Genomic DNA, 72089 nt, shown 5'->3' with positions numbered 1-72089 from the left:
ACGATCACTTCTGATCTTGACTACTGAACTTTTCATTTTGAAAATTTGAACAGTTGAGAACATGTATGATCTTTACTACTCATAAATATTACACATGTAAATCTATAAAAATATCAATAATGACCAATGTATACTTCATTCCCCCTAAACTTATTATGGCTTTTTATCCAAATAAATCCATGTGTAATAATTCTAAGTATCTAGATGTCAACTACTACCTTTATATTTATAAGTAGATCTGATATATTTTCCTAGTTGGCATGCTAAACATACATGATTCTTAACAAATTTTATCTCAGACAATCCAATCACCAGATTCATTTCACGCAGGCTGCTAATGGATCGAAATATAAATGATTCAAGTGTCTATGCCATGGCCATTTTTTATCAGAATAGGATTCAACAAAGCAAATATAATTATCAGGTTGAGCATATTCCAAATTTATTCTGCAAGTGTTTAATTGTTTCCATTTCTGATTCCTTGCAACAGAACATTCGAATCAGTATTCTTTATCCTACATGTGTGCTTCTGAAACTCTATCAGATAACCATTATCACATAATTGACTATTACTAATCAAATTATAATATAGATTTTCAACTAATAATACATCATTTATAATAGTATTCCATTGATAAGAAGATATGTCATTTATTTTTTAACTTTAAAATCCTACTAATTTTTTTTTCATACAAATTTTCTAAATTCACCATTTAAAATAACTTAACATTTCCTTAAATCAAAATAATTTAACATTTAAAATCTCAATAGCATAAAAATCCCTACATTGTCATTTAACAACGTTCAACTTCAACTTTTAACATGATGAAACTAACTTCAAAGTAAAGCATAAAAATATCTAATTAAATCATTAACAAAATCCTTTAAAATTTTAACTATTAAGCTAATGTAGAAAATTAAGGCCCTCGGGAGTGTACTTCCTGCCTCGATCCACTCAAGCGTCATCGCCTCTCTCAATATCATCAGCGCTTGCAGCATTCAAACTTAGTGAGTCTAATGACTCATCACGTCCTAAACATGAGTAACAAATAATACATATACACGCACATACATTAAAATTATAATTTTATTTAAAATAAACTTGTAAGCATAAATAAATCATACATCGTCAAATCGTAAAGCTGTCAATCATTTATTATTTTGGGTAAAGTTTGATCCTTGAAAGTGACTAGCCTTTATCCTCAGGTCGACTGATCAGTCTTAGCTCACCATTGAGCATGGGGACGTGCACAAGGCACCGACGTAAAATGGAAATACGATCGTTAGGATCCCTCTGGGGGCTTCTCCCTCACGTTATTCCCAAAAATCATATATCATATCTTTTATGTCACAGTCAATTCACATCCTTAAAAATATTTTTCCCTTTCTTTTTAATCATAAAATATCGTGTCATTTCCACATTTGTAAAATAAAATTTTTAACAGTAAAAACTTCAAAGTTTTACTATAAATCATAAAATCTCATATTTTCATCATAAACATTTTAACATATCATTTAACATGCGTTATGATCCTTCGGGACACTGTCAATCCTTTTCGTACTACCCAGGTGTAAAATGATTTTTTTGCCCTTGGATTTAAAATTTTCTCAATTTTGATTTTTTCTTACTTTTATTGACATGAGACTATCCCAAATAATTATTTAAGCATAAATTTGACTTCAAATATTTTTATTTAACATAAACTCGAGGATTTCGATTTAATTCATTAATTACTAATTTGTGGAGCGAGGCATGGCTGAGCAAGCTTGAAACATACCCTGACATGACCCCCTAGGGACCCTACTGAACCCTCTTGGACCAGCACCGAGCCTCCCAGTCCTCAACCAAGTCGCACGCACCCATGCGCGCATGCCCTAGGTCGCGGCCCTCCTCTTTTTTTTTCCGAGCCACCGTGAACCAGCAGCCCAGGCACCTAACAAGGACTCTACTTAGACCCTACTGACCAACCCTAGCCAGCCCCCAACCAAGCCGTGAGCCACCCTAGTAGTAGCTCACCAACCATGCAAGGGAATAGTCCTAGTTCATAAGGACTCTTCCCTAGATGCTGTACTCGAGTCCTAGCCATGATCGGACTCTTCCCAACCCTTGACCACGTCCAGCATGACCCCCTGTCAAGCCTTGGCCTAGCTGCTCGTAGCCATGCACCGAGCCCCTAGATTTATTCACGTAGGAATCACTCGAAAACCCTAGGACTCTTCTCCCTAGCCAAGCACCGAGCCCCTAGATTTATTCACGTGGGAATCATTCGAAAACCCTAGGACTCTTCTCCCTAGCCAAGCTCAACTCCAGCCCCCGTTTACACCTTAAAGAGTCCATGTTCCACTCATTAAACATCCTATGTTGGCATACCATACATTGGAAATCATAACGTTTATTAAACATGCGTAAAATCATCAAAACTTTGGAAATAATTGTCAAAACGTTAAGCAATTTGAACTCGAATATTTTTTCATGCAAAATACATAAAATTTGCATAATATGATTTTAATGTTGCGTCAAAGAAGTTTAGAAACGTGTCTTTGCATTTTAGAACGCTCGAATATACGATCGTCCGCGTGGGGTGCGAAGAAGGACGAACGGGCGACGGAAACTCCTTGTTTCCTCCCCTAAGAATTTTCGAAAATTTGTGTATGTTGTATGTGTGGGATTTCGGTTGGTAGCTCTCAAAAAAACCTAGGAATTCCTTTTTACAGATTTAAATTTGCATGTTAATGGGCTTTGGTTTTAGACTTTCGAGTTTAGGAGCAATTGGACCAACTAATCCTAGGTAAATTAGGCCCAATAATACATATTTAATTGAAAAATAAAAGTTTATAAAATTATTTTTCGAAAATAATAATTTTGATCTTTTAAAAGTCCTTCATTGCTCAAAACCGGCTTCCCAAATAAATCAAGCTCGTCTCGTAAAGTAATTTGAACTCTGCCATTTTTAGAAAAATGTAATCATATTTAATCATTTTATTAAGTCTTGAAAATATTTATTTCATCTCGGTCGTCCCCAGTCTTCTTTCCCTAGTATTTATTGAAAAATATTTATTTTATCTCGGGCCCTAATGTAGCTCTTTCTCCTATCTCGTCCCAATGAATTGGCGATCTACATTTCCTCCCGTAGAGTGCCTCGTATGGAGCCATTCCTATAGATGACTGATAACTGTTATTGTAAATGACCTCCATTAGAGGTAGTTTCGATTCCCAACTCCCTTGGAAATCAATCACGCAGGCTCGGAGTAGATTCTCTAAAATTTGTATTACTCTCTTAGACTGATCGTCTCTCTGAGGATGAAATGTGGTACTGAATAGTAGCTTAGTCCTCAATGCTGCATGTAGACTCTTACACAACGATGAAGTGAAACGTGTGTCTCTGTCCAACACTATAGACATTGGAATCACATGCAGTCTAACTATCTCTCGAATATATAGCTCTGCATACTGAGTCATGGAAAAATTCGTCTTCACTGGTAGGAAATGTGATGATTTAGTGAGACGGTCTACTGTTACCCAAACGGCATTGAGTCCTTTCACCGTCTTTGGCAATCCTACCATGAAATCCTTAGTAATGTTCTCCCACTTCCACACGAGAATGGGAAGTGGTCGAAGCATTTCCGCAGGTCTTTGATGCTCTGCCTTCACTTGTTGACATGTCAAGCATTCGGATACGAAGCGCATAATGTCTCGTTTCATTCCCGGCCACTAATATAAAAGTTTTAAGTCCTTGTACATCTTGGTACTTCCAAGATGAACATAATAAGAGGTACTGTGAGCTTCCGTCATAATGTCAACTCTAACTGAATCAGCACTAGGAACCCATAGTCGAACTTGATACTTAACAATGTCATCCTCGACTGAATATAACATGCTGCTCTTTGATTCATCTCAATGTCTCCATTTCTGCAGTTGCTAATCATTAGATAGTCCGACTCGAATTCTATCACGTAAAGTGGTATACATTGTCAATGTAGCGAGATTAGGGGCCTCTCCCCTAGCATAAACTTCAAGATCGAAGCGCTGAATTTTCACTTGTCGAGGTCTCTGTACTGATAAATGTGCCAAGACTGTCCCATTTCTTCTCAAAACATCCACAACTACATTAGCCTTGCCCGGATGGTAGCTAATGTCACAGTCGTAATCCTTAAGAAGCTCTAATCACCGTCTTTGTCTCATATTCAAGTCCTTTTGGGTGAAGAAATATTTAAGACTTTTATGATGCGTAAAGATCTTGCATTTCTCACCATACAAGTAGTGCCTCCAAATTTTCAACGCAAATACGACTGCTGCAAGCTCAAGACCATGCGTCGGATAATTATTTTCATGTATTTTTAGTTTTCTAGATGCATATGCTATGACTCGGTCATTTTGCGTGAGAAGACCGCTCAATCAAAGTTTTGAAGCATCAATAAATACCATATATTCCCCTTGCTCTGGCGGCATAAATAAAACTGGCACTTTAGTGAGTTCTTGCTTCAACTGATCGAAACTATTTTGACACTCTGGTCTCCATAAAAATTTCGCATTCTTCTTTGTTAATGACGTCAAGGGTACTGCAATGGATGAAAAACCCTTGATGAACTTACGATAATCGCCAGTTAAACCCAAGAAACTACGTATTTCCATTACACTTTTAGGCACTGACCACTGCTTGACTGACTCAACCTTAGATGGGTCGACCTCTATTCCCTCTTTTGACACGATGTGGCCTAAGAATGCCACCCTCTCCAGCCAAAACTCGCACTTGTTGAACTGCATATAATTTCCGATCTCTTAAAACTTGCAAGGTCGTTCTCAAATGCTGATCATGCTCTTCACGGATCTTGGAATAGATCAAGATATCATCAATGAAAACAATAATGAACTGATCGAGATACGGTCGATATACGCGATTCATGAGATCCATGAAAGTGTGGTGTTAATTAGCCCAAACAGCATCACTAAAAACTCATAGTGTCCATAACGTGTCTTGAACACCGTCTTATGTACATCCGACTCCTTAACCCTCAATTGGTGATATCCAGACCTAAGATCTATCTTTGAAAATATCGAAGCTCCTTGCAATTGATCAAATAAATCCTCGATTCAGTGGCAATGGATATTTATTATTCACTGTCACTCTATTTAGCTCCCTATAGTCGATGCACAACCTCATAGTTCCATCCTTCTTTTTCACAAATAACACTGGCGCGCCCCATGGAGAGAAACTAGGATGAATAACCCTTTGTCTAACAGCTATTGAATTTGATCCTTAATTCCTTCATTTCAGCAGGGTGCTAATCGATATGGTGCCTTAGAGATCGGCACTGTACCGGGCATCAACTCAATAGCGAATTCCACCTCTTTTCTGAGTGGGATGCCAGAAACATTTCAGGAAATACATCCGGAAAGTCCTTAACTACCTCCACATCCTCAATAGATCGACTGCCAGTGTTAGGTGCAGATATAATACTAGCGAGAAAACCTTGGCAACCCTTTTGAATAAGCTTCGCACGCATGCATGAAATAATATGCGACAATTGATTGTTTTGCGCCGCCTCAAAGATAAATGCTTTCTCATTCGGTGACCTAATGGATACTGACCTCCGCTGAAAATCAATATTAGCCCATTCAGCGTGAGCCAATCCATCCCCAAAATAATGTCGAACTCGGGAATTGGTAGTACTATAAGGTCCGCTCGTATAATATTCTTTTGCAATATAAGTTCCACATCCTTAACCATACTACTAGAAACCATATGTTCGCCAGAAGGCAGACTAACTCGGAATCCGACTTTACATCCACTGGTAAGATTCCCAATTTTTTCACGAAGGATTCTGATATGAAACAATGCGTAACTCCAGAATCTAGTAGTGCGTAGGTAGCTATTCCCGCTAGCAATATTCGTCCTGGTAATATTTTTATTATTCTTGATTAAGGCCATAAAGTTTCAAAAGTTTTCTACCATCTAAGCTCTTCTAGTTCCCATATTAGCATTTCAACCCCTTGAATTTCAAAAATTACCAGTGACCTCTTAAAATTTTCGAGTTTTGCAATTAAGTCCTAAGAAATTTCGAATTTCTTTAAATTTTTCCTCAATACTTTTCAAAAATTGCTATCTAGTCCCTTAAGTTTTCGAATTGCACTAGGTTCCCATTATTTATTTTTCGTAGATTCCAATTTAGCCCCTAAAAATTCCAATCTTTTACAATTTGATCCAAATAACTAATGTTTTTTCAATTTCTCAAACCCTAGAGTTTGTAGCATGCAATTCAAAGTCATCAAGTTCCATGCACCTTAATTCGATTATAGCATTCATGCTTATTATTTCAAAGAATTAGGCAAATTTTAAATGCTTGAATAGTCGGAGTACCTGTAATAATCGTTGTGTCTGGCACTGCTTGCTCAGCGTGCATCACATAAGCCCTTCAAGTCGTGGGTTGCTTGAGCTTCGGGCAATCACCAGATTTATGCCCCATTCCTCCGCACTTGAAGCACTTGTAGGTGCCCACATGCACTTTCCGTAGTGATGACAATCGCACTCCTTGTACAGTGGCTTCTCAGTAGTCTTCAGGACATTTTCTTTAGGTGGTTGTCCTTGTGGTTTCGGCTGTCCCGGTCTCTTAGGTGGTCCCATGAATGGTTTCTCATTAAGCTGACTAGCTTGCTGGGCGCGATTCATCTTACGTTGCATCTCCCAATCAATATCCTTAAGGGATTGCTCGGCTCGAAAAGCCTTAGCAACGACAATATTATAGTCAATAGGATCAGTGAGCATCACATCGCGACTGATCGTCAGCCTCAATCCATCCAAGAAGTGTCGTAACTTCTCCGCAACATCATTAGCAATCAAGGGCACAAAATGACAAGCCCCTATCAAACTTCTGCACGAACTCATAAACAGACAAGTCCCCCTAGCGGAGACTCATAAACTCTCTCTTCAACCTCGAACGATTGTCGGTACTGAAATATTTATCATAGAACACTTTTTTGAAACCCTCCCATGAGAGTGTCGCTAAGTTCACTCCTCACGTAGCTCCCTCCCATTATAAGAAAGCGTCGCCCTTCAATATATAGATGGTACAACGAACTCGGTCAGCGTCCGCCATACACATATATCGGAAGATCACCTCTAAAGATCTAATTCATCCCTCAGCCACGAATGGATCAGTAGTGCCAGAAAAATTCTCGAGGTTCATCCTCCTAATTCGCTCATAAATAGCTTCCGATCAGGCCCTCGCACCATTTCCCACGTTCTGATCTAATAAACGAGCCATACCGACTAGCACACGGGCACTAGCATCCTAATTAGGTGGAGGCTGTGTAATCTTCTCCTCATTTCTATCCTCATTATTACTACGTAGAATTCGTCTAGGAAGCATCTTTGTACAAGTCGTTCGTACCATGTAACTAACATGCACTTAATATTTAAAAATATCATACACCTAACCTCTATATCATGCACCATGAAAGCATTTAAAATTTTAGCATATAAAATTAAAGCAATAAAAACTCACGGACTTGAGGCGTGATTTCTTGAGCTTCTCGGAGTGGCAGTAACACAACCCTTTGGGGAAAACCTTCGCTCTGATACCAACTGAAACGTCCTCTACTTTTTAACTTTAAAGTTCTACTAATTTTTTTTTCATACGTACTTTCAAAATTCACCATTTAAAATAATTTAACATTCCCATAAATCAAAATACTTTAACATTTAAAACCTCAAGTGCATAAAAATCCCTAAATCGTCAATTAACAACGTTCAACTTCAACCTTTAACATGATCAAACTAACTTCAAAGTAAAGCATAAAATCTCTAATTAAATCATTAACAAAATCCTTAAAATTTTGACTATCAAGTTAATGCGGAAAATAAAGGCTCTCGGGAGTGTACTGCCTACTTCGATCCACTCAAGCGTTAGCGCCTCACTCAATATCATCATCACTTGCAGCATTCAAATCTAGTGAGTCTAATGACTCATCAAATACTAAACATGAGTAACAAATAATACATGTACACGCGCATGCATTAAAATCATATTTTTATTTAAAATAAACTTGTAAGCATAAATAAATCATAAATCGTTAAATCGTAAAGTTGTCAATCATTTATCATTTTGGATGAAATTTGATCCTTAAAAGTGACTAGCTTTTATCCTCTGGACGACCTGTCACGCCCCGAGACTCAGGATTGACACCGACGTTGTTTAACAATCACACAATCGAAACAACTAGCCTTTGTAGTATAGTATAAACCGAAACCAGTTTATAATTCATAATTTCAACGAAATAAACATTGTCTTTACAAAACCGAAATCTCAAAAAAACGACAGAGTTTAATTTGCGGAAACGTAAAACTGCATAATAATAATCTTAAACTTAATGTAATTTCTTGAGCATTCAACATCCCCAGAACTGCTCAGATTCTTCCTCCTCAATTTCTTCTTCAAGCTTATCTGGGAAGGGTTGAAAGGGGATGAGTATTTTGGGAATACCCAGTAAATGGGGGATATTGAACACAACATAACAATTTTATAACATTTTCGAAACGTACATATAAATACAGCATGCTTTTCATAAACGTAACATCATATCCGTAACATAACAACACTGCGATTTTTCACCTTTAACGGTTTACTGACGTCAGTCCCTAAGTTTTGATCCTCTAAGGGGACGAGGCCATAAAACGGTTCTATCCCACCGTTGAGGGCCGTATGTTGGAATTCCACCCATTTTCAGGGAGTCCTCACAGTGCCAAACATAACGTACCAAAATTTCATAAAATCATATAGACGGGAGACAGTGCTTGACCGAATTTTTAAAATCAAAAATCGAAAAATTCATGTGCATAAAACCAAAATTTAAAACAGCCCGCTTACATTATTTTGGATGCTAAGAAAACGTAGGTGCTTGGCTTCTCGAAGTGGATCGTTCCTTGCTCTTCACTCGGCGGCGCTTCGGCTTGGCTTTCTAGGACGGATTTTGGACAGAGTTTCGGCTAGGACAAGTTGCTGGAATTTTCGAAATTCAGCAAAGGATTTTCGGATTTCTATTGTGAGGAATGGCTAGGTATGGTGTGATATTTATAGGGGAGGAGAAGAGAGTTAATTATGACATTCAAATCATACCAAAAATCATGCCAAATCTCACAAATTTGACTCTAATATTTCTTGCTATTTTCCAAAATTAGCATGCCTAAGTGTGGGTATTATAGTCTTGGCCATAAAGATTCCTCAATTATTATTTCCCCTTATGCAAATCTTATTCTATACAATCATAATAAAAATCTTATGCTCAAATCTCCTTGCAAAATATATATATATATATATATATATCAATGAGAAAAATTTGGTTCTCACATCCCTCCCTCCTTATAAGAAGTTTCATCCTCGAAACTTGAGTTGGCTTGGTCACCAAATAGGTAAGGATATTCCTTTCGCATCTTCTCTTCAACTTCCCAAGTTGCTTCTCGCTCTGTGTGGTTGGACCACTGCACTTTGACGTAGGGGATGATGCGTCGCCTGAGGACTTGTTTCTTGGTGTCCACGACCCTGATAGGAACTTCTTCGTATTTCAGTCCTTCTCCCAAGTCTCCTTCGGTCAAGAGTGGTCCTACTTCAAACACGTGACTCGGGTCTGGAATGTACCTCCTCAGTTGGGACACGTGGAACACGTTGTGGATTCTTGACATACTTGGTGGCAGTGCCAGTCTGCATGCTAGCGTGCCCACTTTTTCCAAGATCTCAAATGGTTCCAACATATCGAGGGTTCAATTTCCCGGCCTTATTGAATCGAACCACTCCTCTCATAGGCGAGACTTTCACATAAGCTTTCTCGCCCACGTTGAACTCTACCGGCCTTCTTTTCAGATCTGCCCAACTCTTCTATCGGTCTTGAGCTGCCTTGAGCTTTTCCCGAATGATCTTAACCTTGTCCACGGTCATCTGTACTAGCTCGGGTCCCACTATAGCTTTCTCTCCCACTTCATCCCAATAAAGTGGTTATCGACATTTCCTTCCATAAAGAGCTTCGTATGGGCCATTCCAATGCTGCTGTGATAGCTGTTGTTGTAAGCGAACTCAATTAAGGGTAGATGAGTGCTCCAGTTGCTACTGAATTCCAGGGCGCATGCTCTCAGCATAGCTTCTAAGGTTTGTATGGTCCTCTCAGTTTGCCCATCGGTTTGCGGATGGTAGGCCGTACATTAAGGTCACTTTCGTTCCCATATCCTCTTGAAAGCTCTTCCAAAAGCGCAAGACGAACCTCGGGTCTCTATCAGATAAGATGCTCACTGGTACTCCATGCAGCCTCACAATGTTGTCCATGTATAGTGAAGCCAGCTTGTCGAGATTGTAATTCATGCGGACAGGTAGGAAGTGTGCAGTCTTTGTGAGTCTGTCCACGATCACCCATATACCGTCGTGGCTTTGCTTAGACTTCGGCAATCCTACCACAAAGTCCATGGAAATATGCTCCCATTTCCACTCGGGAATTTCCAGAGGTTGCAGTAATCCCCCAGGTCGCTGGTGTTCTGCCTTGACCTGCTGACATACCTGACATCGGGAAACGAATTCTGCTACATCTCTTTTCAGGCCGTTCCACCAGAAATTATTCTTGAGATCCCTGTACATTTTCGTACTGCCTGGATGGACTGAGAATTTTGACTTGTGCGCCTCTGCCATTATCTCTTGGCGAAGATTGTCACTGTCGGGCACACATAGTCTTCCTTTCATCCATAAGGTTCCCTTATCATCAATTTGATGATCCTGAGACTTCCTTTCTCTGACTTGCTCCTTAAGTTTGGTCAGTACCGGGTCTCGATCTTGGTTTAACTTGACGGTCTTCTGCAGACATGGCTGGGCCGATAGGGAAGCTAGAGTTACCTTGCCTGGGCCCTTCCGACTTAGCGCATCAGCCACTTTGTTTGCTTTACCCGGATGGTAGCTTATGATCAAGTCATAGTCTTTCAGAAGTTCGATCCATCTTCTTTGCCTCATATTCAGCTCCTTTTGGGTGAACATGTACTTGAGGCTCTGATGGTCTGTGAAGATTTCACATTTGGCACCATATAGGTAGTGCCTCAAAATCTTTAAGGCAAAGACAACCGCTGCTAGTTCCAGATCATGAGTAGGGTAGTTCTGCTCGTGCGGTTTCAACTGTCTTGATGCGTAGGCGATCACTCTTCCTTCTTTCATTAGTACGCATCCTAGACAATCCCTAGAGACGTCACTATAGATAGTGAAATCTTTATTCTCTGCGGGCAAGATCAACACCGGTGTGGACGCGAGTTTCTCTTTCAATGTCTGGAAACACTTCTCGCAATCCTCACTCCAGGTGAATTTAGCATTCTTCTGTATGAGCTTCGTCAGTGGCACGGCTATCGAGGAGAACCCTTCGACAAACTTCCGGTAGTAACCTGCCAATCCAAGAAAGCTTCTGATGTCGGTGGCGTTCTTCGGTTTTGGTCATTCTGTAATTGCCTCTACTTTTCTTGGATCCACTGACACTCCTTCTTTCGATATTACGTGTCCTAGAAATGACACACTCCTTAGCCAGAATTCACACTTGCTAAACTTGGCATAGAGCTTATTCTCTCTTAAGGTCTGCAGGGCAAGGTGAAGGTGCTCTTCATGGCTCGTATTGTCAGGAGAATAGACGAGGTTATCGTCGATGAATACCACTATGAACTGATCCAGGAATGGCTTGAATACTCTGTTCATCAGATCCATGAATGGTGCCGGTGCGTTGGTCAGACCAAAAGGCATCACCATGAATTCATAATGCCCATATCTAGTTCGAAAGGATGTTTTGGGGATATCTTCAGCCCTGACCTTCAACTGATGGTAACCTGTCCTCAGGTTCAGTTTAGAAAAGACGGCGGCTCCTTTAAGTTGATCAAATAGATTGTCTATCCGAGGTAAAGGGTATCTGTTCTGGATTGTGATCTTGTTTAGTTCTCTATAGTCGATGTACAATCTCATACTCCTGTCTTTCTTCTTCATGAAGAGTACTGGAGCTCCCCACGGGGACACACTCGGTTGAATTTGCCTTTTATCTAGCAATTCTTGGAGTTGTTCTTTCAGCTCCTTGAGTTCGGCTGGTGCCATTCTGTAAGGTGCTTTAGAGATTGGTGCAGCACCCGGAACTAGATTGATCTCGAACTCCACTTCGCGGTCCGGGACCGTCCCCGAGAGTTCTTCTGGAAAAACATCTGAGAATTCTCTAACCAATCCATCCCTAAGATGATGTCGAAGTCGACCATGATCAACTGTATCAATTCGGCATTAAAAGTCTGATTACTGATACTAATCTTACAATCTCTGTAAATTTCATGAGTTTCAATGGCCCTACTTGTAGGTGTGGCTATCCTGAAGGGCTCATTTAGTTTCTTGGGCTTACATCTTAACTTCTTAGAAAATCTCTTAGACATAAAAGAATGTGTAGCACCGCAGTCAAATAACACATAAGCAGGCACTTGCTGAATAAATATGGTACCTGACACGACATCGTTCGCGTCGTCTGCCTCCTCTTGCGTTATTGCAAACACCCTGGCATTTGGTTTGTTCTCCCTTGGTTTACTAGGGCCTGCTCCTGCGTTTGGCCCAGTTCCTCTGTTCTGCCCTGCTGGTCGGTTGGCGACGGTAAGACACTCTGCAATTCTGTGCCCCGATTTCCCACATCCAAAGCATACGCCGCTGGCCCTTCGGCATTCCCCGGTGTGTTTGAAGCTACAAGTTGGGCATGGTTTGAGTCCTTGATAGTTAGTGGTGGGGGAATGCCTTGATGGAGGTCCACCTGACTGATTGGGCCTCTTGAACACTGATCTGCCCTGAGAAGGGTGGCTGTTAAGAGGTCGTTTGTTCCTGCTTTTCCCCTTCCCTTGGACGAATGTCAGCTTCGGCTCGGATAGCCGTGCCCATCAGGTCTGAAAAGTTAGCAAGTTGTTAGACTGCTAGAGCTGATTGGATCCTGCTGTTCAAACCCTTCTTAAAGCGGTGCAATTTCAGAACTTCGTCCGCCATGATTGCCGGAGCATATGATCCAAGAGCATTGAACTGGGAGGTGTGCTCCACAACTGACATGTCTGGAGCTTGACTGAAATTTTCAAACTCACTCAGTTTCTGCAGTCTAACCTCGGCTGGATAGTACTGTTTCAGGAAAGCTTCTTTAAAACGTTGCCACGTGATTGGCCCTGCAGCTGTCATGGCTGGCGAGATTGATTCCCACCACTTGCCTGCTTTATCCTCTAGGAAAAGCACTATCACGTCCACTTTCAGAGCCTCGGGGACTTCCAACAGTCGCAGCTGAGTCTCCATGCTTTTCAACCAGCTCTGGCTAATTTCAGGGTCGGCAGCTCCACTGAAGGTTGGACACCTGTTCTTGCGGAGTGATTCGTAGTGGAACTTAACTCCGTGCTGTGGTGGAGGTGGTGGTGGTTGATTGGCGTTTGGGTTTACTAATCGTTGCAATGTCGTTGCCACGATCGTGGCTATGGCCATCAGGTCGGCCTGGTTAAGACTGAACCCAGGCGGTGGCCCATTATCTCCTTCGCTGGCATTGTTGTTGTTAGCATAACGGGGGTTGCGATTTTGTCTTGGTGGTCTACCGGCCATTTCCTACAATTTAAATGCTTCTAAGAATTTGTTGAGCATAACGATTGAATTAGAAAGAGACAATATAGAACAATGGACAGTAGGCAATATATACGAAATTTTCGAAAATTACATAAAAATAGTTTTTTTTCCAAAAATGGAAAGTTTGGAATTTGACATATGGGTTTCGAAGCATATGTCGAGAGGATTCCAGAACAATCGACGGAATCGAATTCGGAATTCCTATGGGAAGTTATAGGGTCTACGAATATTTCATAAAACGGTAAAAACGACGTTTCGGATGCCTAAACGAAGGAATTTCGCGATTTCAACCCCTACCTCACGACGAAGGCGTGAAAATCGCTCGTTGGGCCGTTTCGGAGGGGATAGCATCGGCCTTACTCAAAAATTCCACCGAAATTTTTTTTTTTGTAAAAATTTTTTTTTCTCATTTTTCCCAACCGGATTATGAACATGGCGGCTCTGATACCACTTAAATGTCAGGCCCCGAGACTCGGGATTGACACCGGCGTTGTTTAACAATCACACAATCGAAACAACAAGCCTTTGTAGTAAAGTATAAACCGAAACCAGTTTATAATTCATAATTTCAACGAAATAAACATTTTCTTTACAAAACCGAAATCTCAAAAAAAGACAGAGTTTAATTTGCGAAAACGTAAAACTGCATAATAATAATATTAAACTTAATCTAATTTCTTAAGCATTCACCATCCCCAGAACTGCTCAGATTCTTCCTCCTCAATTTCTTCTTCAAGCTTATCTGGGAAGGGTTGAAAGGGGGGTGAGTATTTTGGGAATACTCAGTAAATGGGGGATATTGAACACAACATAACAATTTTATAACATTTTCGAAACGTACATATAAATACAGCATGCTTTTCATAAACGTAACATCATATCCGTAACATAACAACACTGCGATTTTTCACCTTTAACGGTTTACTGACGTCAGTCCCTAAGTTTTGATCCTATAAGGGGACGAGGCCATAAAACGGTTCTATCCTACCGTTGAGGGCCGTATGTTGGAATTCCACCCATTTTCAGGGAGTCCTCACAGTGCCAAACATAACGTACCAAAATTTCATAAAATCGTATAGACGGGAGACAGTGCTTGACCGAATTTTTAAAATCAAAAACCGAAAACTTCATATGCATAAAACCGAAATTTAAAACAGCCCACTTACAGTATTTTGGATGCTAAGAAAACGTAGGTGCTTGGCTTCTCGAAGTGGATCGTTCCTTGCTCTTCACTCGGCGGCGCTTCGGCTTGGCTTTCTAGGACGGATTTTGGACAGAGTTTCGGCTACGACAAGTTGCTGGAATTTCGAAATTCAGCAAGGGATTTTCGGATTTCTATTGTGAGGAATGGCTAGGTATGGTGTGGTATTTATAGGGGAGGAGAAGGGAGTTAATTATGACATTCAAGTCATACCAAAAATCATGCCAAATCTCACAAATTTGACTCTAATATTTCTTGCTATTTTCGAAAATTAGCATGCCCAAGTGTGGGTTTTATAGTCTTGGCTGATAAAGATTCCTCAATTATTATTTCCCCTTATGCAAATCTTATTCTATACAATCATAATAAAAATCTCATGCTCAAATCTTCTTGCAAATATATATATATATATATATATATATCAATGAGAAAAATTCGGTTCTCACACGATCGATCATTCTTAGCTCACCATTGCGCATCTAGACGGGCACAAAACACCGATGTAAAATGTAAATACGATCGTTGGGCTCATCATCGAGCCCCCCAGCCCTCAACCAAGCCGCATGCACCCATGCGCGCACGCCCTAGGTCGCGGCCATCATCCTTCTTTTTTCCGAGCCACTGTGAACCAGCACCCCAGGCACCTAACAAGGACTCTACTAGACCCTACTGACCAACCCTATCCAGCCCCCAACCGAGCCTTGAGCCACCCTAGTCGTAGCTCACCAACCATGCGTGGGGAATAGTCCTAGTTCATAAGGACTCTTCCCTAGATGTTGTACTCGAGTCCTAGCCATGATAGGACTCTTCCCAACCCTTGACCACGTCCAGCGCGACCCCCTGCCAAGCCTTGGACGAACCGCTCGTAACCATGCACCGAGCCGCTAGCTTTATTCACGTGGGAACCATTCGAAAACCCCACCTTAAATCATCCATGTTCCACTAATTAAACATCCTATGTCGACAGCCCACCCTTGGAAATCATAACGTTTATCAAACATGCGTAAAGTCATCAAAATTTTGAAAATAATTGTCAAAACTTTTAGTAATTTGAACTCGAATATTTTTCATGCAAAATACATAAAACATGCATAATATGATTTGAATGTTGCGTCAAAGAAGTTTAGAAACGTGCCTTTTGCATTTTAGAACGCTCGAATATACGATCGTCGACGTGGGTTACGAAAAAGAACAAACAGGCAACGAAGACTCCTTGTTTTCTCCCCTAGGAATTTTTGAAATTTTGTGTGTGTTGTGTGTGTGGGATTTCGGCTGGTAGCTCTCAAAAAAACCTAGGAATTCTTTTTTATAGATTTTAAATTTGCATGTTAATGGGATTTTGAGTTTAGGAGCAATTGACTCTACTAATCCTAGGTAAATTAGTCTCAATAACACCTATTTAATTGAAAATTAAAAGTTTATAAAATTAGTTTTTGAAAATAATAATTTTGATCTTTTAAAGTCCTTCGTTTGCCCAAAATCGGCTTCTTAGATAAAATCAAGCTCGTCTCGTAAAATAATTTGAACTCTATCATTTTTAGAAAAATTTAATCATATTTAATCATATTACTAAGCCTTGAAAATATTTATTTTATCTCGGTCGTCCCCGGTCTCCTTTCCCCAGCCTATTATCGAATATTCGGGTAAAATCTACAGTTTTCATACAATCATGCAATTAGACTCTTATTCTTATAATATGTATCATGCAAGCATATGAAATCAATTAAATAAAACAATTAAACAATTTAAATCATTTGCATGCATGTGGTTTACGTAGGTTGACTTTTGGACGTTACATAATCTTACTCTTACCAACAATTTTACCGTTTCAGTTGTCTTCAAAATTAATATTTGGTTCCCTGCAACTAATGACTTCTGAATGTAGTGATGCTTGACCTGTCATGTGTCCGGAGTATCCACTATCCAGATTCCAGGTTAATTTCTTGAACAAGTTTGAAATTATGGTATCAGTAGCGTCTTGCCTTCACTGAGGTACGAAGTACTGAACTTGATCTGTTACTGGATTCATTCTGCCAATGGGCTTTTCTCTCGAGATGAATATTACCTAATCCAAAATTTCTACTCTTATTCATCAGATTTATTGGTTTTTCATCTTGAACATGAGGTCCTTTGTGTTCATATATCGTACTGTAATTAACAAAGTAGATATATTTCCTTTTGCATATGTTCAGTCGTGACTGGGTACCGGTTTTAGAAATTCCTTCATTGATTTTGTAGTTCTTGCATCTTCTTTAATGAAACAGAAGACTTAATCCATTCTTTTACCAGTAAAGTTAACTTCTGATTTTCAATCCCTGGTACTTAACACACTCTTTAATTCTCAGCCTTTAACTTAATCACCTCGGCTTCAAGATCAATGCAATTGTCCTCTTGTGAACTTATTGATTTGATCATTTAAGCTATGGTTTTCAGCCTTGACTTCCTTGAATGATTGAGAAAGTTTCAAGTACTCCTGAACCATGTCATGCAATGATTTAAATAAATCAACTCGTGTAAATTCATCAAGTCAAAATTGAATGCCTCATCAGTAATTGTGTCTGGATCAACATCGATCATTAGAAACTAAACATCTGAAGCATCATTATCACTTGATTGGCTTTCTGAATCAGATGATCATGAACTAGAGTTCGCACACTTGATTTTACTTTCTTCAGCAGCCATCGCCTTGTGATCTTTTCAAGATTTCTTGACATTGTTCTTATGTAATTTCTTCTTGTAATCGTCTTTCTTGGGCTTAGCACAATCAGCAATGAAGTGATCAGTCTACCCATAATTGAAACAGACCATACCGTCGGATGGTGACTCCTTTCTTGAAGTTCATGTTAGGATTCTGATAGGTCCTATGACTTTTCTTCATGAATCTTGAGAATTTCTTGCGAACAATGACATAAAATCGTTTATGATTTTCTCAGAAGTCTTCTTTAGAATTGCATCAGAAATGGTCACAGCAAGGGTATTGGTTGGATGATTAGAGGTAGATTATTCTCCATTTCCGGTTTCCAATTCAAACTCATATGCCTTTAGATCAACAAATGAGTAATACAATTCCACTTTATTTAGATCGTTTGGTTCTCTCATAACAATCATTTTTACATCTCATTCTTTTGGAAGGGCTCTCATAGCTTTCAATGCAACTTCCTTGTTGGTGTACTCTTTTCCAAGAGCTGCCAACTCGATTAAATGCTATTGAATATCTAGTCAAAGTCATTCAGAGATTCTCTTGACTTCATCTTGAATTTAAAAATTTTTGCATGGCTACTGTGAGTTTGTTCTCTTTTATCTCATCATTTCCCTCATAGATCCGATTCATCTGATCCCATATTTCTTTCCCCGTGGCGAATATCTTGATCTTGCTAAATGTTTTTTTTCAAGACTCTTGTATAATATATCTTTTGCGACATTATCCATTTTTCTTTCTATTTTTCATCAGTGGCCTATTCTGATCTTGGTTTTTCTGGCATTTGTGGTGCACCGTCTGCAATAGCTACTGGAGTGTTAATCTTCATGATTTTGATTAGTATGTCTGTAATGGCGTACCACATATCATCGTCCTGAGCTTCCATATGATCTTGCATTATTAACGTAGCCCTTATAATCGTCCTCAGCTTCCAAATGAGCCTGCATTATATTTTCCATTAATCAAACTTTTCTTTAGAGAACATGGGGATGGGGATTTTGCTAAAAAAAATATAATGGCTTCTGAATCTATGGGTTCACAGGTCAAGAAAAATCTCTCTGATATCACTTTTAGGATCAGTGGTGGTTTTTTTCTAACAAAAATATAACATAATAGAAAAATTTTTGGGCCATCGAGAGATGCAAAAAATGCACTAAAAGAATGTTCAGCTGAAACATTAGGTGATTGTGCTTTAGAGAGTGGTGGATAAAGAATTTCATATTTTGAATTTTGTTTTCATCATGTGAACTCTACTGGTATTAACAACAAAAATCTGATTTCGACCTTCAAAGTTCAGTAGGCAGTTGATGAGCAATGCAAAATGAGTCTACTAAACACTTTGAACAATAATAGAAGGAATGAAAAAATACAGTGATTCTTTCTGGAAGTTTGAAGGATAAATTTTTTCTACGTATCACATTCTTCTGTTCTCAAAATGTATTTACTAAAAGATTTTGATATTTACAACTTCTGTAAATACTCATTTCATTATAACTTAACAATGTCTACTGAAACTCTTAGTATCAACTTATTTACAACTTACACACTGACATATGTCAATTATAATGATCTATTCAAAACGTAATACAATAATGAGATTACAAAGAGTAGAAAATGAAACAAGATGATCTCTTATAAGATCTAACAAGGCTTGTCAGAGTGTAATTCTTATATTTTCAGCAATGCTTCTGAATAATAAGATATATTCATGTTAGATATATATTAGCTTGCTGAAATATGATCTGACTTTATATAAGTGATATTCAAATGTTCGGATCTGAACGGCTAAAATTTGGTCATATCGAAGTCATTATTACATTTCTCCAATTTGTCAATATAATTTGACCTGTTTCAAAAGTAGTAAGTAACAATAAATATTTAACATTGTCTGTCAAATCAATCAAAAAGTGTCCTATATAACTAGAATGCTGAACACTTTCCGAAAATCGTTTATGCTGATTTTATGCTTCCACAAGTATTGGAATATATTCAATGCTCATAAATGATAGTTCTCAAGATTGAGTACTATGTGAATGTTCAGTAATTTCTAGTCCATTAAATTCGATATTCTCTTAACATTTAACAAATTATCAGCTCCTGAATCTTTCGGAATGCTGAATTTAATAATATTGAGTTAATTCATTACAGCTAGCTTATCACCAAAACTTAAATGTTTCAACAGTGATTCCAATTGTGTAACGAACAAAATTTACATAAAAATGTTTTTCACGTGCAACACAAGTCATTTCTTCTAACAATAAATGTGTTAGGATTGGTTGATTGGTTGAGATGTGTTTAGAAGGGGGTTGAATAAACACTCACGATTTTAGAATCTTTTCGAATAAAGTGTCAGTTTTGTGACAAACTGAAACTAGGAATCTTGTCAGTCAATAATAATCAGTTTAACTGATAACAGTTGCGGAAATAAACTGACTGAAAGATAGAATAAATAACTGAAGTAAGAACACACAAATATTTATGGATGTTCGGAGATTTTAATTACTCCTACGTCACCCATTCTATTACAAGGATAGGATATGCACTAAAAGACTTTGATCGATACAAAACTTGTACAGACCCACTTCAGTTTGGACTAAACACTGTCAAAACTGAAACTCTTAGTTTACAAAATATCTCACAGTTCTTCGACTGAACTTAGCACAACTGATCTAGTTGAAGATCAAATAAACAACAAAACAGTTTGTGCTTATAAGCTCGAAAAATAGCCTCAAATGCTACAAATATATCTGATAAGTGTGAGTTTTTTGATTCTTGAGTAAGAGCGATAATTTCAACAATGGTAACAGCAAGTTTAAGAGAATAGATAGATCGATTGTTTCCTCAACTGCTCTTCTCACCTATTTATAGGCTTCTCTTCAACGGCAACATTAAATATAATTTGAATCTTTATACCCGTTGATTTCGACGTCAATATTCCTCTGACATTCGTACACTGTAAGCTCTGAAATGCGGCGTTCCAATATGAGTTGCAATCTGCATTGTACTTTGTCGGTTGTGTCTTTTTTGACAACTGATGACGTGTACAGCTGAATGATCAGCTGATAAGCAATCGCTTGTAAGCACACAACTGAATATATCAATTCGTAAGTTCAGTTCAGTTGGTTTCAGTTGCCTTCGATAAACTACACATTAATCTTCAGTTAGGCAACTGTCAGTTGATTTATGTAGTTCAGTTACTTCAAGTTACTTGATCATTAAGCCCAATAAATTAAACACTTAGTTTGTCAAACAACCGAAATTAAGTTTTCAACAATATGTCTTTATTATATTATCACATTTTATTATTTTTGTATTCAACTTTTATTCTTTTCAAAAATAATATTCTATTTATAATACTTTTAAATTTGAAAATAATCATATATAGGGAATCTATACTAAAAATTGCATCCTTTCCAAGCATATATATCCAGCATACTCATACATCATATCCCTTGATTTATTGTCCATAAACACATTTAAAATTGACGATTTTCCATAAATACTTGAACATAACCAAACACGATTTCAACCTTCATAATTCCTTGAAATAAATCATCATATAATGCAATCGAAAATCTAAGTAACCATTTTTACCCCACACACACATATTATGACGTTAAAACCCACAAGTGCTGCCCTTTGTATACAATATGATATATATTTTTCTCAATATACAATATATACATGGTTTCATTTATGGGGTACAATTTTAAATATATATATATATATATACCATACATACACAAAGAAACTTGATATTGACTTATAATTTCAGAATTAATCAACAGTTTAAATGTAAGGGTTGATGTGTGAGGAGTAGTCTCGAATCCCTGCACCTTCCCATCCCATCCATTCTTCCCAAAGGTCCCAATCTTGATCGTTCACTCCTCTCATCGTTTCGTCATCAACCTCGTGATTATTGTAGGATTCCATCTCCGATTGATTCGGCTCGTCTCGGAACATACCCATCACGATCTATATTTTACCAGTGTAAATACGATCAGAAACGAACGATATTACTAGATAACTAAAATAAAGAAGAATTTTAGACAATCAATTGTTTTTGGACAGAGTCAGTGACATGTTTTCTTTTCAAACAAATTTTTTTTTTGTTTATTTTCAAGGATGGGGATTGAGGTGGGGCCTCTTGTTTGAAAAATCGGTATTGTTCATGCTATCCACGTGTATAGTGTTTTTATTCATTCAACACTTGACATTTGTGCTGAATGGATAAAACATGACCACTTTTTCAACCATAATGTATGAATGAATGACCATGATTCATCAGTCAGCACATATGTTACGTGATGAATGGATGAAAACATTATTCATATGAATAACATCTACCGAGCCGGATTTGTCTAATAAGTTATTCATTATACATAGCTACTCTTACTTTAAATTATATAAAAATGATTTATAAGGGACCAAAAATAATTTGCTTGTAATAAAAACAAAACATCACATCATCAAATTTTTAATTTCAGTGTACAATAATTTACTTAAATTGTGTCGATATCAATACCTTCCAATTACTCATTTTATTATTATATACTTATCTATTACTTTTAGCTCCTATGAATGGATTATAAATTTTTGCGTGCACGTCACGCGAAAATTATACACATCCAATCTAATTAATATAACAAATTTTCATAACATAATTTCCATGAATCATAACATAATATATATATATATATATAAATTAATCGAAGTTGATAATAAATTAAAGTAACTTACATCATATATACATATATATTGTTAAATTAATTGAAGTTGATAACAAATTAAAGTAACTTTCATCGTATAGATATACACTAACGGCTGAGATACACGCGTTGTGTGTAACACAATACTTAATAATTTTTGTACATATTGTTGTATATGACAAAAAATCTATTTTTCTATTAAACTTAATTTCAATAAAAAAAAATATTATGGTAAAAAAAAAGATTTTTTGCGTTAAAAATATTAATCGTAAGGTTTTTTTAAATTGAAAAGTTTTCAAATGTGTTGATACGGTTTGGGCTTCCATTTTTGAGAAAGATTTCAGACGTGTGATTGACGTGGTTGTAATTATTATAGGTGGTGTTGAAGAGGGGGATAAAAAGGGAAGAGATTTTGATGTCCTCCTCAAACAGTTTTTTTAACCCACTCACACTTAATAATATAGTATATATATATATTATATATATATAAATTAATGGAAGTTGATAATAAATTAAAGTAACTTACATCATATGCTTCATTAATTTGTTGAAATTGGATGCTGCAATTGCTTTCCCTACATACATCCGGATGATACTGCGAACACGTTCAACTTGAAATGTCACATATTTAATATTTACAATAAATCTTCCTCGAATTTGATAACATGATTTGCATATTACTGCATTAGAGATGATGGATTCTATCATTGAAAAAAATTATGTTTTCCAAAAGCAAAAAATTCAAACATATTTCAAGTGCAAAATTATATTATCTAGTGGACTTTTTTGTGACTATCTCAACGATCGATTTAACGTTTGATTTGATCAATTTTTTCTTTATTCTTGAACTCAACTTACTTTTTCTTATACTCAACTAAAAAAACCAGAAAAGGTCATATTTCGAATTTGAAATTTATTCGTTATTAGTTAAAATTGTTCAGCTCATTTGCAATATATCTAATAATTCAAGACATGAGGCTGCATGATATTAGTTTTATCAGTGAACTCTATCGATATTTACATTAAAAAATAATATTTTTAGCATTAAAAATAATATTTTTTATGGATGACCCACATAAAAGATTCGTCTCACAAAATACGAGTCGTGAGATCGTCTCACATAAAATTGTGTCAAAAAAATAGAAAAATTCAAATTCTATAGATAAATCTTTTTTAAAAATAATAATAAAAACTACATATATTCATTCATTGACCGAAGAAATTTAAAAAAAAAATTAAAGAAAACCTGAAGAGCGAGCTGTCTGAAAGCCTTCTTCACCTCTGATTGGGAGGCGCCAGGATGAATCCTGAGAGTCTTGTACGAATCACTCACAGCAGCAGAAGAATAAACACACGAAACCCTGAATCCCTTCTTCTTATTTTTGTTCGTCGATTTTGTTTTTATTATTGAAGAATTATTCAGCAAGAAACAAGAACCCACTGAACAGGCCATTGTTTTTAAAAAAAAATTTTGCCTTCAGATTTTGATTATGGAATTCAAGAAGAACTTAATTTGTTTTTTCAAGATTTTGAATACCCACGATCGATGCGAAAAACAGAGCAGTATTCTGGGTCCTTATATAATTAACATGAAAGTCAGAAAGAGAATGGTGATTTGGTGAAGGAAGATGATGGGGACAACTTTTCAAAATAATAATGGAATCGATGGAAAAAAATGGAAAAGTGTTCAACTGGGATGCTTTATAATATTCTCTATCCAATATTTAATTAAACTGTAAATTTAAGTGTTTGATGGTAATCGTGGTGTATATACACATTTACACAACTCTCAAATATGATATTACGTATCAATTTCATGAGACAGTTTCAATCTAGTTCTCGTAAAAATATTATATTTTTATGTTAAAAGTATTATTTTATTGAAATTCAATAATAGACCGAATCGACTCCTTTTATAGAGATACATGTGTGAAATCATTTTACAAAAGACCTATTTATATATATATATATATATATATAAACACACACACAAGCACACATATAAGAATATATGATAGTTTTGTTAAATATTATTTTTTATGTTAAAAATTATTGTTTGGTGGTAAACAAGGTGTATGTCTATACACATATACACAAAACTCTAATGAGACGGTTTCACATATCAGTTTTGTAATACGATTCTTCAACCCAACTCGGTCCTTGATATATATTGTTTTATGTTAAAAAGTATTAATTTATTGCAGTGGTAGACCGAATTGACTCGTTTTACCGAATATAGATATATGAGATCATCTTACAAAAAACCTACATATATCAGTTTTGTAAGACAATTCTTCAACCTACATCGGTTCTTGAAAAATATTATTTTTAAATATTACTTTTTATTGCATCAATAGACCAAATCAAGTAATCTTACAGATATATATATGATAACGTTTTACAAAAGGCTTCCTATAGTATGATATAATATATTAATACCCTGTTAGAGATTATTATACTAAATCAATTAAGTAACATTTGAAGTTAAATATATGATAAAAATATATAAATAAGAAATCTATTATAATAAAATAAATAAATAAATAAAAATTGATAGTTAATATGATATTTGATTTAATTGATAAATAATAATTTGTTTGATGGATTAATAAAATTTGAAATAAGATGATAATTACAATTTTGTATTTTTTTAATTAATAATATTATTTATTAGGGCTTATTGTTAGAATATTATAGGTTTCAGATTTTGACAAATTAATTCTTAAAGGAACTAAAGAATCCAACTGATTGAACATGACGCAAGACACACCTGAAGACTCCGTTTTGAGCTGAGCTGAAAAATCTTATCAACTGAAGTTTTCGTAATTGATAGGAAATCAGTTACAACTGATAATGCCTCGTTGAACAGTTGGCTTCGTCATCAGTTAAAAAATCAACAGACAGTCTGACAGGTCGTACCAAAGCAGAACAGTTGTATCAGAACAAAATAGTCTGACTGCCTCATATTATTTTCAGATAAAGATATTACACGACAATTCAACAGAAATTTGTCATTAAATGATCATTAAATGCATTCAATATGACCGTTGAGATTGAACAATATATATAACTGATCAAATCAGTTGAAGAAGGTTGGTAACTAAGAACAAACGAATACACGAAGAAATCAAACCAATCAATTGCGATACACTCCACGAGAATATTCTCAAGTTTAGAGATCACATTTTTAAGCTCTAAAATCATTGTATTTATCAGTAGCATTCATGCTACAAATTAGAGCATCTTTAAGTTTTATAGTTGTTTAAAAATTGTTAGACTAAGAGTTTCAGTTAGACAGTGTGTAAGACCAATTGAAGTGGATTATTACAATTTTTTGTAATCTATCAAATTCTTTTAGTGAAATCCTATCCTCGTGATAGAAGGGGTGACGTAGGAGCATTCGAACTCCAAAAATCCAGAAAAATTCATGTGTTCATTTCAGTTATCAGTTCAGTTTATTTTAAGTATTCAATCTATATTTCAATCTTATTCCACACTTATTTAGTTGATTGATATATATCTACATACAAGATTCTAGAATCAGTTCCTCAAAGAACTGATTCACATTTCAGAAAATAATTTAAAAAGTCAAAGTGTTTATTCAACCCCTTCTAAACACCTTAGCCATTTTAACCGATCCTATAATCTCAAATGCTCAAACTGATACAGAACACAATGTGTTCTTTCAATAAAATTCTAATGTTCTCCAGAGAAGAATTCGATGAATAAAAAATAAGAATGCATGCTCATTTAGCTGCTAAAGATGATTAAATGTGGTATCTCATCACAGATAGACCAATGAAAATCATGAAAGCCAATACAACTGTTGATATGACTGATGGAGGACCACACAGAATACAGAAGCTATGAGATGAGTGGACCTATGAAGACAAAAGAAAAGCTAACTTGGACAATTTGGCCAATGAAATCATGTACAAGACTCTAGAAAAGAACACATTTAGCAAGATCACGATGTGCAAATCAGCTAAAAAAATCTGGGAAAATCTGATTCAGCTATGTGAAAGAAACGAGCAGACAAAGGAAAATAATTTGTCTGTTGTTGTTCAGAAGTTTGATAATATCAAAATGAAAGTTGGAAATATACAAATGATTTTGATGAAAGAGTCGGCAACATAGTAAATGAATTGAATGCTCTTGAAGAGTGCAGTCAAATAAAGAGATTGCACTGAAAGTTATGTGTGATCTTCCTAGGGAATGAGATGTTAATACCATGGCTATGAAGGAATCCAAGGATTTGAACAGTGTGGAATTACATGATCTATTTGCAGATCTGAAAGTTTATGAGTTTGAAATGCAGACCAGATAAGGCGAACCAACTATTCCACCAGTTACTACTACTTTAAGGGCAATGAAACTGGAACCATCAGTTTCAACTGAAAAGTCAGCATAAAAGTTAAGTAATGATGCAATGTCATTGTTTTTAAGAAAACTTGGGAAGTTCATGAGAAAAAACCAAGGCTCATATAAAAGAAACTATCATAGGAGTGAACCCACGGAGGAACCGAACGCATGATTCAACTGTGGAAAAACTTGTCACTTTATTACTGACTATCCAAAACCCAAAAAAGACACTATGAGATCAGTTGAGAATGGTAAAAAGCCCTTAGAGAACAGAAGAAGGTTCCAGGATGAAAATAAGTCAGCTTAGAAGAAGAATAAAGCTTCAGGTAGTAGAAGGAAACAAGTCAAAGAGGGCTGACTCAGACAGCGAAGCATCAGAAAATGAAAGTTATAGCAGCTCAAGTGATGAAGATGAGGTTAAATGCCTCATGGCTGATGATGCTGAACTAGAGTCTTTCAGTGATCAGGTATTTGATTTTAGCTCAACTAATATTACTAGAAAAGATCTTATCTCTACACTGCATGAAATGGTAAATAAGTACCACAAATTAGCAATCTCCTTTGAGGAAGATAAATCAAAGTAAGATGACTCCTCAACTGACACATCTGATATTATTAAATCAGTTGAAAGCTTAAATGCCAAAGAAGATATTGCTGAGCTGAAATCAAAAAGATGAAAGCGATTTGTTGATTCAGCAGCTAAGAGTTGAAAACTCTAAATTGGCTGAAGTAATTCAGGCTTGGAACAAGTCGTCAGTTACACTGACTGAAATGTAGGGGTTACATAAACTAGTTGGTGATAGAACTGGTCTGTGTTTTGATATCCAAGATGAACCCTCAAATAGTGGTACAATTTCAAAATTGAGTACAAGCAAAGGAACATTCACTTTGTCAAATTAGTTGTGGTACATGAAGTTCAAAAATTCGGTAGAAAAACCAACTGAAAAATCAGTTGAAAATATGAACAAGGCAAGGTGATATGAAATTGGATATATTCCCAAAAGTTCAACTGAACCAAACAACTGGTCATCCAAAAGGTCTAGTTGTGCCAAAGAAAAGTCAGCAAGAGGCTATAATTACAATTATTATAATAGCAAGTATGTTCAGAACAAGGATAAAAGATCACAAACACAAATTGTATCACCTTCACCGCATTCACAAATCACACACAAATCAGGAAAGATTATTTGGAATACAGAAATTGGTAGACCAGTTCGACTTATCCAAATCTGGGTTCTCAAAAACCTAATCAGTTTTGGACCCAAATAGATTTGGGTATCAAATTTATATATTATTTGTGATTGCATGTTACAGGTAAACTGATGAAAGATTCAGTCTGGTATTTGGACAGTGGATGTTCAAGACATATGACTGAAAATGGTGAAGTGATGTCTCAACTAATAAAATATTCTGGTCCTGAGATCAATTTTGGTGATGCCTCTCAAGGTAAAACCGTGGGTAAGCTTATCCATGGTAACATCATCATCAATGATGTGTTACTTGTTGACAACTTAAAATAAAGTTTAATCAGCATCAATCAACTATGCGATAATGATTATTCAATTGAATTCAGTAAGCATGCATGTTCAATTAGAAATGCAACTAGTGATTTAGTCATGACAGGAAACAGATGTACAAACACATAAAAAGTGAGTTGGAGCAATCCACTGATAGGCCAGTTTGTTTAGTAGCTTCTAATCAATCTCAGAACTACCGTGGCACAAGAGATTAAACCATCTAAACTTCAAAGCCATTGCACAAGTAAACAAGCATGAGCTGGTAACTGGTTAGCCCAAATGTGATTTTTCAAAATACAAAATTTGTTCAGCTTGTCAGTACAGGAAACAATTTAGATCCTCTTTTAAAAACAAAAGAAGTAAATATTCTACCCAATTCTTAGAGCTTATGCATATGGACTTATTTGGTCCAATACCAGTAATTAACTTAGGGGAATGAAATATACTCTTGTGATTGTTGATGATTTATCAAGATTTACTTGGGTCATTTTTCTAAAATCAAAATATCAAACTACTTCACAGCCGATGAAACTTTTTAAGAGACTTTTAAATGAAAAATCAGTCAGGATTGACAGAATAAGATCCGACCATGGAACTGAATTTGTCAATCAGACTTTTTCTCAATATCTTGAAAAATTAGGAATCAAGCATGAGTTCTCTGCTGCAAGAACACCAAAATATAATGGTGTAGTTGAACGAAGAAATCGAACTCTTAAGGAGGCAGCAAGAACAATGCTAGCTGATTTTGGCATTTCGCAAAGATTTTGGGCAGAGAAAGTTAACACCGCATGTTATGCTCAAAACAGATCAATGAGTAACAAAAATCATTTGAAAACGCCATATGAGATCTGGCATGGCAAGAAAAATGTTGTTTCTTATTTTATAATCTTCGGGTGCAAGTGCTTCATTCATAACAATGAAAATAATCACCTAACAATATTCGTTGTTAAATCGGATGAATGATTATTCTTAGGAAATTCATCTGTTAGGAAAGCATATAGAATTTTCAATAAACGCACTCTCAATGTTGAAGAATCAATACGTGTTGTGTTTAATGAAAATGTGATAATTGATAAGACAACTAATCCAGTTGAGCTGATTAATCGCCTAACAGATATAAATTCAGAGTATGACAATGAAGATGAAAATCATATTGTCAAAAATTCACTTCAAACAACAAAACCAGAAGTGGTGGAACCACCAGTTGGACATGACACAGTTCCTGACAATCAGTTTGATGATCAACTAGAAAATACTCAACCACAAACTGATGTTATTCCAACTAAAGCAGAAGGAACTGGTCAGTTACAAACTATACCAGAATTGCGAACAAATCAAGAAGATCCAAACTACATATGGAGCAGGAACCATCCTCAGGATTTTGTATTAGGTAACCCATCTGATCCGGTGAAAACCGAAAATAAGATGTTAAATTTATTTATTCACTCTGCTTTTATATCGCAACTGGAACAAAAAAAACTGAAGAAGCTCTAGCTGATCCCAGTTGGATCCTTGCCATGCAAGAAGAGCTTAATCAGTTTACTCATAACAATGTATTTACATTAGTTTCAAGACCCTCTTCAAAATCTATTATAGGTACCAAGTGGGTATACCAGAATAAACTGAATGAAGACAGTTCAGTTGTACGCAATAAAGCAAAATTGGTAGCACAAGAATACAGACAAGATGAAGGAATAGATTATGACAAGACATATGCTCCAGTTGCTATACTGGAAGAAATTGGGATATTCCTAGCCTATGCATCCTACAAAAACTTCAAGGTGTACCAGATGGATGTCAAAAGCGTATTTCTGAACGATCAGTTTCAAGGAGAGGTGTATGTAGAACAATCTCCAGGTTTTGTTAACCATTTACTCCCTAATCATGTTTATCATCTTAATAAAGCAAAACAAGCTCCTCGAGCTTGGTATGAGACCTTATCAAAATTCTTGATTGATCATGATTTTACAGTGGGAACAGTTGATAAAACACTGTTAAAAATTTACCGAGAAATATCATTCATTAATTGTTCAAATTTATGTTGATGATATCATATTTGGGTCAACTAACCCCAAATTATGTGATAAGTTTGCTAAGCTGATGTAGGAGAAATTCGAGATAAGCAAGATGGGTGAACTGACATTCTTCTAGGCTTGCAAGTGAAGCAATTGGAGACTGGTATTTTTATCAGTCAAACCAAATATACGAAGGAATTGTTGAAGAAATTTGACATGAAAACATGTTCAGCTGCATACACTCCCATGATCTCATCAGTTAAACTAGACAAAGATGAAGGGGAAATATCAGTTGAGATGACACTATATAGAGGTTTAATAGGTTTTTTATTATACATAACTGCTAGACATCCTTATATTTTGTTTGCTGTAAGTTTATGTGATAGATTTCAGGCTAATTTCAAACAATCGCATTTCCTAGCTGCCAAACATATATTGAAATATTTAAAAGAGACAAAAAATGTGGGCTTATGGTATGCTAAGAACTCATCTTTCAATTTATTTGATTATTCAGATGCAGACTATGCAGGATGTAAGTTTGATCTCAAAAGTACTAGTGGATCGTGTCAGTTTCCAAGAGATAGATTGATCTCATTGTTCAGCAAAAAACAAACATCTATCGCCACGTCCACAACTGAAGCTGAATACTTAGCTGATGGAAGTTGTTGTGCTCAACTGCTCTGGATTCAGCAACAACTAAAAAATTATGGAGTAGTAGCTGAAGAGTCATCGATCTTCTGTGACAACCGATTACATACAATCCAGTTCTTTATTCTAGAACTAAACACATTGATATCAGACATCATTTCATCAGAGACCATGCTCTCAAGAAATACACCAGACTGGAGTATATCTCAACTGAACAACAAGCAGCAGATATTTTCACCAAGTTTATACTGGACGCTAAGTTTTCTTATTTCTGAAATATTCTAGGATTAGTTGATCTATCTTGATTCTTTTTACATATTTGTATGTTGATTATTTTCAGAATTAAGTGTTGGATAGAATAACAGAAATATTAAACACGAGGTAATAAAAAAATAAACTTTTACTCATTAAATTAGGCCTCTACAAGTAGTACATTTGATGAGAATCAACTATAGTGTTCTATATTACATTAGAAAAAAAACTACAAGAATAATTCTTAATCTGCTTGAAAAATATCTTTGCACCATCGTGGTTGGTGAAAGGGAAGATTCCGCAGCTTAGCCCTAATAAGAGCGAACAATCTAAAATCTGGCTTCTACACTATTTATTTTTCTATCTACAGCTGCCCTCCAGACAGCCATCCAGGTGCCCATTCCACCTGTGCAGGTCCTCTCAAAGTCATCTGTGAAGACAATCCTTCTCAGGACCTTCTGCTCTTTGTAGAGCATTAGAAGGTAGACACCTTCACTCGTGAAGATGTCTGCAGCTTGGGGGACGGCGAGACGTCGTTGGTATTTCCTCTCCCGTGCCACAAGTTCTCTTGTGGCAACAGGTCCTCTACAAGGGAGACCTATCTCCTTGTAGAACTGGAGATTCTAGAGCTTGCACCAGGTTGACAGTGTCTTCTCGAAAACACTGTCTTTATATTTCTTCTTGTCGTTGGCCACTATGGACCTCTGGAACTTTTCAGCAAGATCCGGCTCTGAATAATTGCTAGCCTTATCCATCTCTTGATTTGCTATAATTTTTTTCGTCTCTAAAAAGCTTTAAGTGATTTCATCTTTAACTTACTTGATTTCATTTATAGACTCAGACCATATGCAAGGTTGCAATCATTATGGTTCCTGTTAGATTGATAGAAGAATGCCAAAAGACCTTTGCCCCCGCCGACTGATCATTCTCCAAGGCTAATTTCATTTAACTTTGCAGTATTTAGGTGGAGTAATGAATTTCAGTAGGTCAACTGATACAAAATCAGTCAGTTGTTCATAAACTGAACTGAATCAGTTGGTATCTGAATAAACTGATCTTATCTCATACGTTGACTAACTTTAAGTATCCAGCGGATTGAAAATCTTACTTATTTGATCAAAACCTCTCACGGACTGCCAAATGTCATGAATTTGAATGGTCACATATAAAAATAGAAATCGCCTCTCATAAAATGTCTCACCATTTCCAAAGCTCCAACTCTCATATTTTTGGAGCAAATCGCTTGTGTTTTTATCGCTTTTCAGCAAAAATCAATCAAATGGCATCTCAGAAACCTGCTTATCTCTCCAACACTGTTGCAATCGATTTTGAATCGATCTTTGCACATTCTCAAGAATCAGTTCGAAGTATGTTTGAGAAAATCAAAGAATCTGGGATTCGTAACTTTCTAGGGTTGGCAACCTAGGAAATTTATGATGCTAAGATCATCTTCACCTATTCAGTCGGTTCAGCTAGCTGTCCCATCGAAACAGAAAACTACAACTGACCATCCCTCCACTATCATAACTGATTTTGGAGAAAAGCTGAAACTTACAGTGGTCCCAGCTCCTCTTACAATAGTTGTTCGTCAAACGGTTCTACATCTAGCATGCTCACAAGACGTAATTATCAGAGAAGCTATGGACACAACTGGTTCGGCACTAGACTTGCCTCATGCTCTAACTTATCCGAAGGACAAGACAAAAATGATTGAGGAACCAAGACCTAGCAATGCCATTCAAACGCAAATTGATCTTATTATGCAGTTTATCAATGAGAATATTGAATTGAAGCTGGAACACGACAATGAATGGGTGAACTTCCGAGCAATCACCCTTGCCAAGAAATTGAGGAAGAAGAAGGTTTTTGAAGAAGTTCATCTCCTTAGAATCAGCTGTCACGAAGGCTGTCGAAGCTACTGTAGTCGACCAGGACATGGAGAGAACATCATACTTCTTCGATCTAATGAGAAACAAAAGGTTGGTTGTGGTGACAGCTGAACTGAAATCCAACTGTATCCAGTAGGTCTTATTATGAAGACATAGCATTTTTCAACAACTGGACTCTGATCTCATCTCCCTTCAGATGAGAGTGAAGAACTGGGAGATAGAACAGAAATTGCATGTTCCAGTAAAGGCCAATGGTTCATACTCAGCTGTGGAGAACTCTCGACCTGAACCAACGGAGGAGCAGCCAATGGCTCCAACTGAAGAAGAGTTATTTATTGTTCAACCAATTGAAACAGCTTCAAAAATCTCTCCTCCACTCTCCATCGATGAACTACCCTCCTCATTTACTGCATTGATTATCCTACCGATCTCAGAACCAGCAGTGCATCCATCTACATTTTCTGAAGAAGTTCTGACACTGGAAAATGTAGATGATCTGCTACAATCAGTTGCCGAGGATATTCAAATGGAGTTCAAAGATGACTCTGCTGCTGATGACATTGTTGAACATGTTGAAGATCAAGTTATGATATCAACAACAGAGGCAGAAGTACAAACCGAAGCTGTTCAGTTACCAACTGAACAAATAATTATTCCTTCAGTACAGGAACCAACAACTGCAACTACTTTGCATCAATCCATCAGTTGCTTCCTGAGACTTTCTTTATGACAGAAGCCACCCTTCAATTATTTGCTGCTCAAAAGACTGCCAAGGCATCCAGCTCTTCAACTGTTCATCAGGATCAGCCTCGCAGTGAGTCAGTTAAATAAGTGACACTAGAAGCATTTGCAGCTGATATTGATCAAGATGTTGACCCAGGTCAGCTTGCTATGGTGGAATTCTCTCAGAAGGGAAAAGGTAAAGAAAAAGTCCCTACTGAAGTATTATCTCCTGAATTGCCACTAGAAGATGATATAATGCTGGAAACCATTATTTTAGAACTGAACAACCTTGATTCAAAAATCAGTAAAATCAGATCTAAGCAGCTACTGCACTCCTTAACTCTGGACACTTTAAAAGAACATATCATGAAGGACTTGAAGAAGCTGACCAAGGATGGAATTGCTCTTTTTGACTCAGTTGAAAAGATTAAAAGAGAATCAGTTACAATTCCAACTTTGTTCTCTTCACAAGACCAACTCAGAAATCGGATTGATTTGTTCATACCAGTCTGTCCAAAAAGATTGATATATTGCAGAATTAGCTGGCTGAGGTATCTGCTCAAGTCAGTTTAGCATTCCTCCTCTTCACAAGAGTGACAGGTGTTGACAAAAGGGGGGAAGAACAGAAATCAGAGGAAGCAGGAGCTAGCACATCTGGAGCAAGAAAGAAAAGAACTGAACCAGACAAGCCAACTTATAAAGGGCGAGCTGAGAAGAAGTTGAAGAAATAATTTATAAGTGTCCTAAATAAGTTGATTAGTCTGAAGGCTTAATTTTTATTCGAAATTTTTGTACGAATATGTATTTACCTCTTTCAAATCAATAAAAATTGTTATATGTACGAATCTGTAAATTATTTTATATATAATCAGTTTTATTCTCTAATATCATTTCAAGAAATCTAAGTTTTGTCAAACACTGAAAATGGAGAAATTGTTGGAATATTAAAGGTTTCAGAGTTTGAGAAATTAATTCTAAAAAGAACTGAAGAATCCAAATGATTGAACAAGATGTAACTGAAGATTTCGTTTTGAGCTGAACTGGAAAACCTTATCAATTGAAGTTTTCGTAACTGATAGGACATCAGTTACAACTGATAATACACAGCTGAACTGATCGACTGGTCAGTTGAATTCCAATCAGTTGGTCTCGTCATCAGTTAAAAAATCAGCAGACAGTCTAGCAGGTCGTACCAAAGCAAAACAGTTGTATCAGAACTGAACAGGCTGAATTCCTCGTACTATTGTCAGATAAAGCTACTACACGATGATTCAACGGATTTTTGTCATTAAATGCATTCAGTATGACCGTTGAGATCGAAGACTATATATAGCTGATCAAATCAGTTGAAGAAGGTTGGTGACTAAGAAAAAGCGAATACACGAAGCAATCAAACCAATCAATTGCGATACACTCCACGAGCATATTCTCAAGTTTAAATATCACACTTTTAAGCTCTACAATCATTGTATTTATCAATAGCATTCAGGCTGGAAATTAGAGCATCTTTCAATTTTATAATTGTTTAAGAATTGTTATACTCAGAGTTTCAGTTTGGCAGCATGTAAGACCAACTGAAGTGGATTATTACAATTTGTTGTAATATATCAAAGTATTTTAGTGAACTCCTATCCTCATGATCAAAAGGAGTGATGTATGAGCATTTGAACTTTGAACATCCAAAAAAATTATTGTGTTCATTTCAGTTATCAATTCAGTTTATTTTAAGTATTCAATCTATATTTAAGTCTTATTCCGCACTTATTTTAGTTGACTGACATATCGACATACAAGATTTTAGGATCAGTTCCTCAAAGAACTGATTCACATTTCTGAAAAGAATTCAAAAAGCCAAAGTGTTTATTCAACATCCCTTCTAAACACCTTAGTCATCGTAACCGATCTTTACACTTATATTGTAATTTAAATTCCTTTATTTGATTGATGTAAGATAAATAAATAATGATTTTATTAATGTAAATTTAAAAATTAATAGATAGATAAATAGTATGAATAAATAATAAAAAAAATTAATAGATAGATAAATAATATGAATAAATAATAAATATAAATTATGATAAAATTATAAAAATATTAATCATGTTAGACTTAGCTTTGATATTGAGAAAACGTGACGTGTAGGATTGGAAAGTGGGAATTGTTAGAAGGATGATTTGGATGTAGCAAATATTATTTATTTATTAAAAACGATTGACGTGACTCGTAGTTGGATTTCCTTTAACTAGAAATTCTAAATTTTAATTTTTTTTAAAAAAAAAGGTTTAAAAAAAGGTCTTAATATTTGAAATTTGTGAATGACAAAATTAAATATCGAGAAAATTTTCCCCCTGATAATTCTGTTTAGTTAGATGTTAAATGAATTTTATTTCGACTATTATTTTTTTATATATAAAAAAAGATATTTTATTTGTTTTGATTTAATTAAATTTTTTTGGGTGTCAACTGTAGACATTTTTATCCTAACTTCGCCGTCGGATTTGGTCCACGCATTTTACTATTTAAATAATTTCAAACTTTATATATAGTTATATACGTGTACACTACTTCGCATTGGGTGTATATATAATTTTTTGGTGTAAAATTTAAAAACTATATAAATTGTTTTAAAAAAAAACTATATAAATTAGTTTTTTTAATAAAAAAGTATGATATTTTATAATATTTTATGATATGTTTAAAATTGGATAAATTTTTTTACATAAATAGATTCAGAGCAAGAATCTCTTTTGGTTTGGGGGCTTATGCTGTTTTCATTTCTTTTTATTTGTTTTTTCCCCCCAAATCATTAATATTTATCAATCATAATAATTGTGAAAATCGGACAAGTCGGTAATTTCTAATTTCGCTAACTGTATATCTATCTATAAGATATTTATTTCAGATTATTGTTAATCTAATTTATGACATCAATTGAGTGTTACAAATATCACAATCGAATTACAATATTAATCTTTTTCATTTAATAAAAAACTACATAAAAACCAATAACTTACCCAAAACTTTCATTCAGACTAAAATAACAAAATTTATAAGACAAACTAACTTTTTGTCCACTTATTATTCATATGTTGGTTTTTGCTCAACTAAATTTTCAAAAAATTTGTTTGATTTTTTTTTAGATTTGAGTCTTATTTAGTTGGAGTGTTGTCGTAACATCAAAAAATAATAAATACTGAAGTGCCATAAAATTTTTTTGACTTGTTCAATGTTTCGATGTCACGAAAACAATTAGGCCAAAATATCCGAAAATTAAAAATTAGTTATTGGGTTGCGGAAATACTAACAATCTTGATTTTGATTATAATAATTTTTTTTAATTATGTTTCTAACATATTTACTCAAGTGTATAGTTGCAATGAAGTTTCTGATTCTGCAACACGTGGCTAGACATGAACATTTATGATAGTTCGAGCATGTATCTCTCATATGACTCAAAACTGATCGATCTTTGGAGATCTCAGAGAAATGGCTACAATTTTTTTGTTCCTTACTCTGCCCAGAAATCGACGAATCAAGAGTTATAATAAAGACTAGAAGAGACGAGATCGACTTGCACCAGCTAGAATTGTACCATCTCTTATACAATTTGATATTTCGAATATATATCTCTCTCATACAAACTCAAAATTTAGTAATTTTTGATTCTTTGGAAAGCTAAATAAAAGACTATAACTTTCTGTTTTGCCAGAAATCGATGAATCAAGAATTATAATCAAGAGAAGAGACCAGCTAGCTTTGGATCAAACTCCAGCTGCCAAACTGTAGCCGGACCAGACCAACTCCAGCCGCTCCAATGAAAATTTACCTTGTATAAAAAAATGACCATAAAGTCAAATCTGATCGTTTCAATGTCACAAACCATTGTATAACTTTCTGTCGATCATATTCTTGTTCCAAACATATATATCATTATTCCAACCTATAAATATAACATCTTGAAGATCAAATATAAGCTTGTGAAGGGGATTCAAAGCATGAACTTAATTGAAGAAAACTAGTTAAAATGACAGCAAGCCCAAAGTGTGAGGATATATTCGAGATATATACACTGTAAAAGATTAAATAATCACATATACAAATCACTCGAACAAATAGAGATGTGCTTTAAAAAATAGATGAATGATAGTCTTTACAAAAAATCGTAAAATATTGTGTTTGTAGTCTTGATATAAAAGATATTAAATATTATGAGGATTGTGAGATTGCGACTAACAATCGAGAGTGTGTTAGGAGTTTCGATTAGGAAGATGATAATTTCTAAGTCGAAATGAATTTGTACAAAGGGTAGTAGTATAAATCAAAATATTCTAGTGCATTATTCCTAATTAGAAAAAAGAGTAACGTAGAAGTTTTTAATCTCCAAACATCCATAAAAAATTTTTTGCATCTTTACTTTATTGCATTTAATTATTTTAGCTATTTTGAGATGCATTGTTGAAGTATTTTGCGTATTCTTTCAATTGTCAAAATATTGTATACAAAGTGTTTGATAAAATGATTCAACAAAAATATTTTTATATATTCAGCTTGCATTACTTTTAAATATTTATTAAATATTTAATCAGTGTTTTATAAGATTGTGTTGAGTTTCTTCCGCTCATTTTGTAACCAAACTTAATATAATTTCTCGATGTTCTGTTTATTTTTTAACATTTCAAGAACAAGCTATTGTAGCTCAAGTTTAAAGAAAATTTTAAAAATTTTTATTCGTCCCCTCTATAATCTAATTCGATCCCAACATTAGGTTGACTTATGTATCAAACTTACTATAAGGAAATAAACTAAAACAAAAAATTGTAGATATAATGGATATCAAGTTATCCTTAATTCGTGCATGTGTTGTGAAATACGACGATAATTACTCATTTTAGAAAATAAAGGGAATTAGAATATATCTTTTGACTCCTGGATGCTTAGCCAGCACATAAGGCTCAGTTCTAAGTCTCAATCAAGGTATATATATGATGTGACTCGAGTAAATTGGGTGATCAGGCTGGATGATCTGAACACCTGAAAAACAAGGAACGTTAGTGGGGCACCATAAGAGTTTCCGACATGGCAACTCCGACGTTCAAGTCAGTCAAATATTCCCGTAGATGAAAATAAAGTGTTATATGATGAGTATATAGTGAGTGCTTGTGAAAATGTCAAGTGAATATCCCCAAATGATTGAACAAACCCTGGTATTTATAGGAGAAGTGGTAATGATAACCTTCTTTTCAGTGCTCGGTCGCTTCTCTTTATCAGAAGTCTATCCATACCCTGCCTCCTGACATTATCACGATTGACAACCCATACTGCCCCTAGTCTTGTCTCATCGACCCCAGACCACATTCGCTGATTGACATGCTAATGATTTCGAGGCATGGTGAGCCATATCTATGGGCCCAAAATCGGTGTTTGTCCCGAGATTCTCGAGCATTGGCCAGGATGTAAGGACACAGATTGGATTATGGCCCTTGTACTATTTGTGGACAGAATCCTTGATCAATTACCTTGGTCTTCTTATGCTGCTCGAACTAGACTAGATTTCAAAATATGTAACCTGATTGGTGCCCCGGGTTGATGCAAGGTATTATTTCATTACACGGGTTGACTTTCACCCGGTCTTCTCTTGGCTCCCTAGGAATAATTCTAGGTTCCCGGTCTCTTTTATCCTGCACGAGTCCAAAGACAATCCGGGTTCTTTGCTCGAGTCCAAGGTTGACCCGTGCTCATTCTAGGGTATCTCCACTCTCTCCTTAGATAGTTGAGCTAGAGTCCTACTCGCTGTCTCGAGTGGTTAGACTTGGATTAGGGCAGGAAAACAGTTACATTTTGAATTATAGGCAGGCTAGGGCTGACGGAAGAGTGATGTAAGCCCTGGTAGTCAAAAACACAGATGTCACGTCAGATGTTGCTTAACCTTCCCGATCCGAATTTTCACCTTCCTAGATGACCCAGTTCAACTTCCAAGATACATCTTGTCCGTCAATTTATCCCAAGATCAATGATCTAGATTACTCTTTTCACGTTTATAAATACTGACAACCATCCTTCATTTCAGACTTTTGCATTCTCGAATTTTATTTCTCATGCTCTCACGATTCCGACATCCCTTGCTTTATCTAGCGAACTCGTTTCCTAAAATCCAGCCACTTCATATTCTTCAATGCTCTCTTAAGTATTTTTATTATTTAAAACATGTGGAATTCTACCTCTTCTATTTTTGGTGCCAAAGCTCGTGGTTCATCGGACTTAGAGTCCACCGCATTGCACTGCGGCTCCTCCCTCTCCATGCCCTTACTTATCTTCCTACCGCCATCTCTAAAAAACCATTTCTTGCCCATCCCTCTAAAAAATCCAAAAAACTAAAAACTATCCACCAGAATGTTGGATTTTTCTGTGTCTGGGATAAGGGTAAGGGAAAAGTCCGAACTCCCACCAGATTAGGGACCGATGCCCCGGGTGCCCCATGGTTTTCACCATAGACAGTACCCTAAGACCCAGGGTCGACATGGACCTCCGATTTCCAGGGTCTATCCCTTCAATCTATTCCATTATCATTCCCGATCCCTCAGACCAGGCTGAGCAGCCCCACGAAGGGATTCTATACTTTCTTTTGGAACCAAGTTTGTAGTGGTCTCCAGTTCCCCATTCTCCCTTCTACCTTGAGGTGGCCCGATTTCTTGGGGTCTCTCTTAACCAAATTCACCCTAAACTTTTTCGCATAATGGCTTCGACCTTTGTGCAATTTAAAATGAAAATTATCTTGATTAACCCCCTCATTCTCAACTATTATTTCATCAGTTGTTTTAATGGAAATGCCTTCTCTCTGACTGCTGGGGTTAGCAGCCAATTGATAACATCCTTTCCTCATAGAAGAGATGGAAATGCTAGTATTTTTTTATTGGCCTCCACTCTTCTCCCAATTGCTCGATTGGATTTCCATCCAAAATTCCTGCCCATCCCAAGCTCCCCGGAAACTATATGACCTATGAACCCTATGTTCGGAACGAGGAGCTCGTGGAAGGGTAGAAATTATCTTCTTCCCTTCTGATTTCAAAGGAAAATTTGATATTCTATGGGTTGAGTGTCCAGGATGAGGTCCTATGGACAAGGTTATTGACAAGTTTGATGCCTCAGGTGCTCAACCCGGTACATGTTCCTTTCACATCTCTTTTCTTTTATTTTCCCTTAATTTTTCACATGTTGCTTTTGACACTTGCCCATGTCTTTTATATATATTCCCGAGATAAAGGAAGCTTTTGCTAAGAGGCGAGCGGCCGAGAAGGCATCCGAGGAAAAGAAAAAAGCATCTCAGAATGCTGCTGAAAATAAAGTCTTGGCCAAGAGGGCGGTCGAGAAAGTCAGGGCCAATGCTGAGTCTCGGGAGGCCAAATAGAGATTGGCTGCCGAGGCCTGGGAAAAGGCCACTACTAAGAAGGCGACAAGGGAGGGGACAACGATGACCCAGGTCAAGGAACGGGACCCCATGCATCCACTTTCCCTCGAGGAGTCAAAAGATCATGTGCCCCTCGTTTTCTTAAAGAGGAAAGTTGTAGCTAACCCTAAGACGGTTCTTCTAAGCGACACAGATGAGGGGGCTCAGGACTTTACTCGGGCATTGGCCTTATCCCCTACTCCTCCAACCGGACTAACACGGAACAACACCAATCCAGTCCCCCAGGGGCCCGAAGTAATATATTCCTGGATGAGGTTCCCTCGACTGGGTCCGAATCGTGAAGAGCTCTTCTGGGCATGTGCCCTAATCACAAATTATTTGAAATCACCACCCGGACTTTCTCAGTAGGTCTTCTTTCCTTGCATCTTATCCATATTTAAAACAAATTCTCTAACTATTTTTGTTTATTCATGACCTTCGAATGTAGCCTATCAGCAGCTTAGACGGGCCTGAAGAAAGCCTAGGTGGAGGCTGAGGCTTCCTGCAACAAGGCGGATGTTTTTAAGTGTTGAGATCGAGGCTTCATAGGCGCGAGTCCAGACGAAAGTAGATACTTCAAGGTCCCTGGCTGATGAAGCAGTAGCTATCCTGGAGTCCCGTCAACAGTCTAAGGAGGAGTGGCAGGCTTCTTTCTTACTGTCTTTGGAGTTCAAACAGGCCATAGATGACAATACTTATTCTTACTTTGTGACCGAATTTGATAAATGTTGGGAACAATTTGAAGAGGCCGGACTTATTCTATAAAGTCCAAAATCCAATAACGTAATCTAACTGCATACAAATCTAAAGAAAATGGAAAATACTTAATTAAATTTTTTTATGGCATTAATTAAATGTATTAGGCATGGTTACATATTAAAAAACCATAATTTCTACTGGAATGCATATGTCAGTATTTCTAGGGTTATTCGAGGCATGACCGAGGAACGAAGATCGAAGACTGTAAAGGAAAAATATTTTTATTAAATAATTATTTAATATATGGTATAATTAATGTATAAATTTAAAAAATAGTGCATTTTGAGATACTTTTACACGTCGAGTCATATTTTAACCGGTAATTAATTTTTGACTAAAATAATGACTTTTTGGGGACTCGGTTAACATTTTCGAACACTTTCCTAAACGAGATATTTTCCCTATGCACTGATGAGACTAATGAGCCTATAATGCTAGGATTATTGGGCCCAATTATTTACATTAGTAGTTATAATAAAGCCTTGAATTCCAAGCCCTAATTCTCCATCAAACTTACGCCTAACATAAAGAAAACTAGGGTTCCTGTTCCCTAGCAGCAGTCGCACACGCCTCACGTCCCTAAGGCACTCTCATGCTGATTTTGAAAGCAAATAATCACAATAAGGGTTCCTCGCCCCTCAAACGACGTTCATTCATGTCTAGACTCAAATATTCGTGCGTGAATCACGCAAAGGCATGCCTTACACCTCGGTTTCTCATCATTCATATTATATTATGTATTTTGAATGATCTTGCATTGTATATTATAGAGAAAATGATTTATTCACTTTTTCTTGGTTTTCTGCATAAAACCTTGATTTTTCTTGCATGTTCTTGATGCCATGGTTAGGGGCTGCCAGGTTTCCATGGTTAGGGGCTTGAATTACAGAAGGTTTAAGGGGCCCTTAGGTGCAAGATTTAGATCTGGTATGGTGCAAGGGTAATGGCCGATCGGTTTTGCCTTGAAAGGGGCTAGGGTACAGTTTGAGGATTTATAAAGGGGAGGATGTGTAGGGGTTGTCCAGGAAAGGGGTTGGGCTCGTGAGGGTCTGAGCCATGAGCCATGATCATCCATACATGGTCAGGACGAGCATGGATGAGTAGGCGCATGGCTAGGGCTCGATCTAGCCATGTTGCCACGTTTGGCGTGAACCGTTCACGTCCTCGTGCATGGCTCAATAGGGCTGGTCTAGGAGGATCCTATGGGTTCGGTCATGGTCCTAGGGTAGTCGGTTAGGATCTGGTGTCTTTAGATTGGGACTAGGATCAAAGGAAAGTGAGTTTGAGAGTGCTAGGGTTTGGCCGAAACTGTGCAGAAAATTCAGAAAGGTTACCGGTGTTGCTAAGGGTTCTAAATGGTTTGAATTGGGCTTTAGGGTCTGGTTAGGTGTCAATAAGTTATGGTTAAAGTTTGGGAAAGTTTCGGGATGATCCGGGTTAAAACCGAGACTCCGGTCTCAGTTTTAAAACGAATTATGAAAACTAATCGGTGGGCTGAATTTTACGTCTAAGAGATATTCATGGGTGTATTTTAATGTGTTACGATAATTTTATATGGGTTCGGATCGAAGTTTTAAGTTTCTGGGGTAAAATAGGAAAGTTAGGGTTTCAGAGGCAAAACAGTCATTTTACACTTGAAAAATGTTACGAGTCCTGGCAGTGTCCTGTTAAATGTATTAAATGCTAAAATTGTTTACTTTGAAATGTTATGGAATTTTATGATGAAAAATGATAAATACTAAAAGACATGTTACATGCTTGGTTTAAAAGAAAAATGATATTTATGCATGTATTTTTACAAAATGATGGAAATGATGAAAATGTTTTGACTGGAGTGATTTGATTGTGTTGGTAAGGAAACGAGGGTTCGTTAGGACAAAGCCTGAGTGAAACCTGTTTATGGGACAAAGCCCCGAGGGAATCCAACACCGGATTTCCATAGGCCATGACCCAGTAACGAAAAAGTGGTTGCTGGTGTCCCGCAAACTTTAGGCCAAGGCACAGAACGGGTAAGTGGTTTCTGTTGCCCCGCCATCTGGTACCATGGTTACAGCTGAGAATGATCAATCGACCGAAAGATGAAAGGATAGTCACAATTAATAAACTGAATTCCCTCAAAAAGTAAATGTATATGTATAAAGATGAAAGGAAATGTTTAAGTTTATGCAAAAGTTCGTGTTTAAGTTATTTTATTAATAGCATGTCTTCACGGTTGCATGTGGATGTACACATAATACTTGTTATTATGGTTAAGGCTTGTTGAGTCATTAGAACTCACTAGATGTGAATGATGCAGGTGATGATACTTCCGTTGAGATAGGGGGTTTTGAATTTTGAACTAGTTGGACTGATGGAGCACTGAAACCCGAGGACCTTGCTAGTTTTTCAGACAATAGATGATTTAACAGTACTCTAAATATTTTTACGACTTTTATACATAGGAGTGGTTTTTGAGAGGATTTAAGACGTTCATGCTATTTATGAAAGATGCTAATTTTAGGTTTGGTTGAACATTTATGATTTTTATTGCAGTTATTAACTTTTAAGTAAAATAGATGTTTGGATTATTTTAATGGTGCAATTGAGAAAGCGTATATATATACACACACACATATATTATTTTTAAGGACGATGTCTTAGTGATTTTTTTTTAAAAAAAATTCCAATCCAACTTTAAAACAATGTAAAAGTTTGGGACGTTTCAGTTGGTATCAGAGCAACGTTCTTGTAAAGGGTTGTCTCACCGCAAATTCAAAGAAACTCAGTCGTCAAGGCTCAAGTCTGTAAGTTTAAATGTTTTAAATAATTTTGATGATGACACCTGCATGTTTACATGGTTTATATGCTTAATTTATATGTTTAAATGCTTTTTGAAGTTAATTGGTATTTATATTTAAGTTGCTCGATAAATGATTTTTATAAGCTAAATGGTTAAATATTTAGATTTAATTGCATGTTGGTTACATTTAGAATTTGGAACATGTTCAGATATAATGTCTCCTAGAAGAGCACCTAGTACTGATAGACAAGCTGATACTCATGCGGATCGTCAAGAGAATCCTAGGCCATATCCAAATTGGGATTCTGCTACTCGGGTGCCGGAAGGTATGTCACGATTATTTGAGCAGTAGGCTCAGCAGGCTCCAAGGCCACAACATGATATGTATGATCAGTTCAGGAGGATTGGTCCGAAGAAGTTTTCAGGTACCACCAATCCATTTTTTGCTGAGGGTTGGATCAGATCCCTTGAGGTGCATTTCTGCTATCTGAATATGAAGGAGGCTGATCGATTCAGGTGTGCCACTTATATGCTATGGGATGATGCTTTTCTTTGATGGGAAGGAGTTGAGCAGGGTGTCAATCTAGCCACCCTTACTTGGGCGCAATTCAAGGACATTTTCTACGAGAAATAATTTACTGCTGACGTCAGGGGACATTTGAAGATAGAGTTTATGAGTCTCCGTCCGGGAGACATGTCTGTGGCTGAGTTCATAAGGAAGTTCGATAGGGGTTGTCACTTCGTGCCCCTCATCACCAGAGATGCTGCAGAGAAACTGAGGTATTTCATGGATGGCCTCCGACCCACTATTCACTATGATGTGATGTTGATGAGGCCGACGGATTATGCAACTGCCACTGCTTGTGCTTTTCAATCCGAATAGGCCTTAAAAGATATTAACTTCGAAATGCAGCGCAAGAGGCATCAGAACTCTCAGCCAAACAAGAGGCAGTTCACAGGACCTTCTAGAGCTCAGGGGAAGTAGAATCCCCAAGGTCAGTTGAAGAAACTAGGGCAACAGAAGCCACCATAGTTTGGAGCTGCCCCAAAATCTGATGAGGAACCACTGTGCAAAGAATGAAACCTCCCTCACTATGGCAAGTGCATGTGGGAATCATTCAAGTGTTTCATTTGCAAGGAGAAAGAGCACAAAGCCATTGATTGCCCAAGGAAGAAAGGACCAATGATTGGCAGAGCTTATGTCATGCATGCCAAGGAGGCAAAAGCAGAGCCAGACACGACTTTAATCACTAGTAACCTAGTTTCTTAGCATATTTACATTGCTTTATTGCATGAAATGTTAAATTGGTTAGTGGAATTGAATGAGATAATAAGGAACCTAGAGGAAAATAGGTTGCATGCTCTACTTTAGTTGGACTTCAAGAATGACATTGAAAATTTTAAGAGATTTGGCATAAAATATAAGATTTAAGAATGTAAAGAATTGAATTGAATCAAATTAAGAATTTTAGGGCCTAAAATTGATGAAAATGAAGTTATGGGGTTGTATTACATAAATCGAAAGCTGTAGGGAATAAATGCAAAAACCGAGAGCTGAAGGGTTCAAATTCACTAGGCCAAGAATTTCAAGGGCTAATATATAATTTTAGAAGTCCAGGGATTGAAATTAGGATGACCGAAAATTCCAAGTGAAAATCTGGAATTTTTGAAAATTCGGGGACTAAATTTCAAAGTTTGAGGATTACAGGGGCTGTTTTGAAAATTTTAGAAAATCATGGGCTGTTTCCATAATTTCTTGGATCTTAGGATCATAACAGTAAATTTTGAGAGTTTATGGCCTGATTTGATTTAATCGAAAATAATTTGGGCAAAGATGCAAATTTCGAAACTTTAGGGCAAAAAATGAAAGAATTCGAGAAAAGCAAGAGCTGAAATGCAATTTTTGAAATTTTATTTTGGGCAGACTGTGTATTTTCGAGATTAATTGAGGGTTAAGTGAGGTGATTTTTTAGAATTATTGGTTATTAATGATAGAAATTCTTAAATGTATTCGACTCGATTAGATTAGATGGTGTATTTGTCGCAGGAAGGATATTTATTTCAAGTGTAAAGGAGCTACACACTCATCATATCTGAGATATTTGTCAAGGGACTGAAAATTATACTAGAGGATTTGGATTTGGGCTTTAGAGTTTTTATTCCTTTGGGTGATCAGATGATTACTACGAATATAGTGAGTCTGGAGCATTACAAAAAAATGCGGTTTAGACAGATCTCATCGTACTCTCGATGCCTGAGTTCGACATCATACTTGGTATGGATTGGCTATCTTTGAATGGAGCTTCGATAGATTTTTGGCAGAGGTCAGTATCTATTCGATCGCCGAGCGGAAAATCTTTCGTCTTTGAGGCAGCGAGATACAAGTAGATGCCGCACATTATCTCCTGCATCTGTGCGAGGAAACTTATGAGGCAAGGCTGCCAAACTTTTTTGGTGAGTGTTATTTCTGTTCCTGTTTCGTCAGTCAGAAGCTAGAGGGTGTTAAGGTTGTCAGAGACCTTCTATCATCTTTCCTAAGGACGTTTCTGGAATTCCACCAGACTGAGAGGTGGAATTTTCTAATGAGTTGATGCCGGGTACAATGACAATCTCTAAGGCACCCTATAGCACCATCCGAGATGAAAGAGCAGAAGGATCAGATTCAGGAGTTGCTGGACAAGGGTTTTATTCGCCCGAGTTGTTCTCCATGGGGTGCACCGGTATAATTCGCGAAGAAGAAGGATAAAAGTATACGACTCTATATTGACTATAGAGAACTGAAAAGAGTCATCATCAAGAATAAGTATCTATTGCCTAAAATCGAAGACTTGTTTGATCAGCTACAGGGAGCTTCGGTTTGTCGAAGATAGATCTTCGTTCAGGATACCATCAGCTGAAGGTGAAAGAGTCAGATGTTCATAAGACGGCTTTCAGGACTCGATATGAGCACTACGAGTTTTTGGTGATGCCATTCGGGTTGACCAATGCGCAAGCAATCTTCATGGATCTCATGAATCGCGTGTTTCAGTCGTTTCTGGATCAGTTTATCATTGTCTTTATAGATGATATCCTGATTTACACGAGGAGCAGAGAAGAACACGGTCAGAACTTGAGGATGGCTCTACAGATATTGCAAGACAGAAAGCTATTTGCTAAGTTCAACAAGTGCGAGTTTTGGCTCGAGAGAGTGGCGTTCTTAGGCCACATTATTTCTAGAGATGGAGTTGAAGTCGATCCCAACAAGGTCGAGGCAGTTAGAGAATAGCAAGTACCTAAGAGTGTGATCGAGATCCACAGTTTCTTGGATCTAGCTAGCTACTACCGGAAGTTTATTCAGTGTTCCTCTTCTATTTCGGTACCCTTAACCACCTTGACGAAGAAAAATGCTTAGTTTATTTTGGGATCAGACTGTCAGGAGAGTTTCGAGAAGTTGAAACAATCTTTGACTTAAGCGCCAGTTCTATCGATACCATCAGGGCAAGGAGAGTATATTTTCTATACAGACGCTTCGAAGCTTGGGTTGGGCGCAATCTTGATGCAAAATGATCAAGTGATAGTATATGCGTCTAGAAAGTTGAAGGTTAATGAGAAGAATTACTTGACTCATGACCTCGAGCTTGCAGCAGCAGTAGTATTTGCTTTGAAGGTCTGGAGGCACTACTTATATGGAGAGAAGGACAATATTTTCACTGATCATAAAAGTTTGAAGTATTCTTCACCCAGAGAGAGTTGAACATGAGGCAGCGGAGATGGTTAGAGCTGGTGAAAGATTACGATTGAGATATTAGCTACCATCTGGGAAAGGCTAATGTGGTCGCGGATGCTTTGAGTAGGAAGACAATAGTTATTGCTCAGTTGTTAGTTCAGGGACCATTGAAGGTAGAGATTCAACGATTTGAGCCTACAATGTATGATAGGGGCGAGGTTCTAATATTTCTACTATGTTAGTTCAGTCGACTCTGAGGGATAGAATCCGTGCATGTCAGTCTTCTGATGAGCAGTTACAAAAATGGAGACTGAGAAATGAATTAAGGGTCAAAAACTGTATTCAGAGGATGATGGCATAGTTCGATATCTAGATCGACTTTGGGTTCCTAGTGGTGATTCACTGAGAGATGTTGTTATAAAGGAAGCCCATAATATCCCGTACCCTATTCATCTTGGAAGTACGAAGATGTATAAAGATTTGCAGTCATTGTATTGGTGGTCGGGCATGAAACAAGACATCTTGTGTTTTGTGTCCGACTGTTTGACGTTCCATCAGGTTAAGGCAGAACACTAGAGGCCAGCTGAGAAGCTTAAGCCACTTCTTATTCCCGAGTGGAATTGAGAAAATATCTCTATGGATTTTTGTAGTGGGATTGCCAAGGACTATCAGGTGTCTCAATGCCATTTGGGTGATAGTTGATCGTCTTATGAAGTCAGCGCACTTTCTACATATTAAGACGACATTCAGCATGACTCAGTATGCAGATCTGTACATCCGAGAGATAGTCCGATTGCATGAAATTCCAGTGTCCAATGTTTCAGACAGAGATCCGAGGTTCACATCGTATTTTTGGAAGAATCTGCATTCAACTATGGGAACGAAGTTGTTGTTCAGTACAATGTTTCATTCTAAAATCGATGGTCGGTCCAAAAGATTGATTCAAATTCTGGAGGATCTACTCCGAGCTTGCGTGATTGATTTTCAGGGCAGCTAGGAACCAAAGTTACCCCTAGCGGAGTTCACCTATAACTACAATTACCAGTTGTCTATAAGTATGGCTTCTTACGAGGCACTTTATGGGAGGAAATGCAAATCACCAATACATTGGGATGATGTTGGTGAAAGAGGAGAGTTAGGCCCGAACTTGGTCAGACATACACCAGATTTAGTAGTCAAAATTCGAGATAAGATGAAGACTACTCAAAGCCGCAAGAAAAGCTATGTTGATAAGCGACGAAGGGAACTATAATTTGCAGTGGGTGACCACGTATTCGTGATGTAGCACCTATGAAGGGTGTTATGAGATTTGGCAAGAAAGACATACTCAGTCCGAAGTTCATAGGACCATTTGATGTTCTGGAAAAAATTGTAACGTTAGCTTATAGAGTGGCATTGCCACCGATGCTGGCTGGAGTGCATAATATGTTCCATATCTCGATGTTGTCAAAGTACATATCGCATCCTTCACACATACTATATTATGAGCCTCTGCAGTTGACACCGAATATGTCTTACGAGGAAAGTCCTATGTAGATTTTGGACAAGCAAGAAAGAAGGCTCTAGAACAAAGTTATCCAAATGGTAAAAGTCAAGTGGCTAAATCATTCGAAGAAGAAAGATACTTGCGAAACCGAGATTGACATGAGAAGGCATTATGATAGGATCGATTAACGTATCAAGAGTGTTTAGAAGGGGGGGTTGAATAAACACTCACAATTAAAACTGATCTTTTCGAATTTTGAGTTCAGTTTGGTGATAAACTGATTCTCGGAATCTTGTTGGTCAATGACAATCAGTTAAACTAAAGTAGTTGCGGAAAATAACTGACTGAAAGATAGAATACGAAACTGAAATAAAATAGGCAAGGGTTGTTTCTGGATGTTCGGAGAATTTAATTACTCCTACGTCACCCCTTCTATCTCAAGGATAGGATATCCACTAAAAGACTTTGATCAAATACAAGAATTGTCATGACCCACTTCAGTTTGGACTTAACACTGCCAAAAACTGAAACTCTTAGTATTACAGAATGTTCTCAGTGCGTAACTGATCTTAACACTATCGAATTTCAACGATTATTACAACTTGCTAATGAGCTCAAATTGTAGCCTTAACTGCTACGAATATATCAAGTAAGATTGAGCTGAGATTTTGACAGAGTGACAGCAATCTTTTTGAATAGTGTTGACTCTCTCTTTTCTTCAGCTGTTGTTCTATCATATTTATAAGCTTCTTTTCTCCAACGGTAACTTGAGATGAATTTGAATCTTTGTATCCGTTGATTTCTACTTGATTGTTCCTTGGACATTGTTTGCTTCATTTATTGTGATGCGGCGTCTTAATTGCTTTCGCCGAAATGCGTTTTTCTAAGCTGTATTGATTGAAGTGCGGCGTTGCAATCTTCTATGTCTCTTGACGGTTGATTGTTCTTTCCCGAGATATGTTCAGTTGAAGGGTGCTTAGCATACGGCTGAATATATCAACTGATCAGTTTTCAACTGATCAGTCAGTTGATTTCAGTTATTAAGTCCAGTTGCTGAGTTCAGTTTACTCGATCAGTTGGTTCGTATTTTCAGTTGATTCATATTTTGTCAAACGCCGAATTTAGTTTCCAACAATTTCCCCCTTTATGGTGTTTGACAAAACTAAGTAAATAATAACTGAACATCTGAGCTCATTGTAGATAAAATAAGAGATTTGAGTTTCTTGAACTGAAAGAGATCTTGATTTAATAACAGCTGAATCTAATAATCTGATTAACTGCTTCTGCTGTTTTTCAAGATGCTCTTTGATCTTTGATTTCTTCCCCCCTTTTTGTCAAACAAATCCACCTTCTCAGATAATTTTCGAACGTCAGTGGAAAGAATTTTGACATCTGCGGAGATACTTGAGACAGCAGTTTGTAAACAAGTCTGCAGCAATTCCATTTTATTAGAAACAGAAGTTTCCAATCGCTCAACTCGTTGACTGATTATATCCTGAGTTATATAGAGACTTTGAGCTAGACCTCTGTTATTTTTCATCTCAAGTACAGTTCGGGTAAGAGACTCCATGTTTGCTTGAATGGCTTTCAGTTTTGCGGAGTCATATTCAATTGAAGAATCCAATTTGACAGTATGAGAGAATTGTGTGGATTGAATTTCCTTGATTTCAGTAATCATCTGCTGCATATTGTGCTGCATATTCTGGATTTCTTCAAGAACAAGATCCATTTCTGTGGATTGAAGAGGAGGTGACTGATTAGATGTTCTTGGTTCATGTGAGACATGATCAAAGACCACCATGGTTCTATCAGATAATATCGTTTCAGAGACAGTCTGTGCTGGAACATCTGTTTCAGCTACTGCTACTTGGACTGGAGGAGATGAAGATTGTTGTTGATCAACAATTGGGCTTTCCTGCTGAATAAGATTTTCAGTCAAAGAGTCATGAACTGCCTCCATATTTTCAGCAATCTATTGATTTGGTGATTGAGTAGGCACCATTGTTTGCTCCTTTAGTTCAGAAACAGCAGGCTGAACTGGTGCTTCTGTTGAGATAGAAACCTCTTGAGTGATTTGATCAGTTGAGTGATCAACTTCTTCAGAAATGGTTTCATTATTTATAGATTCTGTCACTACTGCTTGAATTATTTCATCAATGTTGGCAAAATTCAACTCGGCTTCAGAGTACAGCTGATGTTCCACATCAGATGATTGTGGCACATCCTGAACTGGTTCTTCAGTTGTAACAATAGTTTGTTCTGAGGATGGATCTTTCTGCTGAGAGGAGGGGTCTTTTTCTTCTTCTTCAGAGGCTTCCTCAGGAAGAATAGCTCCTGATCCATTTCCCACATTTTTATCTGAGCTTGCAAGCTAGTAAGATCTGTATCTAGCTGAGTGATCACAGCTCGATCATTATAGGCATTTGGATTGGTGGGAATGTAGTTTGCCTTTAATTTCTCAAGCAGTTGAGATAGCTTCTTAGCTCGAATTTGATCAAAAAAATATGTTTCTCTCTCCAAAGCCTGAACAATTGTAGCAGCTTTGACCATCTTGAGGACAATTGCTTCCAGTTTGATAAATTTGTTCAGCTGGGATTTCTTTTTCAGCTGCTTAGCAAAAATTTGAGTTCTGTAGACGGTCCAGTCATCATAGATTTTAAGTTTTGATGCTGCAAAATTATTAACATGTTCCCAAACAAGGTCAATATGAGTTTGAATTGAATTGGATGGCCTGGGCTCTTCAATCAATTTGCCTTTGCCTTTTTCAGTACTGAGGATGTGTGGAATTTCCAATCCAGTACGAGTAGTATCCACCAGTTCTATAATCTTTATACTTTTGGGTCTGGCAGGTGCTAGAACGGTAGGACGATTGATGTGGATTAGAGGAGCTTTGATTCTAACTGTTTCCTTTGTTGCACCAGCTGAGATTTCTGGTGGAATAATCTTCAGAGGAACTGCTTTGATAGGCTGTTAGGCATCTGAAGATATCAGTCTTTCAGTAGGAATTGATTCTACTGTTGTTGGTAATTTTGTCCTTTGTGTTCTTGGTTTCTTGGCAATTTTTGGAGAGGACGTCTTCTCAGAATCGAATTCACTAATAATCAGTTTTCTTTTAACTGTCTTCAGTTGAGCCAATGTCTTCTCTTGTTTAACTGATTTGGGAACAGCCTGTTGTGTCCCAATCTCCTTCTTGATCTTCACGAACTGATCAGGAGAGATATCTAGTTTAGTCTTGGGTGGCAGAATATTCTTCCCATTGAAAATTTTGAATTTAGATAATCGCTCCGAATCATCAGCCACAAACCCTTTGACTTTCATCAAATAGCTTAGCGGCACTGCAAATCCTTTGGATTGCTTGGTGGAGGAAAACATGTTCTTCAAGATACTAAAAATAAGTTGCTTCCAGTTGAATTTTCTTCCAGCCATAATGATCGTAATAGCTTGAAACTTCTCCAAAGTCAGGGTAGCATACGATCCTGCCTTGGCCAATAGCCCTTTGGCTACGATATCAGCCATCAACTGAACCTCATGCTTCAGTTCCTTCTTAGGATCGGAAACTTTGATTTTCCGTCCATCAGCAGAGAGTGCAGTTTGCATTTCTTCAATATCTGATGCTTTAACATCAATCAGCAAGGTGTACTAATCCATCAGAGGGTAATGAAAAGATTTCTCCGAAAGAATCTTCAGAAATGGTCACCGACTGACCATTAATAGTGGCAATGATGTTTCCATCAGAGTTGATATATCTCCTGCGAGTATTGTCCCAAAAACATTCTGAGACCAGCAGATTCAATCTTCAGAAAGACGTTCTTAATTTCACTTCGAGAACTGATAAAACTGAGTCAAAATCAATGGCCATAGCGTTCAACATGTGAGCTGGGATTTGATTCGCCATTGCTGAGAGTAAGGAAACCAGAAATTTTGCGAAATACAAGCTCTGAGTGTATGAGTTTGCTCTGAGAGATGATGTACGCGTAAGAAAGAAAGCTGAATTGAAGCGGGAAATTATTTATATGTATGTGACTGTTTAGATTCTGGACACGTGTCAGTCCATCAAAATTTTGAATAAAAACGTGTGTTCGTGTGCTATAAGTGTGTGTACAATTTAAACGGTTCAAATGCTTCCACGTTTTCAAAATGAGATTCATCATTAGATAATAGACAGTCACGTCACTTGATTTGGAATATAATATGTTTTAATTAGTTAACTTATATGAGAACATTAGTGAAATACCCAACTGAACGATCAGTTGTAAGACTGTGTCCTTTCAGTTGAGAGTTTACTAACATTTGTCTTCTCAGTTAACCTTTTAAGACCATTATTACCCCTTAATTAGTGCATAAAATAATTAAAGCGAATAAATTTAAAGGTCAGAAAAATTTTCGTTTGCTGAAACGTTGACGACCCTTCAGCTTCTTTGATATTCTGCTATAAATAGAAGTAACACGGTTAGTTTCAGTCATATTGGTGAAAATATTCAAGACGGTGAAGATGTCATAAACAGATATAATTCAGTCATAAACAGATATAATTCAGTCATAAACAGATAATTCTATTAGTAAAGCAACATTAGTAATAATTTTAAGACAGATCAATTAAACCAAGAATATTGCGAAAGTAAGAAAACTTAGCCTCGGGTAATGGTTTGGTGAAGATGTCAGTTGCTTGTTGCTCAGTTGATATATACTCCAGTCTGATGTTCTTCTTCAAAGCATGATCTCTAATGAAGTGGTGTCTGACATCTATATGCTTTGTCCTTGAGTGAAGAACTGGATTATAGGTGATGACAATTGTACTCGTATTGTCACAAAATATGGGCGAATTATTTGTAATTACTCCATAATCTCTCAATTGTTGCTGGATCCAGATCAGTTGTGCACAGCAACTACCAGCAGCAAGGTATTCTGCTTCAGTTGTTGAGGTAGCTATAGATGTCTGCTTCTTGCTGAACCAAGAGATCAGCCTGTCTCCTAGAAACTGACAAGATCCACTTGTACTTTTACGATCAAGTTTACATCCTGCATAATCTGCATCTGAATATCCAACTAAATTGAAAGTAGAGTCTTTAGAGTACCATAACCCAACATTTTGTGTACCCTTAAGGTATTTCAAAATTCTTTTAGCAGCTGAGAAACGTGATTGCTTAGGATTTGCTTGAAATCTAGCACACATACACACAGCAAATACAATATCAGGGCGATTGGCAGTTAGGTATAACAATGACCCTATTAAACCTCGATATAATGTCGCCTCAACTGATATTCCCCCTTGATCAGTGTCCAATTTTACTGATGAGCTCATGGGAGTATTCGCAGCTGAACATGATTCCATGCCAAATTTCTTCAGCAGCTCCTTTGTATATTTAGTCTGACTGATGAATGTACCAGTTTCCAGTTGTTTCACTTGTAGTCCAAGAAAGAATGTCAGTTCACCCATCATGCTCATTTCAAACTTATCCTGCATTAGCTTAGCAAATTTCTCGCATAATTTGGGGTTAGTTGACCCGAATATGATATCATCAACATAAATTTGAACTAATAAAATGTGATCATTCTTAGTAAATTTGAACAAGGTCTTATCAACTGATCCAACAGAAAAATCATGATCAGTTAGGAATTTTGAAAGAGTTTCGTACCAAGCTCTGGGAGCTTGTTTAAGACCATATAAAGCTTTGTTCAAATGATATACATGATCAGGAAAGTTGTGATTTACAAAACCTGGGGGTTGTTCAACATATACTTCCTCTTGTAGCTGGTCATTTAGGAATGCACTTTTGACATCCATTTGATAGACTTTGAAGTTCTTGTATGATGCATAAGCAAGAAACATTCTGATTGCTTCCAGTCTTGCAACTGGAGCATATGTCTCATCATAGTCAATTCCTTCTTCTTGTCTGTATCCTTGTACTACTAATCTTGCTTTGTTGCGTCCAACTGAACCATCTTCGTTCAGTTTGTTCCTGAAAACCCATTTTGTACCTATAACAGTTTTTGAAACTGGTCTTGGAACTATGTTCCAGACATTGTTATGAGTGAACTGATTTAGCTCTTCTTGCATTGCATTTACCCAGTTAGGATCAGCAAGAGCCTCATCAGTTTTATTTGGTTCTATTTGTGATACAAAAGCTGAATGGATAAATAAATTTAGCATTTGATTGCGAGTTCTTACTGGATCAGATGGATTTCCTATTACCAGCTCAGGTGGATGTGATTTTCTCCATCTGTACTCAGTATTTGTTGTATCAGCAATTTTTTCAGTTGGTAACTGAACACAGTTTTCAGTCTCAGTTGGTGCTTCATCAACTGGTATTTGAATGTTATCATTATGCTCTATCAACTGATCATTAGGAATGACTTCTGGTTTAGCTGATTGATCTGACACTTCTGGTTCGGGTGTTTGGAGATTGTTTTGATTAATATGATTGTCTTTTTCATCATCATCCTCCAAACTGATATCTGTAAATCGATCAACTAGCTCAACTTGATCAGTTGGCTTATTAGTTAGTTTAGTTTCATCGAAATCAACATGAGCTGATTCTTCAACATTTAGGGTTTTCTTGTTGAAGACTCTATAAGCTATACTAACTGATGAGTATCTAAGAAATATTCCCTCTGCAAATTTAGCATCAAACGCTTTTAAATAATTTTTACCATTATCAAGGATAAAACATCTGCAGCCGAATATTTTGAAATAAGTAATTATACTTTTTCTTCCATGCCAGATCTCATATGGTGTTTTCATATGATTCTTATTAATCATTGATCTGTTTTGAGTATAACACACAGTGTTTACTGCCTCTGCCCAAAACCTTTGAGAAATACCAGAATCAGCAAGCATTGTTCTAGCAGCTTCTTTAAGGGTCCGATTTCTTCTCTCAGCTACACCATTTTGCTGAGGAGTTCTGGCTGCTGAGAGATCATGCTTAATTCCAGCATTCTCTAGAAAATTTGAAAGAGTTTGATTGATGAATTCAGTTCTTCGATCTGATCTGATTCGATCAATTCCAACTGATTTTTCATTTAAAAGTCTTTTGGAGAGCTTTATCAGTTGTGAAGCAGTATGGTCTTTAGATTTGAGAAAAATAACCCAAGTAAATCTTGAAAAATCATCTACGACTACCAAGGTGTATTTCATTCCCCCTAAGCTCATGACTGGTATAGGACCAAAGAGATCCATGTGCAACAGTTCTAAGCATCGGGATGAAGATTTACAACCCTTGTTTTTAAAAAAAGATCGTACTTGTTTACCATACTGACATGCTGAGCAAAGTTTTTCTTTTGAAAAGTCTATTTTGGGACAAACCAGTTACAAGTTCATGTTTACTCAGATAGGCAATGGTTTTAAAATTTAAATGGTTTAGTCTCTTATGCCACAACCAGTTTTTAGATGATTTGGAAGCAATAAAACAAACTGGTGCATAGGTTTGATCATTCCAACTGATTTTATATGTGTTTCCATAACGTTTGCCAGTTAGTATGATTTCATCAGTTGAAGTTTTGACTGAACATGAGTTTTTGTCAAAATGTACTGAGAATCCACTGTCGCATAACTGACTGATGCTAATCAAGTTATACTTCAGGTTTTCTACTAATAGAACATCTTTAAAAGTAAAGTTACCATGGATAAGCTTACCCTTACCCACAGTTCTACCTTTGGAATTGTCCCCAAAACTGATATTTGGACCACTGTATTTGATCAGTTGAGATAGAACACTTGCATCTCTTGACATATGTCGCGAACATCCACTGTCCAAATACCATATTGAGGTCTTGTTTGTACCTGTTACCTGCAGTCACACACATAATATAATTTGGTACCCATATCTATTTGGGTCCTGAACTGATTAGCCCTTTAGAAACCCATACTTGGATTAGTCTAACAGGCTTTCCAGTAGCTGTATTCCAAATGGTTTTTCTCGGCTTTTGTGTGCTTGTGTAGTGTACGAATGATACAATATGTGTTTTAGCTTTATTTAACTGATTGTTCAGTCTATATCTCTTCTGAACTGGCTTGCAGTTATAGTAAGGTATTCTTACTTTACTCGGGCAGGCTTTCACCCGGTTTTCTCTTGGTTCCTCGGAAACAGCTCTGGGCTCCCGGTATCTCTTACCCTGCCCGAGTCCATGGATGATCCGGGCTCTGTGCAAGAATTCAAAGATGACTACTCTTTTCGGAATATCACCAACATAGATATATGCATTAGCATTCGTATACACATTAGTGCTTTATTATAATCCAATTAATCAGTATCGATGAGTTTATATCACTAATTGGATTATAATCATTAAAATATTATTTTTCCCATCGCTTTTTTATTTTACAAATTTGATTGCTGAATATATATACCGATATAATCTGCCCTTCTTTGTTCAGACTCCAGTCTCCACCAATTTCACTTGTATGTAGGGGATCAATCACAGGACACCGTTCTCACCTTTTCTTTATTCAAATATTTTGGTCACTCTAGTTTTGCCCCGAGTTCTAGTCACATGAGACGGGGTTCAATGAGTCCCAATCTCGAGATCTGTCCTACTTTAGGAACCTATATATGGTGTCATTATGGGGTTCAACGAGTCCCGAACTCGAGATCCGTCGTATTTTAGGGGCTTAAGATATCACTAGGTCAAGAATTCATGGCTAATAATACGACCACATATTTTCAATCACTTCACAATTTTGGATTTATATCATCAAAATATTCACTTGTTAATCACTTGGTAAGTTGTACGTATTTAACTTAGTTTAACCCCCAAAAAAACAGAGAGAAAAAACTTGTGTGAGACGGTCTCACGGTCGTATTTTGTGAGACAGATATCTTATTTAGGTCATCCATTAAAAAATATTACTTTTTATGCTAATAGTATTACTTTTTATTGTGAATATCGGTAGGGTTGACCCGTCTCACAGATAAAGATTCGTGAGACCGTCTCACAAGAGATCTACTCAAGAAAAGGAAAGTTACTGGAAAATTTAGTTGAACCCATTTTGGTCAAAATCTATTTTCTTTAAATTATATATATTCACCGATTTAATTTAATGCCATAGGTAAAAAAAAATTAATACAACAATAAATTTTAGTTTAAAAAATTGATGTTGTGATTATTTGTATTAATTATTTGAAATATTACCACAATCTTTTAATATAATAACCAATTTCTTTGATTTTTGAATCAAAGAAAGATAATTTCAATTGGAAATTTTATATTTATAGTATATTAATCAAGGGTTGTTTATTTATTTAGGAAATAAAATACCAATCTTTACCAAATATTTTCGTCGTACAATAAGAAATCAGTAGAAAAATTCGCACACACACGCACATAGTTACACGTCAGCAGCGATTTCTCACCGGGAGAGTGACACGTGTCACAGGTATGCCTACGTGGACCCCAACAAGCGACCGAACCCTTTAAAAGTCGCACGAAAATGAGTCTGCTCCTATCTCACTCGCTCGCTCGCTCACTTTCCCTCTTTCTTAAATCATCTTTTTGGGATTAATTCCACCGATAAAAAATCGGGCCGAGTAATATCGAAATTCCAATCTCCCGTATGTGAATTCAACCGCCCATTAGAAATTAATTTGAACGATTTTGTAAGGGGTTTGTATGATTGGTAATCGATGAGTTAATTTGTTGTTACGGTGATTTCATGCGATTGGTGTTTTGAGTGTGTGTGTTTTATGGGATTCCATTCTGATTGTGATTGTTGTTTTTCTTTTTGAAGGTAAAAATCGAGAGGGGTTCAAGATTTCTTTTGATTGAGAGTTTTCTGATCTTCTGAACTCCTTGGGTTTGGATAAAATTTTAATTGTTAAGGTCGAAATTAGCTGGTTGGTTGATGTTTTATTTTGATTTGTCCTCATTGGGTGTCAAAAGTTATTTGGAATTGAACATTTTGGGTAAAATGTCACTATTTCTTGGTTGCACATAAAAACCTTATTCTGTCAGTGTTTTTTCTTGTGCGAATATGCATGTTATATGTACAAGCGCTTTGCTCTCTCTTCTTTTGTGGGGGTGGTGGGATAGTATTTGGTGTTTATTGAAGATTTTCAGTATTTTCTGGTCATTTTCCTTTGATGTATTTGGTGTTTGACCTAATCTTTCTAAAAGTTACTAGTTTGACTGCTATTTCCTCTCATGTGACTCATCTCTCTAAGTTATTATCACCTACATGTTGCTTAAAATTGTTGACAGTAGAAAGATGTCATACTCTTGCTTTAAAAGACACTGTTTAATTTTATTTGCATTCCCGAGCCATCACCCGTGCATTTATACATTTAATTCCCATTAAATGAGATAATGACAAAGATTCTCTTCCATGATTGTGTTTAGATTGTACAAAATGAGATTTGGAGACCACCAAACTACTTTGACTGGTCCAATGGAAGGACATTGCGAGCTTGACCTAACCATTAAGCCCAGTGGAGGTGCTGATGTTGGTCGGACGCATCTGGATTATGTTCAGTTTCCTCGGCAAGGCATAGAAGTAACTTTCCAGTCCCACCAAAATCAGTATGATAATGAAAGCAATGTGATTGTTGGTAGTACACATTTTAATGGCTCAGTATCCAAAACCGACGCAAATTTGATTGATGTCAGAAATGGTGCATATAAGTTCCTTAGAGTACCAGAATGGTCTCATCCCTCAGGGAATGCAGATTATTGCAAATCACAATTGGGCACGGATTTCACTCGAATTACAGAGGTGACGGCCTCAAATCATCTGGCTGGGTCATGTAGACCAGAAGTTAAAGCTAGCAAGTCCGAGATGCGTGGAAACTTTTCTAATTCAGGATGCAGGACATCTATGCTATCACATGTTGAGACTGCTAGCGAAAAAGGAAATGAGAATGATGTGAATGCCACTGCTCTTCGATTTGGAATAGGTGATGGGAGTTTTCTGAGACTTGCTATTGGAGGTGGTCCAGAAACCAGATCCAATAGTAATTTTAGTGTGAGGGAAATTTCAAGTAAACTAGAGGAAGTGGGTTCCTCCCCACATCACAATTATCATTCTCAGAAAACTGCTGGGTACCCCTTGAATCTTGCTCAATCCACGGATAGAGCTGCAAGATTACAGTTTAATGCTGATGGGTTGTCAAACATGGTCAGCAGGACATCCACTTGTGAAGGTGGTGGGATTTTTACTGGTGCCAATGGCTTGATAGGATCTAACCCATGTTCCAGTTCACAGATTCCACAATTTAATGTACAGAGGGATTTTTCTTTCTGTGCTGATCGTAGTTCAGGTTTGCGACATGATCAGAATCCTTTGCCATTGCCTTACAGTAGAACTTTTATGTCTCATCCTGGATATGCTGTACCATCACTCTTGGAGTCACAACTAACCAATCCCACTTATTTTACAAGTCAATCAGTGTCTGTTCAGCAACAGAATTATTCTGGAAAAAGTTCCATTAATGTCTCACCAGAATCGTTTTCAAGATCCCGTATTGACTGGCAAAGAGGAAACTCTGTGAGGCATTCACAATTGCGTGAGTCATAACTGTCACTTTAATTTTGCTGTATTCAAGTTCAAGGACGCAATTTGCCTTTTATTTCATCTTTTTATTGTCATGATGGAAAGTCTTATCTGAAATTTAGGATGTAATAAGCAAAGCCTATTATCCATATGTTTTTCTATATTTATTGAAGGGAATAGTAGTACACCAGATAAACTTAGATACATTGAAAGAAACACCGTTTCTGCATTTTCTTTAAATACGAAAAGTCCTCTTATAGGCTCCAAAGTTGACAAATACCGCTAAATTTGCTCAATGAACCATCATACCCGAGTTATCTGTGGAGTGTGGTATAGTCTATTAAAGTTTTTTGGTGAAGTTAATTATGAATTTTTTGTTTGCATGTTATCAATTTAACGAAAACTTGATCTCAGAAGGGGATGTGGGGAAAATTTGTCTTCTCAACACATATCACTAGTATGACAGTCTATCCTGGAATTTTTTAGCTTGTCTCTGAAATTCTTAACTTTGCACTTTCATGCAGGAATATTGAATCCATTGACAGGTGGTAGACAAACTCAAATTTCTGATGGTGTTCCTTTCCCAGTGAGTGTTGAACCACATGGTAAGCCATCTATGTCATTTTTAGATGGACTTTGCTAATAATCGATTTGATTTTGTAATTTTGGCTTGATCAATACAGTTTTGAGTTTTCAAAACTGCGAATTAGTAGTTTCATTTCTGCATTATTTTTTATGCCCTTTATTAGGAAATGCAGCTTCAATTACAGAAGGTTCCTCGACAAATGCTGCTGACATTGGTTCTTTTCAAACAAGTATTCAACCATCTGGTAAGCTTATTTACTTCATCTCAATTTGCTGTGTGTTTTTAAGTAATAAATCTGTGTGCATGTCAATCAGTTCCTCTTGCATCAAACACATGTTTTGAATAGGTGGACTATTGAAGACACCTGATTCAGATTAAGTAATCAAATATTGTTACCTGTATATTTTAAAACTTTAAATTATGGGAATTTTGAGGTGTACGAAGTTCTTATTTCGAATTTGTGTCAGAAAAGGACCATGGAATGTCACATACAAAGTCAGACATTTCAAAATTAAAAGCAATTATATATTTATATATGCTCCAGATAAAAAGAAAATAGTTATGCCATGCCCCAAGTACATGAAGTGGGGCCAATGTAAGTGAAACGGTACACAAATTAGTTTTACTTGCAGCCACTTCATATCTATCCTCGCGTTACGAGATGGATTGCGTATTTTGCTAGATGTTACCATTGTACATTCTTATTAATCCATTTATAATATCCCAACATTTCGATGTGACACCAGGCTTTACAATTATCCCAACACTCTGTTGGACAATTGATGTCCTTATCACGCTCCCGCATATTCTCAGACCACCTCAAGTAGAAGTTTACATTTTATATCCTTATAAGCCCATTCATAATATTCCAACGTTCAAGGTTGTAAATGGCGGGAGGCGGTGGCGGGGCGGGTCACCGCCTCGGCCGCCCAAGCAGTTGAATTTTTTTAAGTAATTTTTTATAGATAATCATGCAATATAATCATAAATAGTCATCATTTTTTATGTACAATTTGCAATTAAATAATGTTTAAGCACATAGAAGCTTCATACAAGATAATATGCAATTAATAAAGATTCATCATCATATTAATGCTATTATGCTAACAAAGTAATATAATTACTTTTACCAAAAAATTAAGTTTAAATTTCAAAGTTTCAATCAATTATCCATTATTAGAACAAGTAGTAGACTAAACATAACTAATCTTACAAATCATCTACATATGCACCATCTACTACATCCATGATCCTCTCATCATCGGACTCAAAATCAACATCTTCTTTATTCTCCTCCTCCGATGTATCTAAATCTTCGTCAAGTTCTCTAACGAGATGTTTCCTGCACTCCTCCTTGGATATAGCACTTCATCCACTCCCGAGGCCTCCGCTACCATTCTCCAAGTAAGTCCTGAACCCGGCTCGACCTCAACTTCATCACCATCATCAACAAGCCAACCTTGAGCTTCACTAGCTTGAGAGGATAGAAGCAAATCTCCACCCATTTCTCTTTTACTCTTCTTCATAAGATTGTCATTGAATTTGACATATACAAGCCAACCTTGGCTTCAAATCTCCACCCATTTACTGTCCGTCTCGCCCGCCTGCTCGCCGCCTCGACCAACCTCTCCAACGCCGTATAGCTTGGGTCGCCTAAAACACCCGCCTCATGCATAGGCGGTGCGATCGAGAGCGTGCCTAGGCGGCCGCCTCGACCGCCATTTAGAACACTGCCAACATTTCAATATGAGATAAGGTATTACAACTATCCTTTTGTTCCATTGGACCCGTGATGTCCACAGCACGCCCCTCACATTTTGGGACTACCACTCACACATCTGGCCGAACTTGCACCGATGATGATACCCTTGGATCTGCTCTGATGCATTCTTTCACATCTTAGGCCAGTGATGTGGGGGCCAAGCGAAACTGCTCATCCAAGTCATTAATTTGTATCTTTTATGAATCTATGGACATAATTATCTAAAGCTGCTGATCCATTCTACACTTATATGAACTCATTCATATTTTCCCGATATTGTGAGGTAGGAGAGCATATTTTAATTTATGTACATGATGAGAGCATATTACAATTTATGTACATGATATATTGATTGTGTCTTTGTTCAGTGATATTATTAAAAATTTTCTGGATGTCTCATTTAATACTTTGATTGAAAAATAACCATGATATAAATAACTATTTATTAAAACTACATACAATATTGATACTACCTAATATTTGTAACACGTGAATATTTTGAAGGCATTTAGCATTTGAGAATTATCGACTTCTTCTTTTGTAACAAAGTTTTTGCAGTCTAAAGAGCGATATTGCATGGAAGAATGGTAGAATAGACAATACTTTTCACTTAAATCATCAATGAAATTAAATAAAATTTCAGTTTTTTTTATGAAATTCTGTTACTTTTGTCAAGCTATTCTTAAATTCTGGTGAAACATCTGCGAATTTAAATTGTTAGTAGAGTTTGTTTCTATTGATTGGGAATATTAAATTTCCGTTGAGATTTAAAGTGCTGGTTCAGAAAACCAAAATTGAGGTGTCACAAATCTTTATTTTATTAATTCTTCAGTTAGCTGGGAGTTAATTTTTTGAAGGAGAGATTTAGTGTCTCTGTCAAAAAATATCATAAGAGCTGCCTTAAGTCTTCATTTAGATCCCCTTAGAAATAAAGATGTGTCTTGGTCTAGCCAATTTGAAAGTTGTAACAATGAGAAGTTGCATGGCCCGTATGTTTCTTTACAAAGTAGCTGTCTGGTTTTACAACTTTTCGCCAAGCACCTGCAGCTGTAATAAAAGCTATAGCTATAAAAAAGGCATCTTAAATATTTTATATTGCATAGGAATCTAAGTATCATGTTTCTATTTTTGTATAACATAAACATCAGTACAGACAGTGAACAATAGTTACTTTCCTAGATGGCTAGATACACAGTGACGATTTGACTAAAACTTACAAATTTGATTGTAGTTATCGAGTTTAAGTATGCTTTTTTATCATGCATATGCTTATAGAATATTAAATTTAAATTGGTGCTTGTTCTTCTCAGGGCAGCTATTTTCTCCTCAAAATGTTAGTGCTACTGAAGCTCATGGGTATCGTTTGTTCCCTGAGAGAAGAGGATTTCCAGTTTCAAAAGGCAGCACGGTCCAGTCCGTTGTCTCTAATCCATTCCCGAGGAGGCTCGGGGTTCAACCTATTAACATTGCTGCTGCTAGAGTTGGTGAGCGCGTGTGTTCTTAATTAGCGAGACTGCGTTGGTCATGTGTTCATTCTTCGTTTATATGCTCTTGTTTGTGAAAATTACTATCAGTGCAAGCAGAATGAGAAAGTTTGATTATTAGTTGATTGGTCAATTTCCAATGATTTACAAGTACCACTACTCCAAATATGTCTTGACATGTAAGAACATATGGTGACCTAATTGCATCAATACATTTTTTCAATTATAAGCTGCACCGTTGGATGGCACTCTGAAAGACAGGAAAAACAGAAGCACATACCATGCAATTCAGTCATTTTATTGTAAATATTATATTCTATGCAAGTGATGATCATTTGTCATTGGTATCTTTTTGGTGTAAAAAAGAAACACAGCAAACTGAGTCCAGAAACGAATAGGTTGCATTAGGTTCTGTCAAGTTTTATTTGGCATGAAATTTTCTAAATAATTCAGGTTATGTGAACTCATGTGAATTGACCTCTATTTTCTGTCAGTATTTTTTATCCAGTTCCTTACCTTTTGGTTGTCTTTACTTTAGAAATAAGGATATACCTGAATGGGTATGATTTTGTGATTCATGCTGTTTGTGCCAGGCCCTTCTCAAACAGGTTCGGATTCCCCGCATTAACTACCTTGGCCACACGGTACCCTCAGGTCATTATTGCTGAAATATTTGAATTGGCTATTTGTTGTGCCATTTGCTTTCAACTTTGAGTTTTTTTAATTTAATTTGCCTTGTCGTTTGCACAATCTAGGCCAACATGTTCGTGCCATGCCATCACATTTATCCAAGGATTTTCCTAAAGGTAGTTATACCTGTGGCATCCTATAACCAACATGTATATTTTTGTTACATTTTTGGTTCCTAATAGACTGTCGGTCGATTCTAACCGCAACCCCTGTGATTATGGCTGAGGAATTTTCCCCTTTTTCATGTTATTTTGATTCAGCTGCACAATTTGGAGCTCAGCCTCAGACTTTTCCTATTCCTCATCATCGGTCATTGAAAAGATGTGCTATTGAAAATTCTACTGCCACTCTCCCAAATAACCGCAGAAAGATAATTCCTGGACCAATTATACATGGATCAGTACCCCAGCAAAGGAAGTGGTCTCCTGCTCCTGTTCCAACTCCAGCTCAAATACCCTCTGCCCCTTTTCATATAAAATTTCAAGGTATGTCTCGCTTCTGTCTCTTAGCTTCTCATTACTTCTTTTCCAACATAGGACTGCGATTGTTAATATACTTCAACTGTGTAATTGGTATCAAATTTTGGCCAACTTATGTAGTGTGTGACTACCCATTTTGTTTTTGGGAGTCGTGCCTCAAAATTGATTGTTATGATATCTGGTTAAATTGCTTGCATGTTCTCGAGAGCTTTTCTTGCGTAAGTATTCACCTCTTGCTTACACCTAACAAAATGAGCACCAATTTTCATCTTCTGAAGAAAATATATACCACTTCGATTTGAATTTTTTATTGGGTAATTTTGTTCAGATTACACTAGTAGAGCTGATGCGCATAAATTACTATAACTTCAAGTGCTAAAGTTCAACTAATTAGTCGAAGTTTCTTTGTACTTATATACTGAATTCTGAGTCATAGCAAGGTGCAATAGTGCGTCCGGTAGAAAGAAGAATGCTTCATTTTTAAGGAGAACCTCCTCTAGGTAATGCCCAAATCAAACTATCTGTCCCGCCCAAAATCTTAATTACATCTCTCTCATGGTGCAATAGATGTGACGATTAATTTTTTAATTTCGAGATACATTTGAATAGAAGGTAGAGGAGACAGTGTCGCCATCATGTTGACCATTTCGAACCTTAGACAAGATACACCTATAATTTCCACTAGAGAGGTTGCATCACATGAACAGACATCATAGCTGTATTTGTTCCTCTGATATAATGATCGTCATAATCCAGTAAGCTTGTGCACATCTTTGTAGGTTTTGATGTACCTCCTAAGCCATGTGGATACAATTGCTTCTTGTGCAAAAGAGATCTCTTGTTCACAGCAGAAGGCCCAGTATATCAGCCTGCTGCTCCCCCAGCCGTTGCTGTTCTTCCTTGTGGGCATACGTTTCACGACAGGTTGCCTGCAAAGAATTACTCCAGACGATCAATCGAAACATCCTACTTGCATTCCTTGTGCAACCGGTGAAGCATAAACTTTTCCTCGAATCTATAGACACCGTGGGATGACAACATATAAAGTTCATCAAGATTTTTGTTAAAGCAGGAGTATAGAAAAGAAAACTTGAATTGGGAGTTGATTGATAATAGAGTTCGTGTAAACTGTACGTAGATAGAAGTGTGTCCATTCTGTGCTGGCCTTCTATTAGCTGGTTTAACTGGAGATGGTAATAACAGTCTTGTTACTTTGATATAAAAAAAATTATTTGAGTTTCATATTTAATTTCCTTTGGCTGTATTTGGGGACATGAAATTAAAATTTATGGATTTCGATTATAGTTTGATTGTTACTAAATACTAATGAAACAATATGTTAAATATTAAATTTATACTTTATTTTTCTACATTAGTTGTACAAAATATAATGAAATTCAAAGGTTTAAAATTTATTGTAACTAACATCAAATACTATATAAATTGACTGAATTTGAAGTTTATAATTTTTTTTAACAAAAAGTATTTGAAACTCATAGTTTTTTTTTTCATTTAACGAAACATTCAGTTTTGAGGTTTTTATTTTGATCATAGTTTTGAGTTTTATATGTTAAACATATGTGACTTTTGTGTCATGTCATCGTTATCTGGCGTGATCGGTTAAAATAATTGGACTCATGTCTTTAGTTTCGATTTGGCCACTTCAACAAAATTTGATATATTTCTTTTGAATATTATACTTCATGTACACATACCTTTTTGATTATTGACAATCGATTATTTAGACTCGACTCGAATTTAAAAAGGTCGACCTTTTCAATTCTTTTCGTTAATAAGAATTTTCTGAATGAAATATGTACATTATATACACACATAAAATTCTTCATTTGGTTAAGAGAATGAGATGAATAATGATGATGCAATAAATTGAAATATAATATTAACATAACTACTTTTAACTCAAATTATAATAGAGTTTGAGTCAAACATGAGATGATACACGGATATATATGAATTTCGATCCTTCACATGATAACATAATGAATCTATACAATCTTTCTCGTGATATAGTTGATTGCATATAAGTTTTGGTCAAATTCAATTTGGAGAAGTTTTTTTTTTGAAAAGAATAATTTTTGGCATATGATGATATATTGATTTAAAGTCACATTGAATCAAACAATATCAGGTTTTTGAGTTTTTCTAAAATATTTCTTTTTATGAGGTGCCATAAAATTAGGGCTTAAACTGGGGTCTTTTGAGTCTCATCTCATCTCATTCGATTCTATATGCTACATCACAACAACACCTTAGTATTTATTTTTATATATATAAATTTAATGACGGAGAGGGTTCTATAAAATATTTTTTAAAAAATAATGTAGATGTTTTGTTGGATGATGAAACAATAACAAATATCTATCGTTGTGTTTGGACTGATAAATTTCAAATATATGATTTCAATTTGTTTGACTTACTTGGACAAAATTCAAATTAATAAATCTACTCATTATCAAGTTGAACACTTTCAATAGCAATTTTTGTGGATTTCAAATATACCCAAGATAAATGTAATGTCCGAAAATTAATCGTAATGTGATTATGAAACGGCCAACCGAGACACGATTTGAGGTAACGTGTGATAATATATGTGCGAGGACAGTGCATTTCGCGCACATGCGCGACGTGATGCGCGCTCATGCGCTAAACGGGCAGAAGACCTCGCGCATATGCACGACGTGAGGGCGCGCATATGCGCGAGCTGTGCGAGAGACCAAGTTGTTGTCCAGAGAGCCTCGCGCATATGCGCGGAATATTGACGCGCATATGCGCGAGCTGCCAAGGGCCGAGACAGGTAGATCTCGCGCATATGCGCGAGCTGCCAAGGGCCGAGACAGGTAGATCTCGCGCATATGCGCCAGTGAATGTCGCGCATATGCGCGAGACATGCAGATTGAAGATTTGCCACGTTGCCTTGACATGCGAATTGATATATATATATGGAATTCAGTCTTCGAAGGAAACAAAAGGAAAAGGAAAAAACGAGGCCAACTTTACGATTTTGATTTTAGAATTCGATTTACGAGAAATATGTCCGTCCGAGTTTAAATCCGACTTCAGTACTGTGTTCCTATCGACGCAGGCTACAACTGGACGTAACTTTTATTGAGTTTGGATATGTTTTGAAATTATGATGTTGTAGGAATTTGATATGATTCATATATGATGTTCTTGACATGTTAGACATCATAGAATCGAAGTCAGATTGAAAAACATATTGATTATGGAATTGTTATGATTTTCTGATCATATTGATTTGGAATCGGACAGATTGGGATTATGAATGAATTACAGATTGTATCGGATATGAGTTATGATTTGTAATTGATGTCTGTTGATTTGGTATTGACAGGGATACTGAGAATGTGCCGTTATACTGTTGATTTGACTTAAATACAGATTAAACAGATTCAGTGTTGAATTGAGAATAGAACATTGATATTATGATTCTCGATATGTCGTTTCAGATTTACAGAGACAGTCTTGAGTTCAGAACTGATATTGCTTCAGACCAAGACTATAGACGAAAGGTATAAGTCAATGTGGTACCGGGAGATCGACTCGAGTATAGTATGATATACTTGAGTTTCCCTAAATCACATACTTCTTATTATTATGTTCATTTATTTGACTGGATATGCTTGTTCTATGAATGTATAGAAAGCAGGTATTAGTCGAGTGATCTTGTGACAGAAGTGCCTGATAGTGGTGGGATCGCCACGGGCACATTGCACGATGTCACAAGATAGGAAATTGGTGAAAACGCCAAAGTCTGTGACGGTTAGGTCAAGACACTGGATGTTTGATTATATCGATGTGGATAGAATTGAAGTTTCTTCTATTACTTGTGATCGATACCATATCGATGTGGATAGAATTGGAGTTTCTTCTATTACTGGTGATCGATATGGAATGCCAACGTCTGGAAACCGAGATCCCTAGACTAGGATTGAGTCTAGTCTGAAACGTGGAGTCACGAGTCTGATTGGCGATTTTATATTGATTATGTTTCTGATTTTGTTACATGTTACTGATATTTGTTACATGTTTTATATGCTTTTACATTGTTGATATAACTGCATGTTTCGTTGATTTATACTGGGATTTATTTCTCACCGGAGTTATCCGGCTGTTGTCGTGTTTGTATGTGTGCATGACAACAGGTGGGACAAGTTCAGAGTCGAGGAGATGAAGAGAGATCGTGATTAGAGTGAAGAATACGGACTTTAATCTGAGATAGGGTTTGGAATACTTGATATGTAGTTATTAAACCTTAGCTCGAATGATTGTATATAGTACCAGACTTGTACTTTTAATATACCGATATGTATATTTGCATGTATTCCATTACGTTCCGCAATTTAAAAAAAAAATTAGACCCCGTTTATTATAATTAATTAAATTGTCCTAATGATGATTAAGAACATGATTAGCGTCCGGGTCCCCACAACAGGTGGTATCAGAGCGATAGATCCTTTAGATTGAGATAAGAGCTAGGGATCGGGGTAGAATGTGTGTTCTTTCCTGCTTTTGATTGCTAGCATGATTTACTGCTGTATAATGCATGTTTATCTGTTTATCTGACTTGATTTGAAAACATGTGTTATTGAGAATGAATCAACACCGATTCTGGATCAGCAGTAAGATGATCGGAGGAGGACTGAAACATATTTGTGTATTTGGTTGCTAATCCTTTTGATTATCAGATATGCCTCGAGAAGAATACCAGAACAAGGTAGTACTTCGAATCCTCCAATGGACGTTAAAGCTACTCCTATGGAGATATTATTGAAAAGGTTTCAGTCGTTCTATCCACCAACTCTGAAAGGTACTGAGAATTCAGTGGATTGCGAGAGTTGGCTAGATGATATCGAGATGCTGTTTGGGTCCTTGGACTATACTGATGAGAGGAGAGTGAAACTGATAGGGCACCAGTTGCATGATGTGGCAAAGAACTGGTGGATTACCACAAAGCGGGCCTTGGAACATCGAGGTACGACTATCACCTGGAATGTCTTTAGAACTGAATTCTATCAGAGATTCTTTCCAGTGTCGTACAGGGAATGATAAGGGAGCGGAGTTTGCAAACTTGAGACAGGGCCAGCTAAACATTGAGGAATATGTGACTAAATTTTCTACTCTGTTGCGATTTGCTCCACATGTGGCCAAGAATGAAGAAGCTATTGCGGATCAGTTTATCAATGGTTTGAATCCCAAGATTTTTACATTGGTGAACACAGGGCGACCGAATAATTTTACTGATGCCCTGAACCGAGCCAAGGGAGCCGAAGCCGGTCTGATAAGACAGAGAGGAGCTTCGTTTGTGCCACAAGCACCGAAAGCACAGCAACCACCTCCTCGGTTTGAAAGTGGCAGCAGTAGTGGCGGAAAGAAGGATTTCTTGAAAGCTAGAGGGAAGCAGTTCAAGAAGTCTGGCAGCAGTTCTTCCAGTTCTAGTGGCTCGAGAAAGACTAGTCAGGGCCAGAGTTATACAGGACCATATTGCAGCACCTGTGGAGGGAAGCATTCCACTGAGCAGTACCGAGGAGTGTTCGGCAATTGCCGTATTTGTAGGCAACGGGGACATTTGGCCAGAGTGTGCCCACAGAGAGACTCTCAGAGAGCACAGGGTGCCGAATCATCTGGATCAGCGGCACAGACTGACCGACGATCAGCCGCTGTTCATTCTTTCCAGTCAGCACCGTCTACTCAGTCACAGCAGAGGCCAGGAGGAAGCCAGACAGTGAGCCAGCCTCCGAGACAGCAGGCCAGAGTGT

At 36.8% G+C, this 72089-nt stretch overlaps 2 protein-coding genes across 2 annotated transcripts; one reads left to right on the top strand and one right to left on the bottom strand.

Moving 5' to 3' along the window:
* Window positions 1-21135: 21135 nt before the first annotated feature.
* LOC142539076 (chaperone protein dnaJ 8, chloroplastic-like) lies at window positions 21136-23946 on the bottom strand. The gene is made up of 3 exons (XM_075644369.1): window positions 23475-23946; window positions 22755-22823; window positions 21136-21494 (listed from the first exon to the last, which is right to left on the bottom strand). Exons 1-3 carry the CDS (start codon window positions 23679-23681, stop codon window positions 21309-21311), a joined length of 462 nt encoding a protein of 153 aa, XP_075500484.1. The 5' UTR covers window positions 23682-23946; the 3' UTR covers window positions 21136-21308.
* A 35180-nt stretch (window positions 23947-59126) lies between these two features.
* LOC142540983 (uncharacterized) lies at window positions 59127-66221 on the top strand. The gene is made up of 8 exons (XM_075647504.1): window positions 59127-59181; window positions 60141-61303; window positions 61815-61895; window positions 62040-62120; window positions 64949-65122; window positions 65716-65776; window positions 65878-65928; window positions 66073-66221. Exons 2-6 carry the CDS (start codon window positions 60151-60153, stop codon window positions 65748-65750), a joined length of 1524 nt encoding a protein of 507 aa, XP_075503619.1. The 5' UTR covers window positions 59127-59181; window positions 60141-60150; the 3' UTR covers window positions 65751-65776; window positions 65878-65928; window positions 66073-66221.
* Window positions 66222-72089: the final 5868 nt, after the last annotated feature.

This window comes from Primulina tabacum, chromosome 3, assembly GCF_025594145.1.
Source record: "Primulina tabacum isolate GXHZ01 chromosome 3, ASM2559414v2, whole genome shotgun sequence".
In the NCBI taxonomy this organism is placed as follows: Eukaryota; Viridiplantae; Streptophyta; class Magnoliopsida; order Lamiales; family Gesneriaceae; genus Primulina; species Primulina tabacum.
Note: the sequence above shows the minus strand (reverse complement) of the source record. Positions and strands in the feature narration are given on the sequence as shown.

What these genes read in the sequence shown, in the direction of transcription:
- LOC142539076 (XM_075644369.1), bottom strand. Translation starts at nt 23,681, where the DNA reads ATGGCCTGTTCAGTGGGTTCTTGTTTCTTGCTGAATAATTCTTCAATA. An exon ending in TCAGACAGCTCGCTCTTCAG is followed by an intron (nt 22,824 to 23,474) that starts GTTTTCTTTAAT and finishes ACGTGTTCGCAG; the next exon opens with TATCATCCGGATGTATGTAG. An exon ending in AAATTAATGAAGCATATGAT is followed by an intron (nt 21,495 to 22,754) that starts GTAAGTTACTTT and finishes GGTAAAATATAG; the next exon opens with ATCGTGATGGGTATGTTCCG.
- LOC142540983 (XM_075647504.1), top strand. Translation starts at nt 60,151, where the DNA reads ATGAGATTTGGAGACCACCAAACTACTTTGACTGGTCCAATGGAAGGA. An exon ending in AACAAGTATTCAACCATCTG is followed by an intron (nt 62,121 to 64,948) that starts GTAAGCTTATTT and finishes TGTTCTTCTCAG; the next exon opens with GGCAGCTATTTTCTCCTCAA. An exon ending in CATTGCTGCTGCTAGAGTTG is followed by an intron (nt 65,123 to 65,715) that starts GTGAGCGCGTGT and finishes TGTTTGTGCCAG; the next exon opens with GCCCTTCTCAAACAGGTTCG.